Source organism: Triticum aestivum, chromosome 5A (genome assembly GCF_018294505.1).
Source record: "Triticum aestivum cultivar Chinese Spring chromosome 5A, IWGSC CS RefSeq v2.1, whole genome shotgun sequence".
Classification (NCBI taxonomy): Eukaryota; Viridiplantae; Streptophyta; class Magnoliopsida; order Poales; family Poaceae; genus Triticum; species Triticum aestivum.
In genome coordinates this window covers 663,842,981-663,896,669 of record NC_057806.1, presented here as the reverse complement: position 1 = coordinate 663,896,669, position 53,689 = coordinate 663,842,981, and the positions used below count along the sequence as shown (strand labels likewise).

At 44.5% G+C, this 53,689-nt stretch overlaps 1 protein-coding gene across 1 annotated transcript; it reads right to left on the bottom strand.

The window, feature by feature from the left end:
• Nucleotides 1-17,725: 17,725 nt before the first annotated feature.
• LOC123105767 (uncharacterized) lies at nt 17,726-21,577 on the bottom strand. The gene is made up of 9 exons (XM_044527912.1): nt 21,197-21,577; nt 21,059-21,111; nt 20,622-20,681; nt 20,230-20,307; nt 19,795-19,924; nt 19,512-19,564; nt 18,736-18,900; nt 18,417-18,642; nt 17,726-18,331 (listed from the first exon to the last, which is right to left on the bottom strand). The coding sequence occupies exons 1-8, from the start codon at nt 21,489-21,491 to the stop codon at nt 18,496-18,498; spliced, it is 981 nt and encodes a 326-aa protein (XP_044383847.1). The 5' UTR covers nt 21,492-21,577; the 3' UTR covers nt 17,726-18,331; nt 18,417-18,495.
• Between the last annotated feature and the right edge of the window lie 32,112 nt (nt 21,578-53,689).

Here is a 53,689-nt window from a genome sequence, read left to right as displayed (position 1 = left end):
GCACGGTTCGCAAGTACCAAGTGATTCATAATCAAGTGGTTCCAAAAGTCCATCAGTATGGAGTTTCTTCATGCGCTTTACACCGATATGACCTAAACGGCAGTGCCACAAATAAGTTGCACTATCATTATCAACTCTGCATCTTTTGGCTTCAACATTATGAATATGTGTGTTACTACTATCGAGATTCAATCAAGAATAGACCACTCTTCAAGGGTGCATGACCATAAAAGATATTACTCATATAAATAGAACAACCATTATTCTCTGATTTAAATGAATAACCGTCTCGCATCAAACAAGATCCAGATATAATGTTCATGCTCAACGCTGGCACCAAATAACAATTATTTAGGTCTAATATTAATCCCGAAGGTAGATGTAGAGGTAGCGTGCCGACCGCGATCACATCGACTTTGGAACCGTTTCCCACGCGCATCGTCACCTCGTCCTTCGCCAGTGTTCGCTTAATCCGTAGTCCCTGTTTCGAGTTGCAAATATTAGCAACAGAACCAGTATCAAATACCCAGGTGCTACTGCGAGCTCTAGTAAGGTACACATCAATAACATGTATATCACATATACCTTTGTTCACCTTGCCATCCTTCTTATCCGCCAAATACTTGGGGCAGTTCCGCTTCCAGTGACCAGTCTGCTTGCAGTAGAAGCACTCAGTTTCAGGCTTAGGTCCAGACTTGGGTTTCTTCTCTTGAGCAGCAACTTGCTTGCCGTTCTTTTTGAAGTTCCCCTTCTTCTTCCCTTTGCCCTTTTTCTTGAAACTAGTGGTCTTGTTAACCATCAACACTTGATGCTCCTTCTTGATTTCTACCTCCGCAGCTTTCAGCATTGCGAAGAGCTCGGGAATAGTCTTGTTCATCCCTTGCATATTATAGTTCATCACGAAGCTCTTGTAGCTTGGTGGCAGTGATTGGAGAATTCTGTCAATGACGCAATCATCTGGAAGATTAACTCCCATTGAATCAAGTGATTATTATACCCAGACATTTTGAGTATATGCTCACTGACAGAACTGTTCTCCTCCATCTTGCAGCTATAGAACTTATTGGAGACTTCATATCTCTCAATCCGGGCATTTGCTTGAAATATTAACTTCAACTCCTGGAACATCTCATATGCTCCATGACGTTCAAAACGTCGTTGAAGTCCCGATTCTAAGCCGTAAAGCATGGCACACTGAACTATCGAGTAGTCATCAGCTTTGCTCTGCCAGACGTTCATAACATCTGGTGTTGCTCCAGCAGCAGGCCTGGCACCCAGCGGTGCTTCCAGGACGTAATTCTTCTGAGCAGCAATGAGGATAATCCTCAAGTTACGGACCCAGTCCGTGTAATTGCTACCATCATCTTTCAACTTTGCTTTCTCAAGGAACGCATTAAAATTCAACGGAACAACAGCACGAGCCATCTATCTACAATCAACATAAACAAGCAAGATACTATCAGGTACTAAGTTCATGATAAGTTTAAGTTCAATTAATCAAATTACTTAAGAACTCCCACTTAGATAGACATCCCTCTAATCATCTAAGTGATCACGTGATCCAAATCAACTAAACCATAACCGATCATCACGTGAGATGGAGTAGTTTTCAATGGTGAACATCGTTATGTTGATCATATCTACTATATGATTCACGCTCGACCTTTCGGTCTCTGTGTTCCGAGGCCATATCTGCATATGCTAGGCTCGTCAAGTTTAACCTGAGTATTCTGCGTGTGCAAAACTGGCTTGCACCCGTTGTAGATGGACGTAGAGCTTATCACCCGATCATCACGTGGTGTCTGGGCACGACGAACTTTGGCAACGGTGCATACTCAGGGAGAACACTTCTTGATAATTTAGTGAGAGATCATCTTATAATGCTACCGTCAATCAAAGCAAGATAAGATGCATAAAAGATAAACATCACATGCAATCAATATAAGTGATATGATATGGCCATCATCATCTTGTGCTTGTGATCTCCATCTCCGAAGCACCGTCATGATCACCATCGTCACCGGCGCGACACCTTGATCTCCATCGTAGCATCGTTGTCGTCTCGCCAATCTTATGCTTCCACGACTATCGCTACCGCTTAGTGATAAAGTAAAGCATTACATCGCGATTGCATTGCATACAATAAAGCGACAACCATATGGCTCCTGCCAGTTGCCGATAACTCGGTTACAAAACATGATCATCTCATACAATAAAATTCATCATCATGCCTTGACCATATCACATCACAACATGCCCTGCAAAAACAAGTTAGACGTCCTCTACTTTGTTGTTGCAAGTTTTACGTGGCTGCTACGGGCTTAAGCAAGAACCAATCTCACCTACGCATCAAAACCACAACGATAGTTTGTCAAATAGACTCCGTTTTAACCTTCGCAAGGACCGGGCGTAGCCACACTTGGTTCAACTAAAGTTGGAGAGACTGTCGCCCGCAAGCCACCTATGTGCAAAGCACGTCGGGAGAACCGGTCTCGCGTAAGCGTACGCGTAATGTCGGTCCGGGTCGTCTCGTCCAACAATACCGCCGAACCAAAGTATGACATGCTGGTAGGCAGTATGACTTATATCGCCCACAACTCACTTGTGTTCTACTCGTGCATATAACATCAAACCATAAAACCTAGGCTCGGATGCCACTGTTGGGGAACGCAGTAATTTCAAAAAATTTCCTACGCACACGCAAGATCATGGTGATGCATAGCAACGAGAGGGGAGAGTGTTGTCTACGTACCCACGCAGACCGACTGCGGAAGCGTTGACGCAACGTAGAGGAAGTAGTCGTACGTCTTCCCGATCCGACCGATCCAAGCACCGTTACTCCGGCACCTCCGAGTTCTTAGCACACGTACAGCTCGATGACGATCCCCGGGCTCCGATCCAGCAAAGCGTCGGGGAGGAGTTCCGTCAGCACGACGGCGTGGTGACGATCTTGATGTTCTACTGTCGCAGGGCTTCGCCTAAGCACCGCTACAATATGATCGAGGTGGAATATGGTGGCAGGGGGCACCGCACACGGCTAAGGAACGATCTCAAGGATCAACTTGTGTGTCTAGAGGTGCCCCCTGCCTCCGTATATAAAGGATCCAAGGGGAGGGGCTGGCCGGCCAAGGGGGGCGCGCCAGGAGAGTCCTACTCCCTCTGGGAGTAGGATCCCCCCCAATCCTAGTTGGAATAGGACTCCTTGAGGGGGGGAAAGAGAGAGAGGGGGGCCGGCCACCTCTCCTAGTCCTAATAGGACTAGGGAAGGGGGGAGGCGCGCGGCCACCTTGGGCTGCCCCTTTCTCCTTTCCACTAAGGTTCCGGTAACCTCCCGGTACTCCGGTAAAATACCGATTTCACCCGGAACACTTCCGATATCCAAACATAGGCTTCCAATATATCAATCTTTATGTCTCGACCATTTCGAGACTCCTCGTCATGTCCGTGATCACATCCGGGACTCCGAACTAACTTCGGTACATCAAAATGCATAAACTCATAATAACTGTCATCGTAACGTTAAGCGTGCGGACCCTACGGTTCGAGAACAATGTAGACATGACTGAGACACATCTCCGGTCAATAACCAATAGCGGGACCTGGATGCCCATATTGGCTCCTACATATTCTACGAAGATCTTTATCGGTCAGACCGCATAACAACATACGTTGTTCCCTTTGTCATCGGTATGTTACTTGCCCGAGATTCGATCGTCGGTATCCAATACCTAGTTCAATCTCGTTACCGGCAAGTCTCTTTACTCGTTCCGTAATACATCATCTCGCAACTAACTCATTGGCTGCAATGCTTGCAAGGCTTATGTGATGTGCATTACCGAGAGGGCCCAGAGATACCTCTCCGACAATCGGAGTGACAAATCCTAATCTCGAAATACGCCAACCCAACATCTACCTTTGGAGACACCTGTAGAGCTCCTTTATAATCACCCAGTTACGTTGTGACGTTTGGTAGCACACAAAGTGTTCCTCCGGTTAACGGGAGTTGCATAATCTCATAGTCATAGGAACATGTATAAGTCATGAAGAAAGCAATAGCAACATACTAAACGATCGGGTGCTGAGCTAATGAAATGGGTCATGTCAATCAGATCATTCAACTAATGATGTGACCTCGTTAATCAAATAACAACACCTTGTTCATGGTTAGGAAACATAACCATCTTTGATTAACGAGCTAGTCAAGTAGAGGCATACTAGTGACACTAAATTTGTCTATGTATTCACACATGTATTATGTTTCCGGTTAATACAATTCTAGCATGAATAATAAACATTTATCATGATATAAGGAAATAAATAATAACTTTATTATTGCCTCTAGGGCATATTTCCTTCAGTAATGTTATTTATGTACTTGATTGACGTGGCGAGTGTAAGCCAACTATGTTATCTCCCCTTTTATTATCATATTACATGGGATGTTGTGAAGATTGCCTAACTTGCGACATATGCCTTCAATGCGATTATGTCTCTAAGTCATGCCTCGACACGTGGGAGCTATAGTCGCATCGAGGGTGTTACATGAGGACCGGGCGATAGAGCCCACTATGCCAAAGCGTAAGTGGAAACGGAAGATTTATCCCGATTCTGCAGTTCGTAGGAGTGCTAGGATACGGACTACTAAATAGTTCCATGATGAACTATGAAAGGAATCTTTTGGAATAGCAGAGGTCTGAAAGACTTGGCTAAAAGAAGGTTTCTTGCTGAGGCTTCTCTGGAACATTGGTTAGATTTTATTGCTTTATCGGAAACCGGTCGAGATAGTTTTGCGCCATAGTTTCTATCCTCTCTTGTGGGTGGTATTGATTTTGATTGGCATTGCCTCCCTCCGCGAGGAAGATCAGGAGGTATCTTATTGGGTGTGAGATGCGACTCCCTTGAAGTCCGGAGTGTAGTAATGGGCGACTTCGTGGTAAAGTTTCGAGTTAGGTCTAAAGTTGATGGGTTCAACTAGGCATTGGTGGCGGTTTATGGTGCCGCACAGCCCAAACTTAAACCGGACTTTCTAGCGGACCTGGTTCAGATCTGTGGATCCGAGCAGCTTCCGTTGTTGGTCGGGGGTGATTTCAATATCATTAGGAGGAGAGAGGAGAAAAATAATGATAATTTCGACGGCAAGTGGTCGTTTATGTTCAATACCATTATTGAAAGCTTGGATCTAAGGGAGATAGAGCTTTCTGGTAGAAAGTTTACCTGGGCTAATGCTCTGCCAAACCCGACATATGAAAAGCTTGATCGAGTTCTCGCGAGTGTGGAGTGGGAACAGAAGTTCCCTCTTGTTATGGTGCAAGCTCTCACACAGGGAATTTCTGATCACACACCATTGTTCGTCGACTCAGGGGCTTTCTGGTAGAAAGTTTACCTGGGCTAATGCTCTGCCAAACCCGACATATGAAAAGCTTGATCGAGTTCTCGCGAGCGTGGAGTGGGAACAGAAGTTCCCTCTTGTTACGGTGCAAGCTCTCACGCGGGGAATTTCTAATCACACACCATTGTTCGTCGACTCAGGGGAGCCGAACCATTTAGGAAACAAAAACACCTTTTCATTTGAGATGGCCTGGTTCGAACGCGAGGGGTTCTTCGACCTCATAGCCAGGGAATGGGCTAAGGGGGTAGGAGGTGTTGGAAATATGCCCTAGAGGCAATAATAAAAGGATTATTATTATATTTCCTTGTTCATGATAATTGTCTTTTATTCATGCTATAATTGTGTTATCCGGAAATCGTAATACATGTGTGAATTCTTAGACACCAACATGTCCCTAGTAAGCCTCTAGTTGACTAGCTCGTTGATCAATAGATAGTCATGGTTTCCTGACTATGGACATTCGATGTCATTGATAACGAGATCACATCATTAGGAGAATGATGTGATGGACAAGACCCAATCCTAAACATAGCACAAGATCGTATAGTTCGTTTGCTAGAGTTTTCCAATGTCAAGTATCTTTTCCTTAGACCATGAGATCGTGTAACTCCCGGATATCGTAGGAGTTCTTTGGGTCTACCAAACGTCACAACGTAACTGGGTGACTATAAAGGTATACTATGGGTATCTCCGAAAGTGTCTGTTGGGTTGACACGGATCAAGACTGGGATTTGTCACTCCGTATGACGGAGAGGTATCACTGGGCCCACTCGGTAATGCATCATCATAATGAGCTCAAAGTGACCAAGTGTCTGGTCACGGGATCATGAATTACGGTACGAGTAAAGTGACTTGCCGGTAATGAGATTGAACGAGGTATTGGGATACCGACGATCGAATCTCGGGCAAGTAACATACCGATTGACGAAGGGAATTGTATACAGGGTTGTTTGAATCCTCGACATCGTGGTTCATCCGATGAGATCATCGAGGAGCATGTGGGAGCCAACATGGGTATCCAGATCCCGCTGTTGGTTATTGACCAGAGAACCGTCTCGGTCATGTCTACATGTCTCCCGAACCCGTAGGGTCTACACACTTAAGGTTCGGTGACGCTAGGGTTGTAGGGATATGTATATGCAGTAACCCGAATGTTGTTCGGAGTCCCGGATGATATCCCGGACGTCACGAGGAGTTCCGGAATGCTCCGGAGGTAAAGAATTATATATAGGAAGTGCTATTTGGGCCATCGGGACAAGTTTCGGGGTCACCGGTATTGTACCGGGACCACCGGAAGGGTCCAGGGGGTCCACCGGGTGGGGCCACCTATCCCGGAGGGCCCCATGGGCTGAAGTGGGAAGGGATCCAGCCCAAAGTGGGCTGGGGCGCCACTTCTCCTAGGGCCCATGTGCCTAGGGTGGGGGAAACCCTAAAGGGGGCGCCCCCTTGCTTGGGGGGCAAGCCCCCCACCCCTTGGCCGCCGCCCCCCTAGGAGATTGCATATCCTAGGCCCGTCACCCCCCCTTAGGCCCCCCTATATATAGTGGGGGGATGGAGGACCTCTTACCTACACCTCTGGTGCCTCCCTCTCCCTCTCCAACACCTCCTCCTCCTCCATAGAGCTTGGCGAAGCCCTGCCGGAGTACTGCAGCTCCATCACCACCACGCCGTCGTGCTGCTGCTGGAGCCATCTTCCTCAACCTCTCCTTCCCCCTTGCTGGATCAAGAAGGAGGAGACGTTACGCTGACCGTACATGTGTTGAACGCGGAGGTGCCATCCGTTCGGTGCTAGGATCTCCGATGATTTGGATCACGTCGAGTACGACTTCCTCATCCCCGTTCTTTGAACGCTTCCGCGCGTGATCTACAAAGGTATGTAGATGCAATCCAATCACTCGTTGCTAGATGAACTCCTAGATGGATCTTGGTGAAACCGTAGGAAAATTTTTGTTTTCTGCAACGTTCCCCAACAGTGGCATCATGAGCTAGGTCTATGCGTAATTCCTTTTGCACGAGTAGAACACAATTTGTTGTGGGCGTAGATGTTGTCAACTTTCTTGCCGCTACTAGTCTTATTTTGCTTCAACGGTATTGTGGGATGAAGCGGCCCGGACCAACCTTACACGTACGCTTACGTGAGACCGGTTCCACCGACTGACATGCACTAGTTGCATAAGGTGGCTGGCGGGTGTCTGTCTCTCCCACTTTAGTTGGAGCGGATTCGATGAAAAGGGTCCTTATGAAGGGTAAATAGAAGTTGACAAATCACGTTGTGGCTTTCACGTAGGTAAGAAAACGTTCGTGCTAGAACCCTATTTCAGCCACGTAAAACTTGCAACAACAATTAGAGGACGTCTAACTTGTTTTTGCAGCAAGTGCTTTGTGATATGATATGGCCAAAGTTGTGATGAATGATGAATGATATATATGTGATGTATGAGATGTTCATGCTATTGTAATAGGAATCACGACTTGCATGTCGATGAGTATGACAACCGGCAGGAGCCATAGGAGTTGTTTTTATTTTTTGTATGACCTGCGTGTCATTGAGAAACGCCATGTAAATTACTTTACTTTATTGCTAAATGTCTTAGCCATAGTAGTAGAAGTAATAGTTGGCGAGCAACTTCATGGAGACACGATGATGGAGATCATGATGATGGAGACCATGATGATGGAGATCAGGGTGTCATGCTGGTGACAAGATGATCATGGAGCCCCAAGATGGAGATCAAAGGAGCTATGTGATATTGGCCATATCATGTCACTATTATTATTTGATTGCATGTGATGTTTATCATGATTCTGCATCTTGTTTACTTAGAACGACGGTAGTAAATAAGATGATCCCTCATAATAATTTCAAAAAAGTGTTCCCCCTAACTGTGCACCATTGCGACAGTTCGTTGTTTCGAAGCACCACGTGATGATCGGGTGTTAGATTCCAACGTTCACATACAACGGGTGTAAGATAGATTTACAATGCAAACACTTAGGTTGACTTGACGAGCCTAGCATGTACAGACATGGCCTCGGAACACAGAAGACCGAAAGGTCGAGCATGAGTCGTATAGAAGATACGATCAACATGAAGATGTTCACCGATGTTGACTAGTCCGTCTCACGTGATGATCGGACACAGCCTAGTTAACTCGGATCATGTTATACTTAGATTACTGGGGGGATGTCTATCTAAGTGGGAGTTCATTGAATAATTTGATTAGATGAACTTAATTATCATGAACTTAGTCTAAAATTTTTACAATATGTCTTGTAGATCAAATGGCCAACGTAGTCCTCAACTTCAACGCGTTCCTAGAGAAAACCAAGCTGAAAGACGATGGCAGCAACTACACGGACTGGGTCTGGAACCTGAGGATCATCCTCATAGCTGCCAAGAAAGATTATGTCCTACAAGCACCGCTAGGTGACGCACCTGTTCTCCCTGCAGAACAAGACGTTATGAACGCTTGGCAGGCCGATGACTACTCCCTCGTTCAGTGCGGCATGCTTTACAGCTTAGAGCCGGGGCTTCGAAAGCGTTTTGAGAGACACAGAGCATATGAGATGTTCGAAGAGCTGAAAAATGGTTTTCCAAGCTCATGCCCGGGTCGAGAGATATGAAGTCTCCGACAAGTTCTTCAGCTGTAAGATGGAGGAAAACAGTTCTGTCAGTGAGCACATACTCACTATGTTTGGGTTGCATAACCGCTTGACTTAGCTGGGAGTTAATCTCCCGGATGACGCGGTCATTGACAGAATCCTTCAGTCGCTTCCACCGAGCTACAAGAGCTTTGTGATGAACTTCAATATGCAGGGGATGGAAAAGACCATTCCTGAAGTATTTGCAATGCTGAAATCAGCAGAGGTAGAAGTCAAAAAGGAACATCAAGTGTTGATGGTGAATAAAACCACTAAGTTCAAGAAGGGCAAGGGTAAGAAAGCTTTCAAGAAGGACGACAAGGGAGTTGCCGCGCCCGGCAAGCAAGCTGCCGGGAAGAAGCCAAAGAATGGACCCAAGCCCGAGACTGAGTGCTTTTATTGCAAGGGAAGTGGTCACTGGAAGCGGAACTGCCCCAAATACTTAGCGGACAAGAAGGCCGGCATCACGAAAGGTATATGTGATATACATGTAATTGATGTGTACCTTACCAGTACTCGTAGTAGCTCCTGGGTATTTGATACCGGTGCGGTTGCTCACATTTGTAACTCAAAACAGGAGCTGCGGAATAAGCGGAGACTGGCGAAGGACGAGGTGACGATGCGCGTCGGGAATGGTTCCAAGGTCAATGTGATCGCCGTCGGCACGCTACCTCTACATTTACCTTCGGGATTAGTTTTAAACCTTAATAATTGTTATTTAGTGCCAGCTTTGAGCATGAACATTGTATCAGGATCTCGTTTAATTCGAGATGGCTACTCATTTAAATCCGAGAATAATGGTTGTTCTATTTATATGAGAGATATGTTTTATGGTCATGCTCCGATGGTGAATGGTTTATTCTTAATGAATCTCGAGCGTAATGCTACACATGTTCATAGTGTGAGTACCAAAAGATGTAAGATTGATAATGATAGTCCCACATACTTGTGGCACTGCCGCCTTGGTCACATAGGTGTCAAACGCATGAAGAAGCTCCATGCTGATGGACTTTTAGAGTCTCTTGATTACGAATCATTTGACACGTGCGAACCATGCCTCATGGGTAAAATGACCAAGACTCCGTTCTCAGGAACAATGGAGCGAGCAACCAACTTATTGGAAATCATACATACTGATGTGTGCGGTCCAATGAGTGTTGAGGCTCGCGGTGGCTATCGTTATGTTCTCACCCTCACTGATGACTTGAGTAGATATGGGTATGTCTACTTAATGAAACACAAGTCTGAGACCTTTGAAAAGTTCAAGGAATTTCAGAGTGAGGTTGAGAATCAACGTGACAGGAAAATCAAGTTCCTGCGATCAGATCGTGGAGGAGAATACTTGAGTCACGAGTTTGGCACACACTTAAGAAAATGTGGAATAGTTTCACAACTCACGCCGCCTGGAACACCTCAGCGTAATGGTGTGTCCGAACGTCGTAATCGCACTCTATTAGATATGGTGCGATCTATGATGTCTCTTACCGATTTACCGCTATCTTTTTGGGGCTATGCTTTAGAGACTGCCGCATTCACTTTAAATAGGGCTCCGTCGAAATCCGTTGAGACGACACCGTATGAATTATGGTTTGGGAAGAAACCTAAGCTGTCGTTTCTAAAAGTTTGGGGATGCGATGCTTATGTCAAGAAACTTCAACCTGAAAAGCTCGAACCCAAGTCGGAAAAATGCGTCTTCATAGGATACCCTAAAGAAACTATTGGGTATACCTTCTACCTCAGATCCGAAGGCAAGATCTTTGTTGCCAAGAATGGATCCTTTCTAGAGAAGGAGTTTCTCTCGAAAGAAGTAAGTGGGAGGAAAGTAGAACTTGATGAAGTATTACCTCTTGAACCGGAAAATGGCGCAACTCAAGAAAATGTTCCTGAGGTGCCTGCACCGACTAGAGAGGAAGTTAATGATGATGATCAAGATACTTCTGATCAAGCTCCTACTGAAATTCGAAGGTCCACAAGGACACGTTCCGCACCAGATTGGTACGGCAACCCTGTCTTGGAAATCATGTTGTTAGACAACGGTGAACCTTCGAACTATGAAGAAGCGATGGCGGGCCCGGATTCCGACAAATGGCTGGAAGCCATGAAATCCGAGATAGGATCCATGTATGAAAACGAAGTATGGACTTTGACTGACTTGCCCGTAGAGCGGCGAGCCATAGAAAATAAATGGATCTTTAAGAAGAAGACAGACGCGGATGGTAATGTGACCATCTATAAAGCTCGGCTTGTCGCTAAGGGTTATCGACAAGTTCAAGGGGTTGACTACGATGAGACTTTCTCACCGGTAGCGAAGCTGAAGTCCGTCCGAATCATGTTAGCAATTGCCGCATTCTATGATTATGAAATATGGCAAATGGACGTCAAAACGGCATTCCTTAATGGTTTCCTTAAGGAAGAATTGTATATGATGCAGCCGGAAGGTTTTGTCGATCCTAAGTATGCTGACAAGGTGTGCAAGCTCCAACGCTCGATTTATGGGCTGGTGCAAGCATCTCGGAGTTGGAACATTCGCTTTGATGAGATGATCAAAGCGTTTGGGTTTATGCAGACTTATGGAGAAGTCTGCGTTTACAAGAAAGTGAGTGGGAGCTCTGTAGCATTTCTCATATTATATGTAGATGACATACTTTTGATGGGAAATGATATAGAGCTTTTGGACAGCATTAAGGCCTACTTGAATAAGAGTTTTTCAATGAAGGACCTTGGAGAAGCTGCTTATATATTAGGCATCAAGATCTACAGAGATAGATCAAGACGCCTCATAGGTCTTTCACAAAGCACATACCTTGATAAGATATTGAAGAAGTTCAATATGGATCAGTCTAAGAAGGGGTTCTTGCCTGTGTTGCAAGGTGTGAAATTGAGCTCAGCTCAATGTCCGACCACGGCAGAAGATATAGAAGAGATGAGTGTCATCCCCTATGCCTCAGCCATAGGTTCTATTATGTATGCCATGCTGTGTACCAGACCTGATGTAAACCTTGCCGTAAGTTTGGTAGGAAGGTACCAAAGTAATCCCGGCAAGGAACACTGGACAGCGGTCAAGAATATCCTGAAGTACCTGAAAAGGACTAAGGAAATGTTTCTCGTTTATGGAGGTGACGAAGAGCTCGTCGTAAAAGGTTACGTCGACGCTAGCTTCGACACAGATCTGGATGACTCTAAGTCACAAACCGGATACGTGTATATTTTGAATGGTGGGGCAGTAAGCTGGTGCAGTTGCAAGCAGAGCGTCGTGGCGGGATCTACATGTGAAGCGGAGTACATGGCAGCCTCGGAGGCAGCGCATGAAGCAATTTGGGTGAAGGAGTTCATCACCGACCTAGGAGTCATACCCAATGCGTCGGGGCCGATCAAGCTCTTCTGTGACAACACTGGAGCTATTGCTCTTGCCAAGGAGCCCAGGTTTCACAAGAAGACAAGGCACATCAAGCGTCGCTTCAACTCCATTCGTGAAAATGTTCAAGATGGAGACATAGATATTTGTAAAGTACATACGGACCTGAATGTAGCAGATCCGTTGACTAAACCTCTCCCTAGAGCAAAACATGATCAACACCAGAATTCCATGGGTGTTCGATTCATCACAATGTAACTAGATTATTGACTCTAGTGCAAGTGGGAGACTGTTGGAAATATGCCCTAGAGGCAATAATAAAAGGATTATTATTATATTTCCTTGTTCATGATAATTGTCTTTTATTCATGCTATAATTGTGTTATCCGGAAATCGTAATACATGTGTGAATACTTAGACACCAACATGTCCCTAGTAAGCCTCTAGTTGACTAGCTCGTTGATCAACAGATAGTCATGGTTTCCTGACTATGGACATTGGATGTCATTGATAACGAGATCACATCATTAGGAGAATGATGTGATGGACAAGACCCAATCCTAAACATAGCACAAGATCGTATAGTTCGTTTGCTAGAGTTTTCCAATGTCAAGTATCTTTTCCTTAGACCATGAGATCGCGTAACTCCCGGATACCGTAGGAGTGCTTTGGGTGTACCAAACGTCACAACGTAACTGGGTGACTATAATGGTATACTACGGGTATCTCCGAAAGTGTCTGTTGGGTTGACACAGATCAAGACTGGGATTTGTCACTCCGTATGACGGAGAGGTATCACTGGGCCCACTCGGTAATGCATCATCATAATGAGCTCAAAGTGACCAAGTGTCTGGTCATGGGATCATGCATTACGGTACGAGTAAAGTGACTTGCCGGTAACGAGATTGAACGAGGTATTGGGATACCGACGATCGAATCTCGGGCAAGTAACATACCGATTGACGAAGGGAATTGTATATGGGGTTGTTTGAATCCTCGACATCGTGGTTCATCCGATGAGATCGTCGAGGAGCATGTGGGAGCCAACATGGGTATCCGGATCCCGCTGTTGGTTATTGACCAGAGAGCCGTCTCGGTCATGTCTACATGTCTCCCGAACCCGTAGGGTCTACACACTTAAGGTTCAGTGACGCTAGGGTTGTAGGGATATGTATATGCAGTAACCCGAATGTTGTTCGGAGTCCCGGATGAGATCCCGGACGTCACGAGGAGTTCCGGAATGGTCCGGAGGTAAAGAATTATATATAGGAAGTGCTATTTGGGCCATCGGGACAAGTTTCGGGGTCATCGGTATTGTACCGGGACCACCGGAAGGGTCCAGGGGGTCCACCGGGTGGGGCCACCTATCCCGGAGGGCCCCATGGGCTGAAGTGGGAAGGGATCCAGCCCAAAGTGGGCTGGGGCGCCACTTCCCCTAGGGCCCATGCGCCTAGGGTGGGGGAAACCCTAAAGGGGGGCACCCCCTTGCTTGGGGGGCAAGCCCCCCACCCCTTGGCCGCCGCCCCCTAGGAGATTGCATCTCCTAGGGCCGGCGCCCCCCCCTTAGGCCCCCCTATATATAGTGGGGGGGATGGAGGACCTCTTACCTACACCTTTGGTGCCTCCCTCTCCCTCTCCAACACCTCCTCCTCCTCCATAGAGCTTGGCGAAGCCCTGCCGGAGTACTGCAGCTCCATCACCACCACGCCGTCGTGCTACTGCTGGAGCCATCTTCCTCAACCTCTCCTTCCCCCTTGCTGGATCAAGAAGGAGGAGACGTTACGCTGACCGTACATGTGTTGAACGCGGAGGTGCCGTCCGTTCGGCGCTAGGATCTCCGGTGATTTGGATCACGTCGAGTACGACTTCCTCATCCCCGTTCTTTGAACGCTTCCGCTCGTGATCTACAAAGGTATGTAGATGCAATCCAATCACTCGTTGCTAGATGAACTCCTAGATGGATCTTGGTGAAACCGTAGGAATTTTTTTGTTTTCTGCAACGTTCCCCAACAGGAGGAAGGACGGCGGTCGAGCGTTGGCAGAATAAGATTAGGCATTTGAGAAGTTTCTTACGGGGTTGGGCTAAGCACCTCAGTGGGGTGTATAAGATTGAGAAGGATAGGCTCCTTTCTCTTGTACAGGCCCTGGACATAAAAGCTGAATCCGCGATTTTGTTGCCTCCTGAGCTTCAGGTCAAAAATGAGGCGGAGAAGAGGCTGAAAGAACTTCTCCGCAAAGAAGAATTTAAGTGGGCTTCGCGAGCTAAGGTCCGCAAAGTGGTCCAAGGGGACGCAAATACTCAATTCTTTCACCTCATTGCTAATGGTAAGCACAGAAAGAAGCGGATCTTTCAGCTTGAACAGGATGAGGGTACGATTTTAGGTCAAGATAATCTCAAAACCTATATTACTGAGTATTATAGACAGTTATTTGGACCTCTGGAGGATAATTGTGTGTCCCTCGATGAGTCCAGGACTGAGGATGTGCCTCAGCTGTCTGCTGCTGATAATGATATCCTGGTTGCCCCATTCTCAGAGAAGGAGGTGTTCGATGCTATTGCACAAGTGAAAAACAATAAGGCTCCCGGACCGGATGGGTTCCCGGCTGAGTTCTATAAAAAGTGCTGGCACATTATTAAGGGGGATTTACTACCTATGTTTTATGATCTCTTCTCTGGACAGCTTCAATTATTTCACCTGAATTTGGAACTATCACATTGCTCCCTAAGAAAACGGATGCTGTGAGAATTGAGCAGTTCAGACCGATCTGCCTCCTCAATGTTAGTTTCAAAATCTTCACCAAGGTCGGGACCAATAGGCTCACACAGATTGCGCATTCTGTGGTGAAACAATCCCAAACTACTTTCATGCCGGACAGGAACATCCTTGAAGGGGTGGTTGTTCTTTATGAAACGCTCCATGAAATCCATTCCAAAAAATTAGATGGAGTAATTTTTAAGGTGGATTTTGAAAAAGCGTACGATAAGGTCAAATGGCCACTCCTCCAACAGGCATTGCGTATGAAGGGTTTTGATGAAGCCTGGCGCCGACAGGTCGAATCCTTTACGCAAAAAGGGAGTGTGGGAATTAAAGTGAATGACGATATAGGTCATTACTTCCAGACACATAAAGGCCTCAGACAAGGAGATCCGATGTCCCCTATCTTGTTTAACATTGTGGTGGATATGTTAGCAATTTTGATAGGGAGGGCTAAGGAAATGGTCAAGTGGGTGGTTTGGTACCTCATCTTGTTGATGGAGGTGTTTCCATCCTTCAATACGCAGATGATACAATCATCTTTATGGTGCATGATTTGGCCAAGGCGATAAATATGAAGCTGGTGTTATGCCTTTTTGAACAATTGACCGGGTTAAAGATTAACTTTCATAAGAGCGAGTTGTTTTGCTTTGGTAGAGCCAAAGATGACCAGGAGTCTTATAGGCAATTGTTTGGGTGCGAGTTGGGGAGTTTACCTTTCTCATACCTTGGTATTCCGATACACCATCGTAGGCTGACAAACAGAGAATGGAAGTGCATCGAGGATCGATTTGAGAAAAAACTGAGCTGCTGGAAGGGTAAGCTCATGTCATACGGAGGCCGTTTGATATTGATTAATTCGGTGCTCACGAGTATGCCTATGTTCCTCTTATCGTTTTTTGAGGTCCCAGTTGGTGTTAGGAAAAGACTGGACTTCTATCGGTCGCGTTCTTCTGGCAGGGTGATGATCTTAAAAGAAAATACCGGCTTGCTAAATGGGACATCATCTGTCGACCGAAAGACCAAGGGGGTCTTGGTATTGAAAATCTTGAAGTCAAGAACAGATGCCTTCTTAGTAAGTGGTTGTGGAAGCTTTCTTTCCGGGACTGAGGCCATGTGGGCGCAGATCCTCCGCAGCAAGTACCTCCAGACTAAAACATTGTCCCAGGTCACAGTCAGACCGACTGATTCGCCTTTCTGGAAAGGACTAATGAAAGTCAAACAATAAATGTTCAATAGGACGAAATTTGTTATTGGAAACGGGGCAAGTACACGTTTCTGGGAGGATACTTGGCTTGGCGACTCACCTTTAGCCATTCAATATCCGTCTTTATATCGGATTGCTCAACGACGTGAGGTATTTGTGGCAACGGTATTTCAATCTATCCCCCTTAATATTCAGTTTAGACGGTCGCTAGCGGGCAATCGTTGGGAAGAATGGCTCCATCTAGTTAGGAGACTGATGGATGTTCAACTTTCTCACCAACCCGATGAATTACGCTGGAAGTTGACTAGGTCTAGAGTATTTACAGTTAAATCAATGTATATTGATGTTATTAATTCGAACTCCATTCCAACTTCCAAGTATGTTTGGGCAGTCAAAGTTCCTTTAAAAATTAAAGTATTTATGTGGTTTGTCCATAAACAAGCTATTTTAACAAAGGACAACTTGATAAAGCGTAATTGGACAGGACCTACTAGGTGTAGTTTCTGTGATCGGGATGAGACGATTAAGCATTTATTCTTTGATTGTCCGTTGGCCAAAGTCCTTTGACGGACTGTCCATATTGCTTTTAATATTACTCCACCGACTTCGGTCAATGCATTATTTGGGACATGGCTTAATGGGGTTGAGCCTGACTTAGCAAGACATATTCGGGTTGGAGTTTGCGCTTTGTTGTGGACTATCTGGAATTGCAGAAATGATTTGGTTTTTAACAGAACATCACAGATTCATTTTTTGCAGGTTATTTTCCGAGCTATGGCAGTGATCCGTTCGTGGTCGCTACTCACTCCGATGGAGGCCAGGGAGCGTTTGGTTACTGGATCTTTTCGTTGGGAGATGATAGCTCGGGATATCTTCAACCGGTTTGGATGGCGGTCATGTAATAGGATAGGCAATTAGTTTACCTATCTATTTTTAGCCAGCCGGTTGTGGCATCTTTTTGTGACTAGTTTGTGTATCTAGCCTTTTTAAGCTCTGTGTGAGCTGCATTTTCCTTCTATCAACTGGAGACTTTGGAACCTTGTTGACACCTTTTGTTATTTGGTTAATAAGATGGCCGTATGCATCACTCTGATGCAGAGGCCAGGGAGCCCCCCTTTTCGAAAAAGAAAACTAATTCTTCATATCAGCATGTTAAACTTTATCTCATTGACTGGTTCCTTTCTCGTCAAAAACTCTCAATAGTGACGCCTTTACTGACAACGCATGATCAACACGCGGCTGCAGTAACCTACCGCTTAGAGCATCTCTAGCAGAGATCCACTAAAAATCCCAAACCGTAAAACCAACTTGCGGTACCCCGAAACTGGTTTTACGGGTTGCAAAAGCTTCAGCCTGAACAGATCCCCTAAACGATATTGGATAATTAAAAAATATATTTCACGCGAGAATTTGTTCGAGATCATGCGTCAGTTCATCACAAACACAATGCGCACGAAAGGAGACGACTTCATCGAACATACCGAAAGGATTACATACTAAGAGACTTAACTCTAACCCCAGCTCACTTGCCGTAAGCGAGAGGTAATGCTTCACGGCCTACTTGCGCAGCGCCACCACCAGTATAACAATTATGTAGCCGTGTAAGAACCTGATGTTGAACAACAACATTACCCTGGCAAAAGACTGCAAACTGTGGCTGGCTTTGATTCAGCTCAGCCGCGGCACGAATCGGTCGTTTAAACAGCAGGAAAAACAAGTTGTTACCTAAAAAAACAAAGGGATGTAACGCGCGCTTACTAATCAGCGACTGAACTTGACACTTTGCAACACTATCAAGACATGGAATGATGAACGGCAATCAACAGCAGGTCAGCAGGACATGCCAAAAATTGTAGCGTGCTGTTCTTCAAGCTTCTGGAGCCAGATAGACTACCTTCCCCACTGCAATTCCCTCCTTGGACATGTGAGTGCTGCTATGATATGGTACTTCTTCAGATGCAGACAGATGGCCTTATGTACACCTTGAGCAAGTAACAATTCAACGATTAACATAATTCAAAATAATCAAGTGTACGGTATGTACTGGCTGCAGCAACTACTTACTACCTTAAAAGGACCGTGGAGGGAGGAGACAGACAAAGTTGTAGAAGCAAGTAAAGGTGCAACCAGAAGAAAACGCACATCCTCACGCGAGCTCGCAAGGCACCCATTGTTTCACTCTTGGGCTTAGCTCGCTAGGAACCGAGGTTGACCACTCCTCCAGGTCTGGAAGGGGACCCGTCAACGCGACGTAGTTTACACTCTCCTTCTCCGAAAGTCTCTTCCAGTTTAGCTGCGATATAGGGTCGTATCATCAGCAGGACATCATTTCGCACCAACAGTCGAAAATATATAGTTTCAGTGGTCTGGTAACTATTACTCTTACCTGCCCAGGGAACGCGGAGCACAGAGCCTTGATTGTAGGATTCTGGACCCAAGACGAAACACCCGTGTCAGCAGCAAGAGATACGGGGGTATCTGCTCCGCCGCAGTTGACCATGATTCGACCATCTGGCATGAGCTTTTTTGCAATCTCTAGCCAAGTTTCAGCCTGTGACAATGTTGACATTACATTAAACCCAGCGCAAATCAGAGTGTACTATGTAGTTTGGTGAATGAAGTAAATACTCCATACAAATATAGCACCCAAGAACTTACAAATCTCAGAAGTACGTTTTGTCATAAGAATACAAAAGCTTTATATAAATTTAGTTTGGTATAAGCATCATATCAGAGTATTCTTGAACACACCAATGTTTCCTCGAACACGAGAGTTGCTAAGGTTGCAAGAAGTAGCTAACTTTTGTTAGCATCTCCCTAGAGCAGAGATCCTCGAGGTCCTAGATCACTTTTATGCATTTGCATGTGCTCTAGTATTTACTTTGGGATGTGTAAGCACATTTTCTACGTCGGTAAATTAAATACCAGACTGAACTGAGTTTGTGCACTCATTAATACAGCATGATAACAGTTCAAATTCACAAGCACAAAGATATTTGTTGTGGAGCTATGGTGGTTCCTGCATGCTATACCATATAACAATATGACTCTGATGTGTTCCGGAAGGAGCACGAGGTAAATATATATAGTGAAAAATACAAACGAGCCATGGTAGAAATAGAGAATAATAACAAATGAATTAAAAAGGCATGGGATATTTACTTCTTGTAGCTGAGGTAAGACTTTTCCATCAGCAAATAAATCAACAACAACGCCTGCAGGCATGAGCAAGGTACCGTCAGCCTATTGCAAGTCAGTTCCCGAAACTGAAAACTTAAAATGCTTTGAAAAGCTAATTAAAGGCATTCGAAACACTAACATAATAACAGAGTCTAAAATTTATTACAGATAATTATTGAAAAACTGATTACTAAGAGCATGTCATAATTCAATTCCAATAAGGCAGTAAGACATGCATTATGTTTGCATCAGATCAGATGTTCACCAGCAAATCCTCCTTCAACTGTAGCTGATGGGGAAAGTGCATCGCCTATACGCACCGAAAGTGAACCACCTAATTCCGTGGTCTTCTCTAAATTGGACATACCAAAATAATCCCTCGACAATTCAATTATCTGTCATGAAACGATACAGTTTTGCAGGGATGTCAGTTAGGAAAATATAAACAGATGGCTGTATGATTACGAAAAGCAAAAATCTGAAGAAACGAGGCTGAAAAACATGAATAGTTGTAATAGCATAACCAGTCACACAATCCTGGTAATGCAAGTGTGCTTGAAATAGCATAACCAACATTACAAAAAATTAATGCTCTTCTGACAAGTTTCCAAGACTGCTGTATGACGAAATTGGAAAAATTCTGCAGACTTAAGTCATGTGATCAGTAAACAAATGAAAGGACAGTGAGAACAGTTTTCACCGTCGGATCAATCTCCCATCCAATAAGTTGTATCCAGGGCCAAACTTCTAGCATCATATGTGCTGCTGTCCCAGCACCCTGAAAGAAGCATGTAGAGAAGAAATGAATCACATCTGCAAGTGTGTGAAGAGCTAATTATTTAAATAAGGAGCGCTATGAGCCTATGACACTATGTTGCTTGTGTAAATAGATCACCTACTGTTCTTACAAGGAATTGTGATGCACAATACTCTATACAGACTCATTGCAACTTGTGGAATAGAAAAGTACTAGTGTGTAAAACATCTCCTCAACTCCCCCTAAGCATACTATAGGATGTAATCCCAGAAGCAGCTTCACAGAAACAATAAAGAACAGGAGTATAGCTGAGAAATGTCAGAGAAGGGGTTTACCAAACCTAGAAGTGCAACAGGACCACGTGGAACAACGGGAGGTAGGCTGACGAACTCATCCTGAATGATAGCAAAAGCAAACATGTTATAAGAATTTACATCCAATAGCTGCTTTGAGCAATTGAACACGGTGTTGGAAGACGATTAAAACATTTTTTCTGTGCGATAAAACATATTTCCGGGCGATGAAAACATCGGCCGTGTAAAAAATCCAGTTGGATAAAAACATCGTTTCTGTTCCCATACCAAAAATTTAAGATTGGAGTGCATTTCCCATGGTAACAGCCATACTGGCAGCATCGAGCATAATGGTCCTAATGCCTACCAGGTGCTCGATAATATGCTTATAACAATTGTGTACTCATACATGCTCAGGTCACGGATGGTAGAGCATTAATCAAAATGTCGTCTCATCTAAATTCTGTTCAGATACCTACCCAGTAGGAATTGGTCCAGGCGCTCTTCTTGGGGAGAATGCTGTGGACATTCCCTGCAGGAGACAGAGGTCGAACGCACTGTATTCAGATTCAGAAACCAACTCGACCCAAGTCTGCCGAGCAAGCGGTGACACTTACGGCTGGGGTCGAGGACGAGGTAGCGGTTGGAGGGCGAGTCGATGACCATGATGACCTCGTTGAAGTCGCTGCGGTTGGAGGCGAGGAGCACGAACTCCTCCTCCTCCCCCTGCTGCTCGGGCTCGGCGGCTGTGGCCGCGACCTCGTCGGGGGCGCAGCGGAGCCGAGCGGCGCGGCGCGGGAGGACCGCGAAGCCGGCGGTGGAGCGCTGCTGCTGGAGCTTGGCTTGGCCGTGGCGGTGGTGGTGGAGGAGGAGGCGGGGCGGGGACAAGGTTAGCGGCATGGTGGCGGGCATTGCTAGCTGCTGCGGGATAGAGCTCGTTGTTAGCCGTTGATGCAGATGACGAGTTTACCCACACATCAGCGGTGCACTGTTCTCGAAACGCCAGCCGGCCTGTCAGCGTCAGCGTGGCGACACTGTAGGATATCTCGCCCTAAACATCTACAGTTACAGGCCGGCCCATTGCGTCTCCAGCACGATAGGCGGCAGCGCTGCAAATTAGTTCGGGAGGCATTAGCACTTTCAGAAGATCTCTATATCAACCATTTATTTGTTGCCTCCGATTGCAAGGTGGTGGTAGATGCAATCAGACAGGGAAGCTCAGCAGAATTTGGAGCCATTATCGAGGAAATCAAGACTAGAGCAACTACCTTTATTTCATGTTCGTTTACTCATGAGTATAGGACCTCCAATACGGAGGCCCATAATCTCGCAAAGCATGCGTTATCTTTAGGGTTTGGCCGACACACTTGGCTAGGACAACCCGGCGATTTTCTTTTTGTACCTATGAACATTATGATTCAGTAATAAAGCTTTGTGAGATTCTCAAAAAAAAAAAAAGTTGGGAGCCACTAGTTAACGAGCGCTCTTTTGGGAGACTCGCAACGATTAGCGTCATTTGATGTGCTCTCAGCCATTTGTCACGTGTTGCGCTCTGGGCGCTTTTTTTGGATTTTTTTATTTTTTCCACGTGTTTTCAGCTATTTAAACGACTTTTTTCTGATTTTTTTGACGTTTTGGTTTTCCATCTGTCTTCCTTAGCTTTTCGATCAAATTTTTTTTTAAAATTTTTTTACGCCAAAAAAGCGTTTTTTTCTTCCTTTTACGAGAGTCACGGTTTTGCTTTGGCGAGAGTCAAGACCGAGCCTCTCGGAAACGGGAAAAAATGCATTTTCTGTTTTTTTTCCTTTCGCGAGAGTCACGGTTTTGCTTCTGCGAGAGACACGGTTGTGCTTTCGCGAGAGTCACGGCCGTGCCTCTCGGAAATGAAAAAAACGCGTTTTTTGTTTTTTTTCCTTTCGCGAGAGTCATGGTTTTGCTTCCACGAGAGGCACGGGCGTGCTTTCACGAGAGTCACGGCCATGCCTCTTCGGAAACGAAAAAAATGCATTTTATCTTTTTTTTCCTTCCGCGAAAGTCACGATTCTGCTTCCGGGAGAGGCACGGTTGTGATTTTGTGAGAGACACGGGCATGCCTCTTTCGGAAAGGGAAAAAACCCATGCTCCCCGTTGGTTTTTATCGGCCGGTTTTTTCGTAAAAAAAGTTTGTCAAAACCTATCAACATGAGATCTAGTTTCGAAGATCTCGGTGCGAGGAATCTAACGATAAAGACGGTTTGAGATTTGGACGTAGAGATAATACGTTTTGAATAAACGGATCAACGAAAAAAGAGAAAAGTTCCAGATTGCGACAAGTAGCGTGTTGCATGTGCACTACTTGTCACAACTTGAGATGTTGGAGTGATCTTTGCAATGAGTACTCCTTAACTAGTAATTTCGAAGTTAGGGAACCACCATCGGGTTTGTGAAAATAGTATGGCGCGATCTACTTATAAAGGGAAAAAAGCCGAATTTTCATTGGGTTCTTATGTGTTCTGTTTTTCTTTATTTTTCTTATTGGCTTGTTCGTTTGTTTCTACATTCTCACATTTTTTCTTTATTTATTTTAACTGTTCTTATTGGGCTTTTTCTTTTCTTTGTTTTGCTTCGATTTCCTTGTTTCTTTTTCTGTTTTCAATTACATTTTTCTATTCTTTATTTTTCGTCGGTTTTGTTTTGTTCTTTCTTGTTCTTCATCTGTTTTCTCTTTTTGTTTTCCCTCGGGATTTCACTGTTTTTATTCATATTTTTCATATATATCTAATAAATTTTTGTAATACATGTTTAACATCTTTTAAACACAAGTTTAACATTTTCTTGAATAGATGGTCAATGTTCTTTTAACATATTTCAAATCCTTTATTAATATTTTTTCAATACATAGTCAAAAAATTTATCTATACATTTTAACATTTTATTTAAATACCTGATTAACATTTTCAACTAAATGATTAACATATTTTTAATACATGATCAACATCTTTTTATCTGCATTTAACATTTTTTAAATGCTTGATTAATAATTTTGTAATATTTGTTTAATATTTTTCCAAATGCTTTATTAACATTTTCATATACAATATTAATTTTTTTGTCATTTTTTAATAAAAGGTCAACATTTTTTCTGTATACATTTAACATTTTCTAAATGCTTGATTAACACTTTTCAAATACTTGTTCAAAATTTTCCAAAATGCTTGATTAACATGTTTATATACATGATCAAATTGTTTTGCCATTTTTTAATAGATGTTCATTATCTTTTCTACAGACATTTAACATTTTTTAAATGCTTGATTAACAATTTTTAAATACTTGTTCAACATTTTTTCAAATGCTTGATTAACATTTTTATATACATGATCGAGTTTTTCATCATTTTTAATACATGGTCACATTTTTCCTATACATATTTGACATTTTCTAAATGATTGGTTAAAAATTTTCAAATACTTTTTCAATATTTCTTCAAATGCTTGATTATCTTTTTTATATACATGGTCAAATTGTTTAATTATTTTTTAGTAGATGGTCAATATTTGTTCTATACACATTTAACATTTTCCAAATGCTTTATTAACATTTTTCGAGTACTTGTTCAATATTTTTCAAATGCTTGATTAACATTTTTTAAATACTTGCTCAACATTTTTACAAATGCTTGATTAACATTTTTATATACATGATAAAAAATATTCATTTTTAAATACATGGTCAATTTTTTAAATACATGGTGCTCAACTCCATATATTATTTTCCAATGATATTTGGGTATCCTATGATGTTTGAGTATATCCGTTTTGTCCTATGGGTTAATCGTGATCTTGGTTGGTATGAGTGTATATTTTATTTATGGTGTTGTCCTACGATCCCTCCTTGTCGCGCAAACGAAGGGGTCTCCGTTGTAGGGTGTTGCAATATATTCATGATTCGCTTATTATCGGTTGTGGGAGTGATAGAAACCTAAACACGGATAAGTGGATTGTTGCGTATGGGAGTAAAGAGGACTTGATACTTAATGCTATGGTTGGGTTTCACGACCTTAATGATCTTTAGTAGTTGCGGATGCTTGCTAGAGTTCCAATCATAATTGCATATGATCCAAGTAGAGAGAGTATGTTAGCTCATACTGTTGGAAATATGCCCTAGAGGCAATAATAAAATGGTTATTATATTTCCTTGTTCATGATAATTGTCTATTGTTCATGCTATAATTGTATTATCCGGAAATCGTAATACATGTGTAAATACATAGACCACAACATGTCCCTAGTGAGCCTCTAGTTGACTAGCTCGTTGATTAATAGATGGTTACGGTTTCCTGACCATGGACATTGGATGTCATTGATAACGAGATCACATCATTAGGAGAATGATATGATGGACAAGACCCAATCCTAAGCATAGCGCAAGATCGTGTAGTTCGTCTGCTAAATCTTTTCTAATGTCAAGTATCTTTTCCTTAGACCATGAGATTGTGCAACTCCCGGATACTGTAGGAATACTTTGGGTGTGCCAAACGTCACAACGTAACTGGGTGACTATAAAGGTGCACTACGGGTATCTCTAAAAGTGTCTGTTGTGTTGGCACGAATCGAGACTGGGATTTGTCACTCCGTATGACGGAGAGGTATCTTTGGGCCCACTCGGTAAGACATCATCGTAATGAGCTCAATGTGACTAAGGGTTGGTCATGGGATGATGTGTTACGCAACGAGTAAAGTGACTTGCCGGTAACGAGATTGAACGAGGTATTGGGATACTGACGATCGAATTTCGGGCAAGTAACGTACCGATTGACAAAGGGAATTGTATACGGGATTGCTTGAATCCTCGACATCGTGGTTCATCCGATGAGATCATCGTGGAACATGTGGGAGCCAACATGGGTATCCAGATCCCGCTGTTGGTTATTGGCTGGAGAGTTGTCTCGGTCGTGTCTGCATGGTTCCCGAACCCGTAGGGTCTACACACTTAAGGTTCGATGACGCTAGGGTTATTAGGAAGATTTGTATGTGATTACCGAATGTTGTTCGGAGTCCCGTATGAGATCCCTGACGTCACGAGGAGTTCCGGAGTAGTCCGGAGGTGAAGATTTATATATGGGAAGTCATCATACGGTCACCGAAAATATTCGGGGGTATACCGGTATTGTACCGGGACCATCGGAGGGGTTCCGGGGGTCCACCGGGAGGGTCCACCTGCCCCGGAGGGTCTTATGGGCTGTAGGTGGAAGGGAACCAGCCCCTAGTGGGCTGGGCGCCATCCCCCTAGGGCCCATGCGCCTAGGGTTTGGGGGGAACCCTAAAGGGGGGCGTGTTGGGGAACGTAGCAATAATTCAAATTTTCCTACGTGTCACCAAGATCAATCTAGGAGATGCTAGCAACGAGAGAGAGGGAGTGCATCTTCATACCCTTGAAGATCGCTAAGCGGAAGCGTTACAAGAACGCGGTTGATGGAGTCGTACTCGCGGCGATTCAAGTCACGGAAGATCCGATCTAGCGCCGAACGGATGGCGCCTCCGCGTTCAAACACACGTACAGCCTGGGGACGTCTCCTCCTTCTTGATCCAGCAAGGGGAGAGGAGAAGTTGAGGGAGAACTCCGGCAGCACGACGGCGTGGTGGTGGAGCTTGTGGTATTCCTGCAGGGCTTCGCCAAGCTCTACGGAGGAGAAGGAAGAGTTGGAGGAGGAGAGGGCTGCGCCAGGGAAGGGGTGCGGCTGCCCTCTCTCTCCCTCACTATATATAGGGGGAAGGGGGGTGGAGGAGGCGCCCTAGGGTTCCCTAGGGGAGGGGTGGCGGCCACAGGGGAAACCCTAGATGGGTTTGGGCGCCCCCACCCCTAGGAAACTTGCCCCCCCAAGCTGGGAGGGGTGGCTGCCCTAGGGGAGGCGCCCCCACCTCTCCACGTTACGTGAGATGGGGTGGGAGGGGCGCACAGCCCCTTAGTGGGCTGATGCGCCCCCTCCCCTTGGCCCATAAGGCCCCCCAACGCTTGCCGGGACCTTCGAAACACCTTTCGGTCACGCTGGTCGTCACCCGGTACTCCCAGAACAATTCCGGACTCCAATACCCTTCGTCCAATATATCGATCTTCACCTTCGGACCATTCCGGAGTTCCTCGTCATGTCCAGGATCTCATCCGGGACTCCGAACAACCTTCGATAACCACATACTATTTCCCATAACAACTCTAGCGTCACCGAACCTTAAGTGTGTAGACCCTACGGGTTCGGGAACCATGCAGACATGACCGAGACATCTCTCCGGCCAATAACCAATAGCGGGATCTGGATACCCATAGTGGCTCCCACATATTCCATGATGATCTCGTCGGATAAACCACGATGTCGGGGATTCAATCAATCCCGTATACAATTCCCTTTGTCAATCGTATGTTACTTGCCCGAGATTCGATCGTCGGTATCCCAATACCTCATTCAATCTCGTTACCGGCAAGTCACTTTACTCGTTCCGTAACACATGATCCTGTGGCTAACTCATTAGTCACATTGAGCTCATTATGATGATGCATTACCGAGTGGGCCCAGAGATACCTCTCCATCATACGGAGTGACAAATCCCAGTCTCGATTCGTGCCAACCCAACAGACACTTTCGGAGATACCTGTAGTGCACCTTTATAGCCACCCAGTTATGTTGTGACGTTTGGTACACCCAAAGCATTCCTACGGTATCCGGGAGTTGCACAATCTCATGGTCTAAGGAAATGATACTTGACATTAGAAAAGCTCTTAGCAAACGAACTACACGATCTTGTGCTATGCTTAGGATTGGGTCTTGTCCTTCACATCATTCTCCTAATGATGTGATCCCGTTATCAATGACATCCAATGTCCATGGCCAGGAAACCATAACCATCTATTGATCAACGAGCTAGTCAACTAGAGGCTTACTAGGGACATGTTGTGGTCTATGTATTCACACATGTATTACGGTTTCCAGTTAATACAATTATAGCATGAACAATAGGCAATTATCATGAACAAGGAAATACAATAATAACCATTTTATTATTGCATCTAGGGCATATTTCCAACAGTCTCCCACTTGCACTAGAGTTAATAATCTAGTTCACATCACTATGTGATTGTAATGAATCCAACACCCATGGGGTTTGTTCATATCTCGCTTGTGAGAGAGGTTATTAGTCAACGGGTCTGAACCTTTCAGATCCGTGTGTGCTTTACAAATCTCTATGTCATCTTGTAGATGCAGCTACCACGCGCTAGTTGGAGCTATTCCAAACAACTGCTCTACTATACAAATCCGGTTTACCACTCAGAGTCATCCGGATTAGTGTCAAAGTTTGCATCGACGTAACCCTTTACGACGAATTCTTTTACCACCTCCATAATCGAGAAAATTCCTTAGTCCACTAGTTATTTAGGATAAGTTCGACCGCTGTAATGTGATCCATTCCTGGATCACTCTTGTACCCCTTGACTGACTCATGGCAAGGCACACTTCAGGTGCGGTACACAACATAGCATACTGTAGAGCCTACGTCTAAAGCATATGGGACGACCTTCGTCCTTTCTCTCTCTTCTGCCGTGGTCAGGTCTTGAGTCTTACTCAATACTCACACCTTGTAACACAGCCAAGAACTCCTTCTTTGATGATCTATTTTGAACTCCTTCAAAATCTTGTCACGATATGTATTCATTTGAAAGTACTATTAAGCGTTTTTGATCTATCCTTATAGATCTTGATGCTCAATGTTCAAGTAGCTTAATCCAGGTTTTCCATTGAAAAACACTTTTCAAATAACCCTGTATGCTTTCCAGAAATTCTACATCATTTCTGATCAACAATATGCTAACAACATATACTCATAAAAAATTCTATAGTGCTCCCACTCACTTCTTTGGAAATACAAGTTTCTCATAAACTTTGTATAAACCAAAATTCTTTGATCATCTCATCAAAGCGTACATTCCAACTCCGAGATGCTTACTCCAGTGCTTAGAAGGATTGCTGGAGCTTTGCATACTTGTTAGCATCTTTCAGGATTGACAAAACCTTCTGGTTGTATCAGATACAACCTTTGCTCAAGAAAATCGTCGAGAAAACAATGTTTTGACATCCTATCTGCAAGGTTTCATAAATAATGCAGTAACTGCTAACATAAGTCCAACATACTCTTAGCATCTCTACGAGTGAGAAAGTCTCATCGTAGTCAACTCCTTGAACTTGTCGGAAAACATCTTAACAAAAAGTCGAGCTTTCTTAATGGTGACACTTACCATCATTGTCCATCTTCCTTTTAAAATCCATCTGCACCCAACAGCCTTACGACCATCAAGTAGTTCTTCCAAAGTCTATACTTTGTTTTATACATGGACCCTCTCTTGGATTTTATGGCCTCGAGCCATTCATTGGAATCCGGGCCCACCATCGCTTCTCCATAGCTCGTAGGTTCATTGTTGTCTAGCAACATGACTTACAAGACAGGATTACGTACCACTCTGAAGTAGCACACATCCTTGTCGACCTACGAGGTTTGGTAGTGACTTGATCTGAAGTTTCATTATCACTATCATAAGCTTCCACTTCAATTGGTGTAGGTGCCACATGAACAACTTCTTGCGCCCTGCTACACACTAGTTGAAGTGACGGTTCAATAACCTCATCAAGCCTCCACCATCCTCCCACTAAATTCTTTCAAGAGAAACTTTTCCTCGAGAAAGGACCTGTTTCTAGAAACAATCACTTTTGCTTACGGATCTGAAATAGGAGGTGTACCCAACTATTTTGGGTATTCTATGAAGATGCATTTATCCGCTTTGGGTTCGAGCTTATCAGCCTGAAACTTTTTCACATAAGCTTCACAACCCCAAACTTTTAAGAAATGACAACTTAGGTTTCTCTAAACCATAGTTCATATGGTGTCGTCTCAACGGAATTTCGTGGTGCCCTATTTAAAGTGAATGCGGTTGTCTCTAATGCCTAACCCATAAACGATAGTGGTAATTCGATAAGAGACATCATGGTATGCACCATATCCAATAGGGTGCAGTTATGATGTTCGGACACACCATCACACTATGGTGTTCCAGGCGATATTAGTTGTGAAACAATTTCGACAATGTCTTAATTGTGTGCCAAACTCGTAACTCAGATATTCATCTCTATGATCATATCATAGACATTTTATCCTCTTGTCACGACGATCTTCAACTTCACTCTGAAATTACTTAAACCTTTCAATAATTCAGACTTGTGTTTCATAAAGTAAATATACTCAACATCTACTCAAATCATCTGTGAAGTAAGAACATAACGATATCCACTGCGTTCCTCAGCACTCATTGGAGTGCACACATCAAAATGTATTACTTCCAATGAGTTGCTTTCTTGTTCCATCTTACTGAAAACGAGGCCTTTCAGTCATCTTGCCCATGTGGTATGATTTGCATGTCTCAAGTGATTCAAAATCAAGTGAGTCCAAATGATCCATCTGTATGGAGTTTCTTCATGCATATCTACCAATAGACATGGTTCGCATGTCTCAATCTTTTAAAAAACGAGTGAGTCCAAAGATCCATCACCATGGAGCTTCTTCATGCGTTTTATACCAATATGACTCAAATGGCAGTGCCACAAGTATGTGGTACTATCATTACTATCTTATATCTTTTGGCATGAACATGTGTATCACTACGATCGAGATTCAATAAACCATTCATTTTAGGTGCAAGACCATTGAAGGTATTATTCAAATAAATAGAGTAACCATTATTCTCCTTAAATGAATAACAGTATTGCGATAAACATAATCCAATCATGTCTATGCTCAACGCAAACACCAAATAACAATTATTTAGGTTTAACACCAATCCCGATGGTAGAGGGAGCATGCGATGTTTGATCACATCAACCTTGGAAACACTTCCAACACATATCGCCATCTCACCTTTAGCTAGTCTCCGCAGCCTTTTATTTTGAGTTACTAACACTTAGCAACCGAACCGGTATTTATTACCCTGGTTGTTGGGGATATTACTACTGGGCGTAAACCGGCCTAACTGGGCCGGATTAACTTCGTCAGTAGTTAAGTATGTTAAAGCCCGAGAAGGCAGATAAGGGCTAAAGGCCCATGGTCGGTTCAAGGCCTGTAGCTGTAAACCGGCGTTAGTAGTTAACTTGTATTGTAAGTTAGGAATAAGTAGAGACCAAACCGGACACATCTATGAGCCGGTATTGGGACTCTGTAAACCGACGGGCGTCACCCGTGTATATAAGGGGACGACCCGGCGGCGGTTCAAGGACAAGAGACAACAACTCGAGACATAGGCGAAGCTTGTTTGCTCCCTAGTCATCGAAACCCCATCAATTCCATCACAACTAGACGTAGGCTTTTACCTTCATCGAAGGGGCCGAACTAGTATAAACTCTCTTGCGTCCCTGTGTCCGCTTTAACCCCTTCAAGCTAACCCGTCGCGATGGCTCCACGACTAAGTCCTTTCTCTAGGACATCTGCCGTGACAAAACCACGACAGTTGGCGCCCACTGTGGAGCGGATTTGGCTATTCCTGATCCGGAGGCTCAATTGGTGGCAGCTCTTCATGTTATTCTAGATTGGACGCTTCCTTACCTGGCGTACAAGAACCGGGGCGAGTTACCAGAGGATGAGACTCTGGCCCGACAGATAATCCGGTGATCCAAGTCCATGACTATTATCAACGGCGAGTTGCATCATTGCAGTGTGTCAGGGGCGTTTCAACGCTGTGTGTCTCCTGAAGAAGGCCGTGCAATTTTGCGTGAGATCCACGAAGGAGATTGTGGTCACCACGCCGGTTCAAAATGTCTGGTGGCTAAAGCGTTTCGCCATGGCTTCTATTGGTTAATTGCTCATGCTGATGCGGAGGATCTGGTCAGACGATGTGATGGTTGCCAAAAGTTTTCAAGACGTGCTCATGTACCGGCTCAAGAATTGAGAATGATTCCAATTACTTGGCCATTTGCGACTTGGGGGCTGGATATGGTTGGGCCTTTCAAAAGGTCCAAATATAAGAAGACCCACCTCCTGGTGGCGGTTGACAAGTTTACAAAGTGGGTGGAGGCAGAACCTGTTAGCAAGTGTGATGCGGCCATGGCGGTTCAGTTCATAAAAAAGTGATTTTCCGGTTTGGCTTTCCACACAGTATCATCACAGATAATGGTACCAATTTGTCCAAAGGTGCCATGAAGGAGTTCTGCGAACGGGAGCACATCCGGCTCGACGTTTCATCGGTGGCACATCCACAGTCCAATGGTCAAGCAGAAAGGGCTAATCAAGAGATCTTGAGAGGCATCAAGCCCCGGCTTATGGTTCCTTTGCAGAGAACACCGGGTTGTTGGGTAGAAGAGTTACCATCTGTGTTATGGAGCATCAATACTACACCCAACAGATCAACAGGATACACACCGTTCTTCATGGTTTACGGAGCGGAGGCGGTTCTCCCCAGTGATATCCGTCATGATTCACCCCGTGTGGCGGCTTATGTTGAAGCGGACAATGAGACAGCACGGCAAGATGCTTTGGACCTGTTGGATGAAGAACGTGACATAGCAGCTGCCCGCTCGGTGATTTACCAACAGGATCTTCGTCGTTATCACAGTCGCCGAGTCAGAACCAGAACCTTTCAGGAAGGAGATTTGGTGCTTCGGCTCATCCAAGATCAGACTGATATGCATAAGCTATCCCCACCTTGGGAGGGGCCTTTCGTGGTCAGCAAGAATCTGCACAACGGGTCATACTATCTGATCGATATTCCAGAGCATAAGGACTCACGTACATCAGAGGAGGAGACCAATAGGCCGTGGAACATAGCTCATCTTCGGCCTTACTATACCTAAGCCATTGGCTCTACTTATGTACATATTACGATGATGTATATATTATGATTAAATATAATAAACCGGAACCTCAGCTAAAGCGGGGTATCTGTTCTTTTACATCATGTGTGGTTACACGGAGTTGTTCTAAAGCGGCCTCCGGTTTACCCCTTGAGTTAGCTTTTTAAAAGCATCATGTTATATCACTTGGGGGTTTGGTCGTGTCCGAACCAATACAATACCTCTTGATAGGCGAGAGCCACCAGATCACTTGGGGACTTGGTCACGTCTGAACCAGTCATGCCTCTTGATCGGCCTAAGGCCACAGAATCACTTGGGGGCTTGGTCGAACCCGAACCATTGCCATGCCACTTGATCGGCATAAATGCCACGGTTTCATTTGGGGACCTGGCTGACTAGAACCATAGTTACACCTATCGGGAGCTTGGTCGTGTTTGGCCATGGTAACGCCATCTGATCAACTCAAATAAGCCCTTTTTTGCAAACGGTTTTGTCATTGCCTTTGCTTCACACTTTTCTTTGAAAGGTATTTCTTTATTTTTATTGCGTTTTTTAAACCGACAAAGTTTTCAACCGGTTCACACTGTCAATTGATGGAACACGGTTCATTTCAATCCGGAGACTATTTGCCCGGTTTGATCTTTTTGTTAACATCCTCTTATGGAGTAACACAGTGTTTATTATAACCCGGCACGGTTTACATGGTAAACCGGTGTCATATATATATATATGGGAGCTGCTATCTCCTCCAACAGTGTGGGTTTATAAAACTCCGCTTCAAGATTGGCCAAGCCAACTTCACGCTCAACGGTGGCAGGTATTATGTATCTCAAAAATTTGGTCATATACTTAATATTTTTTCCGGATGTTTTGATTTCATGTATGTAGACATCATATTCCGCCTGACGGTACAACCGCGGTGGCACTTGAAGATTTTTTATTGCAGAAAGTACTTTGGAAAGTTCATCACCCAAAGGAAGAGCAAGTGGCAGCGATTATGCACGAAGGCATATCAACATGAAAAGTATCAGCTAGCCTATTACAAGGCAACACGGTGCCCATAATAAGATCATTGTTTTTTGCAAAGGAGAAGCAGTTTGAAACCGGCTTCCAGTTCAAGCTTGGTCACCAGCCTGGCCTGATGGTTGTGGGTCATCCTGCGCCGCTTCAGCTTCAGTTTCTCTACCCAGCGGCTGGAAATCAATAGTTGTCCAGTTGATTCCCATTAATGCTTGAAAAACAGCTTCATCATGGATCAGCAACGACGGTTCAATATCGGGAGCGTAAGTATGCTTACGGATTGGAGGGATAAGATTTTCCGCTTCATGAATTGGTGCAGCTATTCGCTTGTTTTGATTGTCATATTGGGCTTGATAATGAGACAAGTCTGCTTCTTCAGCCAATTGACAAGCTAGCGGACGCACCTCCCGGTTTATTGCTCGCAGATCCGCTTCACCAAACTCTGACCCGTCTTCCTTCAAGCTGGGATAGCCCTGAGCCGCTTCAATAGGATCAAAATCCGGCACCCAAGCTTTTGCCCGGATTAAGGCATTGATCGCACCGGTTCGAGCAGCAGATTTCTTCAGCTCTTCAACCCGGGCAGGAAGCACCGACAGTTTCATCAGAGTGTCCTGAATCAAGGTGGGCGCCGGCTTGTTGTGGGATGCAGTACAGATGATCCGCTGTGCACCAGTGTACAGTTGTTCGACCAACGTATAGGCGGCTTTCAATTTCTTCCGCACATCTGACCCCAAGTGACCAATGCGTGTCCCTGAAATATCATAAAGGGTTAACAAACCGGCAGCTCTGTAAGACGGCAGAATCAGTTCAGAAGTCAAACCGGCTTACCAAAGATAGCAGTGGTCATGGCATGCACGTGCCGCTTTATGCTGGTCAGTTCATCCGCCACCGGTTTTAGTGCAGCCTCGGCATCTCTGCTCGTTTGATTAAAGCGGATTTTTCAGTGGCCCAATCCGCCCGCTTCTTCTTGAAGTTCTCCTTAAGCTGTTCCATGGCGCTTAAAGCGCTGGTTAATTCCTCTTTTGCTTTGGAGGTTTCAGCTTGTTGGGATTTCAGATTATCTTGGAGATCGGCGACTTGGCTTTCTTTCGTCTTCAGCTCAGCCTGCATGCAGACAGTTATATGATTCAGCAAAACGGTACAAGGATTGAAGTACCAACCACATAACAAGTTATGCACTTGGCACTTGGGGGCTAATGCATATTCGATCTTCATCTTTCAATTGCTTACAAAGTCCCAAGATCAATACAAGTATTCAACTTGGCACTTGGGGGCTAATGGCTATTTGCTCGTATATATTCTGATGCGGCAATCTCAATTACTTAAAGTCCCGGTTTAACTACGCTAAGTTGAACCGGCCCTTGGGGGCTACATCAGCGAATTTCAAAGCATTAAGATTTATATTAGTAAGTCCCGGTTTGAAAGAAGATTACAAACCGGCCCTTGGGGGCTAGGAGAGTCAGCAAGAATTGAAGCATACAAGCAGGAAAGAGCATATGGAAGTTACCTCATATTTATCTTTCATCATGTTAACCAGACCGGCTTCATAGTCACGACTGGTATACAGCCGGTTCAGGTAGCCGGAATGGATATCTTGGGCGTTCAGAGCAGCGTAAGTCGCCAGATCAGCATTCCACTTGCCTTTGCCAAAGGCAGCAAATTCTTCCTTGGCAGAATGTTTGGACAAAGCGACAGGATTGCTTGGCTCTGTATGGCCAGTGCCAGTAATGACAACCTCATCATCCTTGGTATCGCCGGTTTGCACTGGGGCTGTTGGCTTGTCAGTAGGCTTTGTTGGCCCGGTGGATTTCTCAATCCAGATGGAGCTTGTGGGCTGATTGACAGGATTTGAGGTATCAATAGGTCTCTCTTCAGCAATAAGATCGTCGTCTTGCTGCGGTGGATCATTGGGTATATCCTCAGGAATAGCCGCTTCAAGATCTGGTGTTTTGCCCGGTTCAAGGACGGCATCCTCTTCGGCCGCTTTGTCCAGGCGAGCCTTCTTGCTTGGCCTAGGCTTGGCCCTGAAAGGAATAACAAAATCAAATACAACATATGTTCCAAGGCATGTACTGCAAATATTATGATAAGTATAGCTTACCCAAGCACTGTTTTGAGCGGTGGCAGCTGAGTAGCCGATGACTCGCCAGAGGATGAGTCGGAAGTAACCTGGTAATCGGAGTCAGATGGATTAAGAGGTTGACGAAAGCAGCCCGCTTTAGGACAAGCACTGACAAGCAAATTAGAGACCTCTGAATGGCGTTTCCGAACCGGACTGTTCGGTAAACCAGCGGAGGTAACTACGTGGCCGCTGTGCCGGGTTGTGCGACGAGCTTCGTGCTGTTGGGTCTTCATAAGAAATTTGAGATCCAAATAAGCAAGAGGATGAGAAAATTTAACTTTTTGGTTTTCCTGATGGATTTTTAGTGAAGGAAAAGGTTCTGAATCAGAAGAGAGAATAATTACCTCTGCAACATCAGCATGGCTGACTTCGGCATCATTCTGACAAATATCATCATCAATAAGATGCATGAAAAATAAGCCAAGTGAGTCAAGTCCTACCTCATGGTCCGGATTATCCACATCATCATCAGGGGCCGGATTAGAGGATGCAGTGGTTCTTTTCCTGTGGACAGTCTTCTTCACAGCTTTAGTCTTTTGCCGGGTTGCCCTTTCCGGTTTGTCTATTTTTTCTGGTTTCTCCTACGGCAGTTTCTTGCTCCAAAATAGATCATTGCCCTGGTTACACAGACACTGATATTAAAACAATGACAAGATATATCAACAACAGATTCAGCAAAAAGAAAAACCAAACTCTTACAGCTGGCGGTTTGTTGGTGGCACAGAAGGGAAGTAGGCCGGTTTTAGCACAGATGTGTTCCGGTTCATTCAGCATCTTATTCACAGCCTCTGTGATTTCTTCATCGGTGAGCTGGATGTTGGAATGTCGCAGTGGATCATCAACACTGCCAGTATACTCGCACATCAAACCGGAGCGCTGACTAAGGGGCAGTATGCTCCATGATATCCAACAGCGGGCGAGATCAACCCCTGTTAAACCGTTGGCCATAAAGGCTCTGAGCTTTGATAGTTGAGGAGCATATTTGCTTCTCTCTGGGCAGTCAACCTTTGCGGAAAGGGGTGTGTATTGCTGAGCCGCTCCGGACGAAAGCCAGGCAAGGGATTTTCACCAGCAGGGGAGGTGTCTTTGCAATAGAACCATGTTTGATTCCACTCTTTGGGGTGGCTGTGCAGTTTGGTGTGAGGGTATGTGACCTCTTTCCTTTTCTGAATCGCCACGCCACCCAACTCCGTATTGGAGCCATCAGTAAACTCACTATGGCGGTTTAGATGGAAACAGTCTCTGAACAATTCCACTGTGGGCTCCTCTTGAAAGAACGCCTCACAGAGCACTTGGAAGTGACACATGTTTGTAACAGAGTTGGGGCCAGTATCTTGTGGATGGAGTTGAAAATCGGCTAAAACATCCCGGTAAAATTTAGAACCAGGCGGCTTAAAGCCCCGGGCTAAGTGATCTACGAAAACGACGACCTCTCCTTCTTGAGGTGTGGGAGGGCATTCTTTGCCAGGAGCCCTCCAATGGATGGTATCTTTGCTATCTAAAGCGCCGATCAGGACTAAATCATCCAGTTGAGCCTCTGTGACGCGAGAAGGAACCCAGTTGCACTCATATACTTGCTTGGCCATGATGAAATCTACAAGGTAGATGATCCCGGTTCAAAAATGCATTGATTAAGGTACATTGGTATGTGCAATGTTAAACCGGAGACAGATCTATCTAAACCGGAGTTTTATGAAGCAACAACAACTGGCGGTTCAACAAGGGGACTAATGGTATATACCGGTTTGGCAATTTTTTCTACAAAGTTAAACCGCCTAATCTAAGCATTGAAACAGCTGAGATTGCAGATGGATAAGTATGCAGAAACAGATTTCACAAGATTTCTCTACAGCGTTGGATCTGAAGCAAGTTCAAAAAATAAGAAAAATATTCAAAGCTCAAAGCAGAACAGTATTGAATCAATGGGCAGAAATATATGTGAGATCTATGGTCTTGGGCATGAAACTAAAGGCGGATATTAAAAGCTACCGCTACACAGAGCAGGGGTTCGCAGATGCATCCAGGAGCTAGTATATGAACACGAACAGGTGATGAACACTGCAAGAACACGAAACCCTAGAACAGATCTGTGTTGAGAAGAGCAGAAGGCTTACCAGAGTTGAGGAAGACGCGGAAGGTTGCCGCGGTGCTCTGGTGCGTTCAGGTTGATGCAGCGGCCAAGGTTGGTGCAGAAGTTGACGGCGGCGGCGGAGCTCCGAGGCTGGCGACGCGAGGAAGACAAAGAAGAAAGGCACGAAGGGGAGAAAAGAAATGACCCTTCGGTCCTATTTATAAGGCAAAAGGACATGTCTCAGGCGCGACAATCAAGGGGCCATGAAACGGAGCTGTCGCCTCGATTTCCACAGATCTATTAAACAAGGAAGCATAATGGATAAGCTTCCTTATAACAAGTGACGTCACATCGGTTTACAACGACCAGAGAAGATGACATCACGGCGGTTCAACAAACTACAGAAGATATTGAAGATGAATTTTTTTTCTAAAGGATTGACATGAACATGTTCAAATCAATCTGGGGCCTAATGTTGGGGATATTACTACTGGGCGTAAACCGGCCTAACTGGGCCGGATTAACTTTGTCAGTAGTTAAGTAGGTTAAAGCCCGAGAAGGCAGATAAGGGCTAAAGGCCCATGGTCGGTTCAAGGCCTGTAGCTGTAAACCGGCGTTAGTAGTTAACTTGTATTGTAAGTTAGGAATAAGTAGAGACCAACCGGACACATCTATGAGCCGGTATTGGGAGTTTGTAAACCGACGGGCGTCACCCGTGTATATAAGGGGACGACCCGGCGGCGGTTCAAGGACAAGAGACAACAACTCGAGACATAGGCGAAGCTTGTTTGCTCCCTAGTCATCGAAACCCCATCAATTCCATCACAACTAGACGTAGGCTTTTACCTTCATCGAAGGGGCCGAACTAGTATAAACTCTCTTGCGTCTCTGTGTCCGCTTTAACCCCTTCAAGCTAACCCGTCGCGATGGCTCCACGACTAAGTCCTTTCTCTAGGACATCTGCCGTGACAAAACCACGACACTGGTGCTACTAGGAGTACTAGTAAAGTACACAATAATATAACATATATTCAAAATACTTCTGTCAACCTTGCCAGCCTTCTCATCAACCAAGTATCTAGGGTAGTTCTACTTCAGTAACCGTTCCCCTCATTACAGAAGCACTTAGTCTCGGGTTTGGGTTCAACCTTGGGTTTCTTCACTAGAGCAACAACTGCTTTGCCGTTTCATGAAGTATCCCTTCTTTCCCTTGCCCTTCTTGAAACTAGTGGTTTTACTAACCATCAACAATTGATGCTCCTACTTGATTTCTACTTTCGCGGTGTCAAACTTCACGAGTTGCTCAAGGATCATCATGTCTATCCCTGATATGTTATAGTTCATCACGAAGCTTTAATAGCTTGGTGGCAGTGACTATGGAGAACTATCACTATCTCATCTGGAAGATTAACTCCCACTCGATTCAAGCGATTGTAGTACTCAGACAATCTGAGCACATGCTCAACGGTTGAGCTTTTCTCCCTTAGTTTGCAAGCTTAAGAAACTTGTCAGAGGTCTCATATCTCTTGACTTGGTCACTAGTCTGAAATCCCAATTTCAGTCTTTGGAACATCTCATATGTTCTGCGACGTTTCAAAAAACATCTTTGGTGCCACAATTCTAAACCGTTAGCATTACGCACTGAACTATCACATAGTCATCAAAACGTGTATGTCAGATGTTTCCCAACATCTACAGATGACGCTCGAGGTTCAGCACACCGAGTGGTGCATTAAGGACATAAGCCTTCTGCGCAGCAATGAGGATAATCCTCAGTTGACGGACGCAGTCCGCATAATTTCTACTATCAACTTTCAACTAAATTTTCTCTATGAACATTTATTAAACAGTAGAACTAAAGTGTAAGCTACGACATAATTTGCAAAGACCTTTTGACTATGTTCATGATAATTAAGTTCATCTGATTATTTAATGAACTCCCACTTAGATAGACATCCCTCTAGTCATCTAAGTGATACATGATCCGAGTCAACTAGGCCGTGTCCGATCATCACGTGAGACGGACTAGTCATCATCGGTGAACATCTTCATGTTGATCATATCTACTATACAACTCATGTTCGACCTTTCGGTCTCTTGTGTTCCGAGGCCATGTCTGTACATGCTAGGCTTGTCAAGTCAACCTAAGTGTTTCACATGTGTAAATCTGGCTTACACCCATTGTATTCGAACGTTAGAATCTATCACACCAGATCATCACGTGGTGCTTCGAAACAACGAACCTTCGCAACAGTGCACAGTTAGGGGGAACACTTTCTTGAAATTTTAGTGAGGGATCATCTTATTTATGCTACCATCGTTCTAAGAAAATAAGATGTAAACATGACAAACATCACATGCAAATCATAAAGTGACATGATATGGCCAATATCATCTTGCGCCTTTGATCTCCATCTTCGAGGTGCGGCATGAACACCATCGTCACGAGCATGACACCATGATCTCCATCATCATGATCTCCAAAATCGTGTCTTCATGAAGTTGCCTCGCCACTATTACTTCTACTACTATGGCTAACGGTTAGCAATAAAGTAAAGTAATTACATGGTGTTTTCATTGACACGTAGGTCATAAATAAATTAAGACAACTCCTATGGCTCCTGCCGGTTGTCATACTCATCAACATGCAAGTCGTGATTCCTATTACAAGAACATGATCAATCTCATACATCACATATATCATTCATCACATCCTTTTGGCCATATCACATCACATAGCATACCCTGCAAAAACAAGTTAGACATCCTCTAATTGTTGTTGCATGTTTTACGTGTCTGCTATGGGTTTCTAGCAAGAACGTTTCTTACCTACGCAAAACCACAACGGTGATATACCAATTGCTATTTACGCTTCATAAGGACCCTTTTCATCGAATGCGATCTGACTAAACTGGGAGAGACAGACACCCGCCAGCCACCTTATGCATCAAGTGCATGTCAGTCGGTGGAACCAGTCTCATGTAAGCGTACGTGTAAGGTCAGTCCGGGCCGCTTCATCCCACAATGCCGCCGGATCAAGATAATACTAGTAACGACAAGCAAATTGAACAAATCATCGCCCACAACTGCTTTGTGTTCTACTCGTGCACAGAATCTACGCATAGACCTAGCTCATCATGCCACTGTTGGGGAACGTAGCAATAATTCAAAATTTTCCTACGTGTCACCAAGATCAATCTAGGAGATGCTAGCAACGAGAGAGAGGGAGTGCATCTTCATACCCTTGAAGATCGCTAAGCGAAAGCGTTACAAGAACGCGGTTGATGGAGTCGTACTCACGGCGATTCAAAATCGCGGAAGATCCGATCTAGCGCCGAACGGACGACACCTACGCGTTCAACACACGTACAGTCCAGGGACGTCTCCTCCTTCTTGATCCAGCAAGGGGAGAGGAGAAGTTGAGGGAGAACTCCGGCAGCACGATGGCGTGGTGGTGGAGCTTGTGGTATTCCTGCAGGGCTTTGCCAAGCTCTACGGAGGAGAAGGAAGAGATGGAGGAGGAGAGGGCTGCACCAGGGAAGGGGTGCGGCTGCCCTCTCTCTCCCTCACTATATATAGGGGGAAGGGGGTGGAGGAGGCGCCCTTGGGTTCCCTAGGGGAGGGGTGGCGGCCACAGGGGAAACCCTAGATGGGTTTGGGCGCCCCCACCCCTAGGAAACTTGCCCCCAAGCTGGGAGGGGTGGCTGCCCTAGGGGAAGCGCCCCCACCTCTCCATGTTACGTGAGATGGGGTGGGAGGGGCGCATAGCCCCTTAGTGGGCTGATGTGCCCCCTCCCCTTGGCCCATAAGGCCGCCCAACACTTGCCGGGGCCTCTGAAACACCTTTCGGTCATGCTGGTCGTCACCCGGTACTCCCAGAATAATATCGGACTCCAATACCCTTCATCCAATATATCGATCTTCACCTCTGGACCATTCCGGAGTTCCTCGTCATGTCCGGGATCTCATCCGGGACTCCGAACAACCTTCAGTAACCACATACTATTTCCCATAACAACTCTAGCGTCACCGAACCTTAAGTGTGTAGACCCTACGGGTTCGGGAACCATGCAGACATGACCGAGACATCTCTTCGACCAATAACCAATAGCGGATCTGGATACCCATAGTGGCTCCCACATATTCCACGATGATCTCGTCGGATGAACCACGATGTCGGGGATTCAATCAATCCTGTATACAATTCCCTTTGTCAATCGGTATGTTACTTGCCCGAGATTCGATCGTCGGTATCCCAATACCTCATTCAATCTCGTTACCGGCAAGTCACTTTACTCGTTCCGTAATTAGTCACATTGAGCTCATTATGATGATGCATTACCGAGTGGGCTCAGAGATACCTCTCCGTCATACGGAGTGACAAATCCCAGTCTCGATTCGTGCCAACCCAACAGACACTTTCGGAGATACCTGTAGTGCACCTTTATAGCCACCCAGTTACGTTGTGACGTTTGGTACACCCAAAGCATTCCTACGGTATCCGGGAGTTGCACAATCTCATGGTCTAAGGAAATGATACTTGACATTAGAAAAGCTCTTAGCAAACGAACTACACGATCTTGTGCTATGCTTAGGATTGGGTCTTGTCCATCACATCATTCTCCTAATGATGTGATCCCGTTATCAATGACATCCAATGTCCATGGTCAGGAAACCATAACCATCTATTGATCAACGAGCTAGTCAACTAGAGGCTTACTAGGGACATATTGTGGTCTATGTATTCACACATGTATTACGGTTTCCAGTTAATACAATTATAGCATGAACAATAGACAATTATCATGAACAAGGAAATACAATAATAACCATTTTATTATTGCCTCTAGGGCATATTTCCAACAAGGCGCCCCCCTTGTTTGGGGGACAAGTCCCCTCCCCCTTGGCCGCCGCCGCCCTCTAGATCTCATCTAGAGGGGCCGGCCCCCTTCCCCCTTCTCCCTATAAATAGAGGAGCGAGGGGAGGGCCGCAGCACCACATCCAAGGTGCAGCCCCTCCCCTCCCCAACACCTTTCCTCCTCCGCGTGAGCTTGGTGAAGCCTTGCCGGAGAACTGCCACTCCATCACCACCACGCCGTCGTGCTGCTGTTGGAGCCTTCTTCCTCAACCTCTCCCTCCTCCTTGCTGGATCAAGGCGCAGGGACGTCACTGGGCTGCATGTGTGTTGAATGCGGAGGCACCGTTGTTCGGTGCTTAGATCGGATTCGGCCGCGATCTGAATCGCTACGTGTACGACTCCTCCAACCGCGTTCTTGCAACGCTTTCGACTCGCGATCTTCAAGGGTATGAAGATGCACTCCCCTCTTGTTGCTAGTTACTCCATAGATTGATCTTGGTGATGCGTAGAAATTTTTTAATTTCTGCAACGATCCCCAACAGTGGCATCATGAGCTAGGTCTATGCGTAGTTTCTATGCACGAGTAGAACACAAGTTGTTGTGGGCGTCGATTTTGTCAATTTACTTGCCGTTACTAGTCTTATCTTGATTCGGCGGCATCGTGGGATGAAGCGGCCCGGACTGACCTTACACGTACGCTTACGTGAGACTGGTTCCACTGACTGACATGCACTAGTTGCATAAGGTGGCTAGCGGGTGTCTGTCTCTCCCACTTTAGTCGGATCGGATTGGATGAAAAGGGTCCTTATGAAGGGTAAATAGAAATTGGCATATCACGTTGTGGTTTTGGCGTAGGTAAGAAACGTTCTTGCTAGAAACCTATAGCAGCCACGTAAAATCTTGCAACAACAATTAGAGGATGTTTAACTTGTTTTTGCAGTATATGCCGTGTGATGTGATATGGCCGAAAGGATGTGATCAATGATATATGTGATGTATGAGATTGACCATGTTCTTGTAATAGGAATCACGACTTGCACGTCGATGGTATGACAACCGGCAAGAGCCATAGGAGTTGTCTTAATTTATTTATGACTTGCGTGTCAACATAAACGTCATGTAATTACTTTGCTTTGTTGCTAACCGTTAGCCATAGTTGTAGAAGTAATAGTTGGCGAGACAACTTCATGAAGACACGATGATGGACATCATGATGATGGAGGTCATGGTGTCATGCCGGTGACAATGATGATCATGGCGCCCCAAAGATGGAGATCAAAAGGAGCAAAATGATATTGGCCATATCATGTCACTATTTGATTGCATGCGATGTTTATCATGTTTTACATCTTATTTGCTTAGAATGACGGTAGCATAAATAAGATGATCCCTCGCAATAATTTCAAGAAAGTGTCCCCCCTAACTGTGCACCGTTGCTAAGGTCTGTTGTTCCGAAGCACCACGTGATGATCGGGTGTGATAGGTTCTAACGTTTGCATACAACGGGTGTAAGCCAAATTTACACACACGCAATACACTTAGGTTGACTTGACGAGCCTAGCATGTACAGACATGGCCTCGGAACACGGAAGACCGAAAGGTCGAACATGAGTCATATAGAAGATACGATCAACATGAAGATGTTCACCGATGATGACTAGTCTGCCTCACGTGATGATCGGACACGGCCTAGTTGAATCGGATCATGTATCACTTAGATGACTAGAGGGATGTCTATATGAGTGGGAGTTCATTAAATAATTTGATTAGATGAACTTAATTATCATGAACATAGTCTAAAATTCTTTGCAATATGTCTTGTAGATCAAACGGCCCATGCTAATGTTGCCCTCAACTTGAACGCGTTCCTAGAGAAAACCAAGCTAAAAGACGATGGCAGCAACTACACTGACTGGGTCCGTAACCTGAGGATTATCCTCATAGCTGCCAGGAAAGCATATGTCCTTGATGCACCGCTAGGTGAAGCACCTGTTTTCCCAGCAGAACAAGACATTATGAACGCTTGTCAGATGCGTAGTGATGATTACTCCCTGGTTCAGTGCGGCATAATTTACAGCTTAGAACCGGGGCTCCAAAAGCGTTTTGAGCAACACGGAGCATATGAGATGTTCCAAGAGCTGAAAATGGTTTTCCAAGCTCATGCCCGGGTCGAGAGATATGAAGTCTCCGACAAGTTCTACAGTTGTAAGATGGAGGAGAATAGTTCCGTCAGCGAGCACATACTCAAAATGTCTGGGTTGCATAACCGCTTGTCTCAGCTGGGAGTTAATCTCCCGGATGATGCAGTCGCTGACAAAATCCTTCAGTCGCTCCCACCTAGCTACAAGAGCTTTATGATGAACTTCAATATGCAGGGGATGGAAAAGTCCATTCCTGAGGTATATTCAATGCTGAAATCAGCGGAGGTGGAAATCAAAAAGGAACATCAAGTGTTGATGGTGAATAAAACCACTAAGTTCAAGAAAGGCAAGGGTAAAAAGAACTTCAAGAAGGACGGCAAGGGAGTTGCCGCGCCCGGTAAGCAAGCTGCCGGAAAGAAGCCAAAGAATGGACCCAAGCCTGAGACTGAGTGCTTTTATTGCAAGGGAAACGGTCACTGGAAACGTAACTGCCCCAAGTACTTAGTGGATAAGAAGGCCGGCAATGCCAAAGGTATATGTGATATACATGTTATTGATGTGTACCTAACCAACGCTCGTAGTAGCTCCTGGGTATTTGATACCGGTGCAGTTGCTCATATTTGTAACACAAAACAGGAACTGCGGAATAAACAGAGACTGGCAAAGGACGAGGTGACGATGCGCGTCGGGAATGGTTCCAAGGTCGATGTGATCGCCGTCGGCACGCTACCTCTACATTTACCTACGGGATTAGTTTTAAACCTCAATAATTGTTATTTAGTACCAACTTTGATCATGAAGATTGTATCTGGATCTCGTTTAATGCGAGATGGCTACTCATTTAAATCTGAGAATAATGGTTGTTCTATTTATATGAGAGACATGTTTTATGGTCATGCCCCGCTGGTCAATGGTTTATTCTTATTTAATCTCGAACGTGATGTTACACATATTCATAGTGTGAATGCCAAAAGATGTAAGGTTGATAATGATAGTCCCACATACTTGTGGCACTACCGCCTTGGTCACATTGGTGTCAAACGCATGAAGAAACTCCATGCAGATGGACTTTTGGAGTCTCTTGATTATGAATCATTTGACACGTGTGAACCATGCCTCATGGGCAAAATGACCAAGACTCCGTTCTCCAGAACAATGGAGCGAGCAACCAACTTATTGGAAATCATACATACTGATGTGTGCGGTCCAATGAGTGTTGAGGCTCGCGGTGGCTATTGTTATGTTCTCACCCTCACTGATGACTTGAGTAGATATGGGTATGTCTACTTAATGAAACACAAGTCTGAGACCTTTGAAAAGTTCAAGGAATTTCAGAGTGAGGTTGAGAATCAATGTGACAGGAAAATCGAGTTCTTACGATCAGATCGTGGGGGAGAATATTTGAGTCACGAATTTGGCACGAACTTAAGGAAATGCGGAATTGTTTCATAACTCACGCCACCTGGAACACCTCAGCGTAATGGTGTGTCCGAACGTCGTAATCGCACTCTATTGGATATGGTACGATCTATGATGTCTCTTACAGATCTACCGCTGTCATTTTGGGGTTATGCTATAGAGACTGCCGCATTCACTTTAAATAGGGCTCCGTCGAAATCCGTTGAGACGACACTGTATGAATTGTGGTTTGGTAAGAAACCTAAGCTGTCGTTTGGGGATGTGACGCTTATGTCAAGAAACTTCAACCTGAAAAGCTCAAACCCAAATCGAAAAATGCATCTTCATAGGGTACCCTAAAGAAACTATTAGGTATACCTTCTACCTTAGATCCGAAGGCAAGATCTTTGTTGCCAAGAATGGATCCTTTCTAGAGAAAGAGTTTCTCTCGAAAGAAGTAAGTGGGAGGAAAGTAGAAGTTGATGAAGTATTGCCTCTTGAACCGGAGAGTGGCGCAGCTCAAGAAAATGTTCTTGAGGTTCCTGCACCGACTAGAGAGGAAGTTAATGACGATGATCATGAAACTTCAGATCAAGTTGCTACTGAACTTTGTAGGTCCATAAGGACACGTTCCGCACCAGAGTGGTACGACAACCCTGTCCTGGAAATCATGTTGTTGGACAATGGTGAACCTTTGAACTATGAAGAAGCGATGGCAGGCCCAGATTCCGACAAATGGCTGGAAGCCATGAAATCCGAGATAGGATCCATGTATGAAAACGAAGTATGGACTTTGACTGACTTGCCCGATGATCGGGGAGCCATAGAAAATAAATGGATCTTTAAGAAGAAGACAGACACGGATGGAAATGTGACCATCTATAAGGCTCGGCTTGTCGCTAAGGGTTATCGACAAGTTCAAGGGGTTGACTACGATGAGACTTTCTCACTCGTAGCAAAGCTGAAGTCCGTCTGAATCATGTTAGCAATTACCGCATTCTATGATTATGAGATATGGCAAATGGACGTCAAAACAGCATTCCTTAATGGTTTCCTTAAGGAAGAATTGTATATGATGTAGCCGGAAGGTTTTGTCGATCCTAAGAATGCTGACAAGGTGTGCAAGCTCCAATGCTCAATCTATGGGCTGGTGCAAGCCTCTCGGAGTTGGAACATTCAATTTGATGAGATGATCAAAGCGTTTGGGTTTACACAGACTTATGGAGAAGCCTGTGTTTACAAGAAAGTGAGTGGGAGCTCTATAGCATTTCTCATATTATATGTGGATGACATACTATTGATGGGAAATGATAAAGAATTCTTGGAAAGCATAAAGGCCTACTTGAACAAGTGTTTTTCAATGAAGGACCTTGGAGAAGCTACTTATATATTAGGCATCAAGATCTATAGACATAGATCGATACGCCTCATTGTTCTTTCACAAAGTATGTACCTTGACAAGATATTGAAGAAGTTCAATATGGATCAGTCCAAGAAGGGGTTCTTGCCTGTATTGCAAGGTATGAGATTGAGCATGGCTCAATGCCCGACCACGACAGAAGATAGAGAAAATATGAGTGTCGTCCCCTATGCCTCGGTCATAGGGTCTATTATGTATGCCATGCTGTGTACCAGACCTGATGTAAACCTTGCCATGAGTTTGGTAGGAAGGTACCAAAGTAATCCCGGCATGGAACACTGGAAAGCTGTCAAGAATATCCTGAAGTACCTGAAAAGGACTAAGGATATGTTTCTCGTTTATGGAGGTGACGAAGAGCTCGTCGTAAAGGGTTACGTCGATGCTAGCTTCGACACAGATCTGGATGACTCCAAATCACAAACAAGATACATGTATATTTTGAATGTTGGGGCATTCAGCTGGTGTAGTTGCAAGCAAAGCGTCGTGGCGGGATCTACATGTGAAGCAGAGTACATGGCCGCCTCGGAGGCAGCACAAGAAGCAATCTAGATGAAGGAGTTCATTACCGACCTAGGAGTTATTCCCAATGCGTCGGGCCCGATGACACTCTTCTATGACAACACTGGAGCTATTGCCCTTGCCAAGGAGCCCATGTTTCATAGGAAGACCAGGCATATCAAGCGTCGCTTCAACTCCATTCGTGAAAATGTTCAAAATGGAGACATAGATATTTGTAAAGTGCATACGGACCTCAATGTCGCAGATCCGTTTACTAAACCTCTTCCTCGAGCAATACATGATCAACACCAGAACTCTATGGGTGTTTGATTCATCACAATGTAACTAGACTATTGACTCTAGTGCAAGTGGGAGACTGTTGGAAATATGCCCTAGAGGCAATAATAAAATGGTTATTATATTTCCTTGTTCATGATAATTGTCTATTGTTCATGCTATAATTGTATTATCCGGAAATCGTAATACATGTGTGAATACATAGACCACAACATGTCCCTAGTGAGCCTCTAGTTGACTAGCTCGTTGATCAATAGATGGTTACGGTTTCCTGACCATGGACATTGGATGTCATTGATAACGGGATCACATCATTAGGAGAATGATGTGATGGACAAGACCCAATCCTAAGCATAGCGCACGATCGTGTAGTTCGTTTGCTAAAGCTTTTCTAATGTCAAGTATCTTTTCCTTAGACCATGAGATTGTGCAACTCCCGGATACTTTAGGAATACTTTGAGTGTGCCAAACATCACAACGTAACTGAGTGACTATAAAGGTGCACTACGGGTATCTCTGAAAGTGTCTGTTGGGTTGGCACGAATCGAGACTGGGATTTGTCACTCCGTATGACAGAGAGGTATCTCTGGGCCCACTCAGTAAGACATCATCGTAATGATCTCAATGTGACTAAGGGTTGGTCACGGGATGATGTGTTACGCAACAAGTAAAGTGACTTGCCGGTAACGAGATTGAACAAGGTATTGGGATACTGACGATCGAATTTTGGGCAAGTAACGTACCGATTGACAAAGGGAATTGTATACGGGATTGCTTGAATCCTTGACATCGTGATTCATCCGATGAGATCATCGTCGAACATGTGGGAGCCAACATGGGTATCTAGATCCCGCTGTTGGTTATTGGCCGGAGAGTTGTCTCGGTCATGTCTGCATGGTTCCCGAACCTGTAGGGTCTACACACTTAAGGTTCGATGACGCTAGGGTTATTAGGAAGATTTGTATGTGATTACCGAATGTTTTTCGGAGTCCCAGATGAGATCCCGGACGTCACGAGGAGTTCCGGAGTAGTCCGGAGGTGAAGATTTATATATGGGAAGTCATCATACGGTCACTGGAAATATTCGGGGGTATACCGGTATTGTACCAGGACCACCGGAGGGGTTCCGGGGGTTCACCGGGAGGGTCCACCTGCCCCGGAGGGCCTTATGGGCTGTAGGTGGAAGGGAACCAGCCCCTAGTGGGCTGGGCGCCATTCCTCCCTAGGGCCCATGCGCCTAGGGTTTGGGGGGAACCCTAAAGGGGGGCGTCCCCTTGCTTGGGGGGCAAGTCCCCTCCCCCTTGGCCGCCGCCCCCCTCTAGATCTCATCTACAGGGGCCGGCCCCCTTCCCCCTTCTCCCTATAAATAGAGTGGCGAGGGGAGGGCTGCAGCACCACATCCAAGGCGCAGCCCCTCCCCTCCCCAACACCTCTCCTCCTCCGCGTGAGCTTGGCGAAGCCCTACCGGAGAACTGCCACTCCATCACCACCACGCCGTCGTGCTGCTGTTGGAGCCTTCTTCCTGAACCTCTCCCTCCTCCTTGCTGGATGAAGGCACGGGAGACGTCACCGGGCTGCACGTGTGTTGAACGCGGAGGCACCGTTGTTCGGTGCTTAGATCGGATTCAGCCGCGATCTGAATCGCTACGTGTACGACTCCTCCAACCGCGTTCTTGCAATGCTTCCGACTTGCGATCTTCAAGGGTATGAAGATGCACTCCCCTCCCGTTGCTAGTTACTCCATAGATTGATCTTGGTGATGCGTAGAATTTTTTTAATTTCTGCAACGATCCCCAACACATACCTCTCCCTCATATAAAATTGCATGAATGATTACTGGTCTAGTTATCGATTGCTTAGGGACAAATGACTCTCTTGTTGACAAAAGCTATCCACTTTTATTACCTTGCAATTTATCCATAGTTTTATTGTTGCAAAGTACTCGTAGTTTTATTCTTGCAAATTAGTTTCATACTTGTTTTAGGTAAAGCAGACGTTAAGCGTGTGTAGAGTTGTATTGGTGGTCGATAAAACTTGAGGGAATATTTGTTCTACTTTTAGCTCCTCGTTGGGTTCGATACTCTTATTTATCGAAAAAGGCTACAAACCATCCCCTATACTTGTGGGTTATCAAGACCTTTTTCTAGCGCTGTTATTGGGGAGCAATAGCGTGGGGTGAATATTCTCGTGTGTGCTTGTTTGCTGTATCACTAAGTAGTTTTTATTTTGTGCTCTTGTTTTCTATCTTTAGTTATGGGTAGGAAACGCAAAGTATCAAAAAATAGTTGTACCTGCTAAACCAATGGTTGAAGAACCACCCAAAATCTATCATACTACTGAAGCTTTCTACTTGGATCATCTTCGATCCCTATGTGCTCGTGCTGAAACCCCGACTTGCTTAGTTGAGGGAAAATCATTAAATGATCATGCTTATTTTGTGCAACACCGCTGATGACCCACAAGTATAGGGGATCTATCGTAGTCCTTTCTATAAGTAAGAGTGTCAAACCCAACGAGGAGCAGAAGGAAATGACAAACGGTTTTTAGCAAGGTATCCTCTGCAAGCACTGAAATTATTGGTAACAGATAGTTGTGTGGTAAGATAATTCATAACGGGTAACAAGTAACAAATGTAACTATGGTGCAGCAAGGTGGACCAATCCTTTTTGTAGCAAAGGACAAGCCTGGACGAACTCTTATATAAAGCAAAGCGCTCCCGAGGACACATGGGAATTACTGTGAAGCTAGTTTTCATCATGCTCATATGATTTGCGTTCGTTACTTTGATAATTTCATATGTGGGTGGACAGGTACTTGGGTGTTGCCCTTCCTTGGACAAGCCTCCCACTTATGATTAACGCCTCTCACAAGCACCCGCAACTATGAAAGAAGAATTAAGATAAATCTAACCATATCATGAAACATATGGATCCAAATCAACCCCTTACGAAGCAACACATAAACTAGGGTTTAAGCTTCTATCACTCTAGCAACCCATCATCTACTTATTACTTCCCAATGCCTTCCCCTAGGCCCAAATCATGGTGAAGTGTCATGTAGTCGACGTTCACATAACACCACTAGAGGAAAGACAACATACATCTCATCAAAATATCGAACGAATACCAAATTTACATGATTATTTATAACAAGACTTCTCCCATGTCCTCAGGAACAAACGTAACTACTCACAAAGCATATTCATGTTCATAATCAGAGGAGTATTAATTATCATTAAGGATCTGAACATATGATCTTCCACCAAATAAACCAACTAGCATCAACTACAAGGAGTAATCAACACTACTAGCAACTCACAGGTACCAATCTGAGATTTTGAGACAAAGATCAGATACAAGAGATGAACTAGGGTTTGAGAGGAGATGGTGCTGGTGAAGATGTTGATGGAGATTGACCCCCTCTCGACAATAGGATCGTTGGTGATGATGATGGCTTCGATTTCCCCCTCCGAGAGGGAAGTTTCCCCGCCAGAACAGCTCCGCCAGAGCCCTAGTTTGGTTATGCCCAAGTTACAGCTCGAGACGGCGACACTTCGTCCCAAAAGATTCCTTGTGTTTTTACAGGTCAAACACACCATATAGCAGAAGATGGACATCGGGGGCCTGCCAGGTGGCCCACAAGGCAGGGGGCGCCCTAACCCTTGTGGATGGCAGGTGGCCCCACTCTGGTGCTTTCTTCGCCCAATATTTTTTATATATTTCAAAATAATTTTCCATGAGGTTTCATGACTTTTGGAGTTGTGCAGAATAGGTCTCTAATATTTGCTCCTTTTCCACTCCAGAATTCCAGCCGCCGACATTCTCCCTCTTCATGTAAACCTTGTAAAATATGAGAGAAAAGGCATAAGTATTGTGATATAATGTGTAATAACATCACATAATGCAATAAATATCAACATAAAATCATGATGCAAAATGGACGTATCAACTCCCCCATGCTTAGACCTCACTTGTCCTCAAGCGAAAGCCGATATCGAAAAATATGTCCATATGTTTAGAGACATGAGGGCATCATGATCATCTTTAGAACAACAACATATCATATTATTTCTTATGCTAAAGTAACAATTCATTCACAAGGTAAAGTATGAATCAGAAACTTCATTGAAAACTAACAAACTATGATCTCAGTCATCGAAGCAATTGCAATTTATCATAACATCGGAAAGAGTCAATTTAAGAGCTTTTCAGCAAGTCCACATACTCAACTATCATTTAGTCTTTCACAATTGTTAACACTCATGCGACACTTATGTGTTCAAAGCCTCAGTCGACATAGAGAAAGATAGGGGCTTATAGTTTCGCCTCCCAACCTTTTACCTTAAGGGTAATGTCAACAATAATACTTTATGATAACCTACATCCGAGTGGATCTCTCCAACACATAGCGCTTGCCAAAGGAAAAAGTGTAAAAAGGAAAGGTGAAGATCACCATGACTCTTGTATAAAGTTAGAAGATAAAGGTAAAAGATAGGCCCATCATAGAGGGAAGTAGAGGTTGTCATGTGCTTTTATGGTTGGATGCACAAAATCTTAATGCCAAAGAATGTCACTTTATATTGCCGCTTGTGACAAAGAACTTTATTATGCAGTTTGTCGCTTTTATTTCTTCCATATCACAAGTTCGTATAAAGATTATTTTCTTCACACTAATAGATCATACACATTTAGAGAGCAATTTTTATTACTTGCACCGATGACAACTTACTTGAAGGTTATTACTCAATCCATAGGTAGGTATGGTGGACTCTCATGGCAAAACTAGTTTAAGGGATGTTTGGAAGCACAAGTAGTATCTCTACTTGGTGCAAATAATTTGGCTAGCATGAGAGGAAAAAGCAAGCTCAACATGTTGGAGGATCCATGACAATATAACTTCTATTCGGATATAAGAGAACATAACCCATTATGTTGTCTTCCTTGTCCAACATCAACTTTTTAGCAGGTCATATTTTAATGAGTGCTCACAATTACAAAAGATGTCCAAGATAGTATATTTATATGTGAAGCCTCTCTTCCTTTATTACTTCCTATTAATTGCAACAATGACCAAAACTATGTTTGTCAACTCTCAACAAATTTTATTCATCGTACTATTTATATGTGAAGACGTTACTCTCCAGAAGATCAATATATGATCTTTTTATTCTTTCTTTTATTTAATTACCTCAAGATCATAGCAAGAAAGCAAAGCCCTCAACTCAAAACTACTCTTTATTATATATAACTCACGGACTTGATCACATAGATAGAGATCAAAACAAAACTCAAAGCTAGATCATACTAAAAACTTTATTCTACTAGATCAAGATATAATCAAAAGGATCAAACTAATAAGAACAATAAAGGTAAAGGTGTGATGGTGATACGATACTGGAGCACCTCCCACAAGATTGGCAGTTAC

Excerpts from the sequence above, each read along its gene's own strand:
- LOC123105767 (XM_044527912.1), bottom strand. The coding sequence starts at position 21,491 with ATGCCCGCCACCATGCCGCTAACCTTGTCCCCGCCCCGCCTCCTCCTC. Across the intron at positions 19,925-20,229 it reads GATGGGAGATTGATCCGACG|ATAATTGAATTGTCGAGGGA; the intron begins GTGAAAACTGTT and ends GTTTCATGACAG. Across the intron at positions 18,643-18,735 it reads GCTCCGCGTTCCCTGGGCAG|CTAAACTGGAAGAGACTTTC; the intron begins GTAAGAGTAATA and ends CCTATATCGCAG.